General features: G+C 38.3%; 1 pseudogene; it reads left to right on the forward strand.

Annotated features, from left to right (window-relative positions):
* Positions 1 to 5,778: 5,778 nt before the first annotated feature.
* Positions 5,779 to 38,926, forward strand: LOC104235981 (nucleobase-ascorbate transporter 6-like; annotated as a pseudogene).
* The last annotated feature ends 33,163 nt before the right edge of the window (positions 38,927 to 72,089 follow it).

Consider the following 72,089-nt stretch of genomic DNA (forward strand, 5'->3'; position numbering starts at 1 on the left):
ACTGAAATCTCTTCTATTTATAGAAGAAAGGAAGCTGCTCTGTAAGCTGCTACTACGAGCTGCTACTACAAGCTACTGTGTAAGCTCCTGTTGTACCAGATATGGATAATCTTCTACTGAGAGCAATATTTATCCATAACGGAGTAGTGAATGAATAAGCTTATTATACCCGGTATGGATAATCTTCTACCGGGGGTAAGTTTCTTCAGGAAGCTTATTTACAACGGAGTACTAAATTAACATCCATAATATAATATATTTATAACACTCCCCCTTGGATGTTCATTAAAAGATAATGTGTCTCATTAAAACCTTACTAGGAAAAACCACGTGGGAAAAAAATTCTAGTGAAGGAAAAAGAGTACACATATTTAGTAATACGCATTGTTAGGTGCCTCATTAAAAACCTTATAAGGAAAACCCCATGGGAAAAAACCTTAGTAAGGGAAAAAGAGTGCATCGCGTATTTTACTCCCCTGATGAAAACCTTGTTTCAAATATTTGAGTCTCCGCATTCCAATCTTGTATACCATCTTCTCAAAAGTTGAAGTTGGCAAAGATTTAGTGAATAAATCTGCTGGATTATTACTTGAACGGATTTGTTGCACATCAATGTCACCACTTTTCTGAAGATCGTGTGTGTAGAATAATTTTGGTGAAATGTGCTTCGTTCTATCTTCTTTTATAAATCCTCCCTTCAATTGAGCTATACATGCAGCATTGTCTTCGTATAAAATTGTGGGTCTTTTCTCACATTCCAAACCACATTTTCTCGAATAAAATGAATTATTGATCTCAACCATACGCATTCCCTACTTGCTTCATGAATAGCTATTATCTCAGCGTGATTTGAAGAAGTAGCAACAATAGATTGCTTTGTGGAGCGCCATGATATGATAGTACCTCCATATGTAAATACGTAGCCGGTTTGAGATCGAGCTTTATGGGGATCAGATAAATAACCTGCATCTGCATAACCAACAAGGTCTGCACTATCTTTGTTAGCATAAAACAAACCCATATCAAGAGTTCCCTTTAAATATCGCAATATATGCTTAATCCCGTTCCAATGTCTCCGTGTAGGAGAAGAACTATATCTTGCTAGTAAATTAACAGAAAATGCTATGTCAGGCCTTGTAGCATTAGCAAGATACATTAGTGCACCAATTGCACTGAGATAGGGTACTTCGGGACCAAGGAGTTCCTCGTCCTCTTCTGGAGGTCGGAACAAATCCTTATTCACTTCAAGTGATCGAACAACCATTGGTGTACTCAATGGGTGCGCTTTGTCCATGTAAAAGCGTTTTAAGACCCTTTCTGTATAGGCAGATTGATGGATAAAGATCCCGTCTGCTAAATGTTCAATTTGCAGACCAAGACAAAGTTTTGTCTTTCCAAGATCTTTCATCTCAAATTCTTTCTTAAGATATTCAATTGCCTTTTGAAGCTCTTCTGGAGTTCCAACAAGATTTATGTCATCAACATAAACAGCAAGTATAACAAATTCTGATGCCATTTTCTTTATAAAAATACATGGACAAATAACATCATTTATGTAACCTTCTTTCAGCAAATATTCACTAAGGCGATTATACCACATGCGCCCAGATTGCTTTAAACCGTACAAAGATCTTTGTAATCTGATTGAATACATTTCCTGAGATTTTGCTTCAGGCATTTTAAATCCTTCAGGAATTTTCATATAAATTTCATTATCAAGTGAACCGTACAGATAAGCTGTAACTACATCCATTAGATGTATTTCAAGCTTTTCATGTAGTGCTAAACTGATGAGATATCGAAATGTTATGGCATCCATAACAGGTGAATATGTTTCATCAAAATCGACTCCAGGTCGTTGTGAGAATCCTTGTGCAACAAGGCGAGCTTTGTATCTTTCAACTTCATTTTTATCATTCCTTTTTCGCACAAAAACCCATTTATGACCAACTGGTTTTATACCAGCAGGTGTTTGGACTACTGGTCCAAAGACCTCTCTTTTAGCAAGTGACTTCAATTCCGATTGAATTGCCTCTTGCCATTTTGGCCAATCAGATCTTTGTCGACATTCTTCGACAGATCGAGGTTCAAGATCCTCACTATCTTGCATAATATTAAGTGCAACATTATATGCAAAAATATTATCCACCACTATTTCAAATCGATTTAAATTAATCCCATCACCGTTCGAACTTATTAAAAGTTCCTCACTCACATGAGCTTCGGGTTCATTGATTTCTTCAGGAATCTCAGAACTAATCAAATTTTGGGTCTCTTCAGGAGATTCCTTCATAGTATCGTTTGGATCATTTGTCGATTTTCTTTTTCGAGGATTTCGATCCTTAGAACCCAAAGGCCTACCACGCTTCAGGCGTGCTTTAGGTTCACTAGCTCTCATGCTAGTAGATGGTCCCATTGGGACATCAATTCGGATAGGCACATTCTCTGCTGGGATATGTGACTTAGTTATCCTTTTCAAATCAGTAAATGCGTCTGGCATTTGATTTGCTATATTCTGTAAATGGATGATCTTCTGGACCTCCTGATTACATATAGGGGTACGGGGATCAAAGTGAGATAATGATGAAACTTTCCACACAATTTCTCTTTTGATTTCCTTTTTCTCTCCCCCTAATTGTGGGAAATTTGTTTCATCAAACCGACAATCTGCAAATCGAGCAGTAAATAAATCTCCTGTCAATGGTTCAAGATAGCGAATAATAGAGGGTGATTCAAACCCAACATATATTCCTATCCTTCTCTGTGGTCCCATCTTACTACGTTGTGGTGGTGCTACTGGCACATATACAGCACATCCGAAAATTCGTAGATGGGCAATATTTGGTTCATGACCAAAAACTAATTGTGACGGAGAATATTTATTATAATGTGTCGGTCTGAGACGGATAAGTGATGCTGCATGCAAGATAGCATGGCCCCAAACAGTAGTGGACAATTTTGTTTTAATAAGTAGTGGTCTTGCTATCAATTGCAAACGTTTAATAAATGACTCTGCAAGGCCATTTTGAGTATGAACATAAGCTACAGGATGTTCAACTTTTATCCCAACGGATAGACAATAATCATCAAAAGCTTGAGATGAGAATTCTCCAGCATTATCAAGGCGAATAGCCTTTATAGGATAATCTGGGAATTGTGCCCTTAATCGAATTATTTGGGCTAATAGCTTTGCAAACGCCAGGTTGCGAGATGATAGTAGACACACATGAGACCATCTTGAAGATGCATCTATTAGGACCATAAAATATCTAAACAACCCACTTGGTGGGTGAATAGGTCCACATATATCCCCATGTATACGCTCTAAAAAGGCAGGGGATTCAATATCAACCTTCATTGGTGATGGTCTAGTGATCATTTTTCCTTGATAACAAGCATCACAAGAAAATTCGTCATTTGTAAGAATCTTCAGGTTCTTTAATGGATGCCCACTCGAATTTTCAGTAATTCGTCTCATCATTATTGATCCGGGATGGCCCAAACGGCCATGCCAAAGCACAAAAGTATTTGAATCCGTAAACTTCTGGTTTACGATAGAGTGTGCTTCAATTGTACTAATTTTTGAATAGTATAAGCCAGAAGATAAAGTTGGTAACTTTTCTACAATGCATTTCTGGCCAGAAATATTCTTTGTAATACAAAGATATTCCCTGTTCATTTCATCTATTGTCTCAACATGATACCCATTTCGGTGGATATCTATAAAACTCAACAAGTTTCTTCGGGACTTGGAGGAGAACAATGCATTGTCTATAATAAGTTTTGTTCCCTTAGACAGAAATATTATGGCTCTTCCGGAGCCTTCAATCAAACTTATATTACCAGAAATTGTTGAAACATTTGCTTTTTCCTTATGCAAATAAGAAAAGTATTTCTGATCGTTGAATATGGCATGAGTTGTTCCACTATCAATAACACAAATATCTTCATGATTTGTCTTTGATCCAAACATAATTTGAGGGTTATCCATATTCTTCAAAATAACATAAATAAAATATATTATAGTAAACATCATTATCAAAGCATAACTTTTATTTATGTACAACAATTACATAACCATACTATCTATTACAAACAACAAAAATTAAAATATTTACATTTCTACAGATTCACTACCGATTACATGACTTGTTTCTCCTTCTGGGAGTGCAAAGTAATCAGCTACATCCAAATGCATGAAGTCTAAATTATCTTCAGAAATAAAATTTGCTTCAGCATTTTTCTCTGTCTTCTTCAGGGAGGCTTGATAAAGCTCAACCAGGTGCTTTGGCGTACGACAAGTACGTGACCAGTGCCCTTTTCCTCCACATCTATAGCATGCATTTTCTGCATTTGGCGCTTGCACCGCTTCATGCTTTTGTTCCTTCCTTTTCCACTGCTGGTGGTGAGGAGGCTTCTTTGGTGCATTATTATTACCATGATTGGGGTTTCTTCCCCGACCACGGCCATGACCACGACTGGGGCCACGACCTCTTCCACGTTTAGCTTGGTGGAAGTTCGTCTCATTCACTTCAGGGAATGGACAAGAACCAATAGGTCGACTTTCATGATTTTTCATTAATAGCCCATTATGTTGCTCTGCTATAAGAAGATGTGAGATAAGTTCAGAATACTTTTTAAATCCCATCTCTCGATATTGCTGCTGCAGGAGCATATTCGAGGCATGAAAAGTGGTGAAAGTTTTCTCCAACATATCATGATCAGTAATATTATCACCACATAATTTTAATTGGGAAATAATTCTGAACATAGCAGAATTATACTCACTGATAGATTTAAAATCTTGTAGCCTTAGATGAGTCCAATCATAACGTGCCTGTGGAAGAACGACCATCTTCAGGTGGTCATATCTATCTTTCAAATTATTCCACAGTATGACTGGATCTTTAATAGTGAGATATTCCATTTTCAGGCCCTCATCAAGGTGATGGCGTAGGAATATCATTGCTTTGGAACGGTCTTGGTTCGATGCCTGATTATTATCCATGATGGTGTCTGCCAGACCCATCGCATCAAGATGAATTTCAGCATCAAGCACCCAAGACATGTAGCTTTTGCCTGATATATCCAGGGCTACAAATTCAAGTTTAGAAAGATTTGACATTATTTAGGAAAAGAAAGTTCTTACCTCAGATACTTTCAAAATATTTGCTCGAGATGGTAGAGCTTCGTGCTGATAACGTGTTATAAAATAAAGACTGTAAAATAAAGACAAGTATAGAGAGAAACTGATATATTATTCGAACTCAAACTGATGTACATAATGAACTGAAATCTCTTCTATTTATAGAAAAAAAGAAGCTGCTCTGTAAGCTGCTACTACAAGCTGTTGTGTAAGCTGCTACTACAAGCTGCTACAAGCTGCTGTGTAAGCTGCTGCTGTACCAGATATGGATAATCTTCTACTGAGAGCAATATTTATCCATAACGTAGTATTGAATGAATAAGCTTATTATACCCGGTATGGATAATCTTCTACCGGGGTAATATTTATCCATAACTGGGTACTGAAAAGATAAGCTTATTATATCCGATATGGATAAACTTCTACTGGAATAATATTTATCCATAGCCGGGTACCGAAGTGATAAGCTTCTTGAGGAAGCTTATTTCCAATATAGTACTAAATAGATAAACATATTTACGGTGAAGTCACATATGGATAAGTTTCTTCGAGAAGCTTATTTACAACGGAGTACCAAATGACATAATATAATATATTTATAATAGTATTGTTCCTTTGTGGGTGACCTAGTTTTCTGTGTGCTAAACTTTGAGCCTTTTCTTTATAAGTCTTGCTTTATTGGTTCTTTGACATTCTTTTCTCTTGATTCTTTGAATTTCCTAACATATTTTCTCCTTAGTTTCTGAAGGGATTTGGGGTTTGCACTACTTTTAGTCAAAATAGTGGAGAAAGAAAGAAATGGCAGGACATGGAAGAGTAGCTTCAGCACCAATTGCAAGTGACCCAGTGCCACATCCACCAAAGATTCAGCTTCCCAATGTTTCCTACTGCATTTGTAATCACCCCCCATGGCGTAAGTCTACATTCCTTTGATTTTATATGTTCCTGTTTTGGGTTTCACGGGACCGTTTAGTTTCTTTGAGCGAGACTGTTTCTGCATTGTTGATGTTTTTTTCACCTAGGTGGTTGAGGCCTATGGGCAAAAATTTGGGGTGGTTCAGGTTCGAATATCCGATACAACACTTATCATCTGTGCTTAGGGTTGAACAATACTATGTGGTAGTAGCCAGTGGGCTAGCGGGTGGATAAATCCAAAAGAAAATTATTTGTGCATATGGGTCCGAATCTAGCCACAAGCAATACATTACAATCAATACGGGCTAAAGAAATCAATTCCACAAGAAAAATACGAAATTATAAGCCAAAATCCGAAATTGGCCAAAAACCGGTCCCCGACCCACATCTCAAAATCCAACAAAAGTCACAAAATCTGAAAGCCCATTCACTCACGAGTCACCATATGAAATTTATCAAAATCCGGCACCAAATCGACACTCAAATCCCCAAAATCAACTCACTAATTCCCTAGCCTCAAATCCCCAAATTATGCCTCAAATCCCCAAATTACTCCTCAAAAACACTTAAACTAGGTGGGAAAATCAATGGAGAAACATAATTATTGAAGAAATCTAACCACAAGTGACTTACCTCAAAACCCCCTTCGAAATCTCTCTAAAAAATCGCCCAATTCCGAGTCCCAAATGTTAAAATGAAGCCAAAATCGCGAAACCTAGCATTTATATGTTCTGCCCAGTTAAACCGCACCTGCGGTCCAAAAATCCGCTTCTGCGGTGAAAGCTCCACACCTGCGGAAGTCACTTAACCTATCTGGGCTCGCACCTGCGGTCTAGGCCTTGAACTTGCGTAGGCACTTCTGCGGTCCACCATCTCCTTCTGCGGAAACATCCTTCACCCATTCATTCCTTCAACTCCGCTTCTGCGCCTTTTTCGCCGCATCTACGGCTCGCAGGTGCGGGAGAACCTTCACACCTGCAACTCCAGCTCCTCTCTTCCTTGCCCGCTTCTACGGCTTCCTTCCTGCTTCTGCGGTCTCGGACCTACGGTGCCCACTTCGTAGGTGCGATTACACCAACAGTGGAATTTCTTCAGCAACTTATCAACTTCAAAACTTGATACGTTAATCACCTGAAAATAACCCAAGGCCCCCTGGACCTCAACCAAACATACCAACGAGTCTTAAAACATCATACGAACTTAGTCGAATCCTTAAACCACCTCAAATAACATTAAAAACACGAATTGCACACGAGTTGAAGCCTAATGAACTTTGAAATTTCCAAATTCTACAAACGATGTCGAAACTCATCAAATCACGTCCGATTGACCTCAAATTTTACACACAAGTCACAAATGACCCCATGAACCTACTCTAAGTTCCGGAATTCCAATCCGAGCCCGATATAAAAAGTCCAACCCTCGTTCAAACTTTCCAAAATTTCAAGTTTCGCCATTTCAAGCCTAATTCTACAACGGACCTCCAAATCACAATCCGGACAAGTTCTTTAGTCCAAAATCAACTAACGGAGCTAACGGAACCATCAAAGCTCAAATCTGAGGTCGTTTACATACAAGTCAATATCCGGTCAACTTTTCCAACTTAAGTTTTCAATTAAGAGATTAAGTGTCTCAATTCACTTTGAAATCTCTCCGAACCCAAACCAACCAACCCGGTAAGTCATATAATAGAGCACAAAAGGAGCAGAAAATGCGGAAACAGGGGTACAATTCTCAAAATGACCGGCCGGGTCGTTACACAAGGTGTGGCCCAAGGTATGAAGACTTCCGGGGCTAGACTAAAGTATCAAATTTTGTATCATCTAAGATGGGCCATATCAAACCATCAACAGTGACCATGGCACTGGTTTGGTATATGTGATCAAGTCCTCTCTCTTTCTCATAAGATTTAATGTGTAGTTGTCAAATGGACGAGACCTCTATCCAACTGAATAAAGATCAACACTGATGGTAGTTGGAATAGGGAAGGGATCAGGGGGGCTGGAGGTATAGGTAGAGATTCTGATGGTAGTTTGATCATGGCGTTTGCAAATACTTTAGGAAGGGGCAGCAGCAATATAGCAGAGGCTAAGGAAGCTTGGCTAGGAGCGAAGAGGTGCATCTCACAAGGCTATCAAAACAACTGAATAAAGATCAACACTGATGGTGGTGATCGATATGATTAAAGGGAATACGAAAGTGGCTTGGCATATGCAGGACATCATTTTGAACATTAGGCAACTTCTCCAACATGTTAATAGTAAAATCCAACATTGCTATCAGGAGGCTAATAGGTAGAGATTCTGATGGTAGTTTGATCATGGCGTTTGCAAATACTTTAGGAAGGGGCAGCAGCAATATAGCAGAGGCTAAGGAAGCTTGGCTAGGAGCGAAGAGGTGCATCTCACAAGGCTATCAAAACAACTGAATAAAGATCAACACTGATGGTGGTGATCGATATGATTAAAGGGAATACGAAGGTGGCTTGGCATATGCAGGACATCATTTTGAACATTAGGCAACTTCTCCAACATGTTAATAGTAAAATCCAACATTGCTATCAGGAGGCTAACCAAGTTGCAGATGCTCTTGCTAAATGGGGCATTAAGGAATATAACTCTTTTTTCTTTTCATTAAGGGAGCTTCCTAAACATGCAGCTGGTTCTTATCTTCTGAACAAGGCCCAAATGGCATCAATAAGGCATAAGCAAAGGAGAAACATGCTCGTATCAAGCTATTTTTGGTTTGTTAGGTGGTAATTGCTGGTAACATTTTGCTGGATAACTGGGGCAAATATACTGGGAACCAACCTTATATATGACCCTATGAATATGTACATAGTCTAGAGAATGCCAATATGCAACTTAGAATAGTCTGTAATTTTATAATATGGTTTTGTTTGTAGCTACTAGGAACTTTCTTAACAGAGGACGTTGATGCACGCCTCTGTTTCTGATGTCATTTTTCGGTGATCAATAGAAGGATCGTGCTTCCTAAAGGCATAAATTTTATTTTTAAAAAAAGAGGGTGAGAGACAGATTGGATGTTTTAGCAAAAGTCATGTTTGTGGTGCGTACGAATACTTCAGGGTCTACAACTTTGGTTTAAAATTTCATAAGCAAGAGCAGCTGAGGCTCACAGAACATCTATTGTTTTTCTGTATGTTCTACATTCACGTCCCTACCTTGGGTTATATAATACAACCCAAGGAGCGTATACAAGTACAACTCATAGACTAAGAGACTCCTACAATCTGGTCCTATACATGAAGTAACGTGCAGGCCAGGATATTCACATTGAACCAAATTAGGTCTCCGCTATCATCCACAATTCCTTATCCCATTCAGCTTCACTTTCAAAACAGCTTAGAGATCTCTAGTATAAACAAGAGAGCTGACTGTATACACAATTTTTTCCTCCGTCCCGTGTCATTTTTCGCTTCTCGAGATTTAAACTGTGTAAACTTTGACCAACATTTTAAAAATATTGACATGAGAAAAATTGCAACTTATAGAACTTTCTTATAGTTTTGAATATCTAAATTTTAATTTTAAAATATTGAGTTGATCTAATTCAATTTAACTTCAAAAATTAGTCTAATTAATTAATCAGAAGTGACAGATAAATTGGGATGGGGAGGGTGTATTATTTGGTGGCTGACATAGTATTTACTCTGTAAAGTATTTTCTTGTTTTCCTGTTACTGCTGTTGAACAAGAATGCTGTGGAACGCTTCTCTGATTTTGTCTAATTGCTGGAATGCAGCTGAGGCTATTCTGCACGGTTTTCAACATTATCTTGTTATGCTTGGTACAACAGTTATCATCCCTACAACTCTGGTTCCACAAATGGGAGGTGGAAATGTGAGGCTTCCAGACACATTGAACTACTTAACGACTTAAGATACGAATTTCACTTGAACTCAAGTAGTGTTACAGGTTTTTAATGAAAGAATACCTGCTCGTTAATTTGCAGGAGGAGAAAGCCAAAGTTATTCAGACATTGCTATTTGTTGCTGGTCTGAACACCTTGTTGCAGTCTCTCTTTGGGACCAGACTGCCTGCTGTGATGGGAGGGTCTTACACCTTCGTTGCACCTACAGTCTCGATTATCATTTCTGGACGATGGAGTGATGAAGACCCTGTTTCGGTTGGTGTCTTCTTCAAACACTTAGTTATTTCTCTTCTATTGTTTGGATCATCTGTTAATCAACTAATTATTTGTTGAATGTCGGAGTCAAAAGCAGAGATATTGGTCTAGTTAGCTTTTCTATGGAGTTAGTTGGGGAATGCATGGAATGAGCAGTTCAACAGTTGTTATTGTCATTTAGGTAGGATGCTGGGAGAACAAACTAGAGTTGGGTTTAGGTTTGGTTCTAAACCCAAAACCAGTAGTTTAGTTTAAAAGAGTTTATACGGCCATCCAAAGAATATCTACACACATATATATAAGCATCTTTAAAATGTGAGATTTGTATTCTTAAAACTAAAGCAGGTTGTCTACCACAACATGTAAAAATAATCTGATAATGTAAAAATTTCTTACATTGATGTATATATAACTTAAACTCGGTTTACAATTAGAATTTAAGTTCTATGGATTGACTGTGTAAAAGATATTTACACCATTAAGTTATCAAAAGGTAATTGTAAGTAATTTTATTTAATAGCATTGATTTTATAACATAAAATAAACGGCAAATAACCTGTTATGACAGACTAAATTATACCGAGAGTGTCACGACCCAAAATCCATCAAAGACCGTGATGGCGCCGGTCACCTCGGTCAGGCAAGCCAACATTGAGTAATTAATTAAACCCTCATTTTAATATTTTAGGAACCATAATTTCCTTTAATTTAACTAGTAAAAGGTAATCATCACTGAATAAATAAAATATTTACAACTTTTAATATTAAATATCCCATAATCATCCCAGAACCCAGAGTCACAAGTGCATGAGCAATCACTAAGAAATCAAATGAAGTACAATAACTGTCTGGAATACAGATTTGGACAAGAAGTAAATACAATACACTGAAAGAGACTATGCTGGCTGCGGGTCACCTCGAGAGATGCAGCTCGCTTAAGTCTCCGTATCATCCATACCGCTATGCCCATTAGTTCGTTAGAGGTACATGTGCATGTGTAACAAAAATGCACAACAAGTGTAGCATGAGTACAAAAACAACGTGTACTCAGTAAGTATCCCATCTAATCTCGAAGAAGTAGAGACGAGAGGTCGACTTCGACACTTACTAGTGGTCCAATGATAATATACCAATAATTTAATAAATCGAGGATTTTCATAAAAATGACAGTAACTCAAATAGCATGAGGCAAGTAAACAATTCTTTCGTTTATAGGAAATTCCCAAATTCATTTTCATCATTTATACATTTATCTCAGGCCAGGGAGAAACAAATATCAACATCTATGAATTTCAAGGCAAGCAATACAAGCACGCGCAAATCATGTCGAGGTCGTACAACCCGATCCAACAAATATTTAAACTATGCACTGCCAGAGGGTCGAATGACGCGAACCATAAATGCATCTATTACCCCGCTCGCGAATCATACATGCGACGCGGTCAAATATAAATAAACAATCACCCCACTCGCGAATCATACATGCGATGCAGGTACACATAGAAACACGCATTCAAACAGTCAATCAAGACTTCATCAGGGAAAAACAATTACCCAAAGAAATAGCAATTCTTTTTAACGGTCAAGAAAATTATGTTTTAATTCCTTTACCAATTTAATATGATTTAAGCATTTTAAATTGACAACAAGATTCCAAATATTACAAGTAGAGCATGCTTTTAGGTCCTAGACTACCCAGACTTATGCATAATAGTAACTACGCATGGACTCTCGTCACCTTGTGCGTACGTAGCCCCCACAAATAAGAGCACATATCCAATTAATTTACCTATGGGGACAATTCCCTCCTACAAGGTTAGAAAGGAGACTCACCTCGCTCCGAAGCCCACTTTCCGGTCCAAGATTATGCTCAAACCCTCAATTCAGTGCCGAACAATCCAAAACTATTGAAATAGTGTATAAACTAATCAATACATGTTCAAAAATTCATATTCCAACTATTAAGGTGATTACCCAACCCTAAATGTAAGATTCCTAAAATTCACCCCCGGGCCCACGTGCCTGAATTCCGGAAATTTTAGAAGAAAGTTGTTACCCATAACCTTATGAAGTCAAATATGTGATTTTTACCAAATTCCATATCCATTTTCGTGGTTAAATCTTGTCACGACCCCGGTTCGCCCTCTGTTCATCGTGACGACACCTAGTCTCTACGACTAGGTAAGCCTAAATTGTGGAAGAAAAACCAAATTTGCCGAAGTAAAATAATTTAAAACAGAAATAAGGTAATAACAATATTTAACTAAGCCGCTCGACATACTCCATATTTAAATCTCAAAACAATAACTAAATCCAAGACCCGAAAACCCACAAATCACAAGCTAAGAGATACATAAGAAGCTCTAACTCCAGAAATGTCTAATAAAGGGGAATACTGAAGGGCTACACTATTACAGTAAGATAGAGAGGGACTCCTCGGTCTGCGGACGCGGCAGATATACCTCGAAGTCTCTACAGAGCGCCTCGCCTCAAGGATAGTGAGTCTGAGCAGAGGTACCTAGATATGCACATGAAAAACATGCGTAGAAAGGGCATAAGTACACCACAACAGTACTCAGTAAGTGCCAAGCCTAACCTCGGTCGGGTAGTGACGAGGAAGGTCAGGGCCCTACTGAGATTTAATAAATATAAAGATGACATGATAAGATATACAAGATAATAAGGATTACAATAACGGAAAACAGAGATAAAGGCAAACCACAAGAAGTACCACTCATAACAAGGATGATAACCGGGGATCTCTTGGTATCCCGAGGATCTCTTGGTATCCTCAATATATGCTAGGGATCTCTTGGTATCCCGAGGATCTCTTGGTATCCTCAATATACGTGCCAGGGATCTCTTGGTATCCCACACCTTAGTTCAGATCATAAATACATGCAGGGGATCTCCTGGGATGCCTTCCGGCAGTCCCAAAGTAAAAACACACAGCAGCAACACAAGAATACCCAATTAAGCTAAATTTCGTACCAAGTAAATAGTTAATTCTAGCCTAACATGCTTCACGTAATGCAATTAAGGCAGTTTAAGCAAATAGGCAATTAAGTCAACTAAACATGCTTTCCTAAACTAGCAACATGCTAAATTCGCAAGTAGAATAAAATAGGAAAAAGAACTCAATTGAAATACTTAAGGAAAAAAAAAAAATCAGATTTTCAACAATTAGCTCAAGTGCGCACTCGTCACCTCGCGTACAAAGCATTTCAATTATCAAATATATCATATCCTAAGGGGAAGGTCCCCCGTACAAGGTTAGGCAAGCCACTTACCTCGAACCAGCTCAAATCAACCCGAAACCACGCTCTTGCCACGAGTACTCGACTCCAAATGGTCCAAATCTATTCAATTCGATTGCATAATGGGGAAGGTCCCCCGTACAAGGTTAGGCAAGCCAGTTACCTCGAACCAGCTCAAATCAACCCGAAACCACGCTCTTGCCACGAGTACTCGACTCCAAATGGTCCAAATCTATTCAATTCAATTGCATAATGTAAATAACACTTCAAGTAACTCTACAATTAAATTCTAAGCTAATACGCGAAATTAGGTAAAATGACCAAAACGCCCCTTAGGCCCATGTCTCGGAATCGAGTAAAATTTACATTTTCAGAATCCTCATACTCTCACGAGTCTAACCATACCAAAATTATCCAAATCCGATGTCAAATCCCCAATCAAAACTCAAATTTTTGGTCTAAGAACTTTTCCCAAATTTTCATACAAATTCCGAAATTTAATGATGAATTCATGTTTGGATTAATGGGTTACAAGCAAAAAGGAGTTAAGAATCGTTACCCAATCGATATCTCTGAAAATCCCTCAAAATCTCGGTCAAATTCGAGCTCCCAAACTTAAGTTTTGATAAAAATGGCTAAACCCTCGATTTTGAAATTTTATATGCTGCCTAGGTATTTCCTTCTTCACAAACGCGATGCACTAAAGTCCACTAGTCAGTCTCCCTCTTCGCGAACGCGATGCCTGAGCCGCGAACGCGATGATCATTTCTCTTCTCCTACGCGAACGCGAGACTTCATTCGCGAACGTGTAGGCACACGGTCCCGCAGCCTCGCGAATGCGGAAGCTCCTTCGCTAACGCGAAGCGTTAATTCCTCACCAGCCCCAGCTCCCCTTCGCGAACGCGAGATCCCACTCGCGAACGCGAAGAAGGAAACCAGAATTGACTGCTGCAACATTTTTTGCAATTCTCTAAGTCCAAAAATGATCCGTTGAGCATCCGAAACACACCCGAGGCCCCCGGGACCTCAACCAAACCTGCCAACCAATCCTAAAACATCATTCAAACTTGTTCCAACCTTCGGAACGCTCAAAACAACATCAAAACACCTATTTTTCATCGGATTCAAGCCTAAGAATTCCTAAAAATCTAAAAACACGCTTTCGATCAAAAAGTCTATCAAACCTCGCCCGAATGACCTGAAATTTTGCACACACGTCACATTCTACACTATGGAGCTACTCCAACTTTCGGAATTCCATTCCGACCGTCGGATCAAAATCTCACTATCGAACCGGAAACTTCAAAAATTCAACTTTCGGCATTTCAAGCCTAAATTAGCTACGGACCTCCAAAACATAATCCGAACACGCCCCTAAGCCCGAAATCACCAACGGAGCTAACGGAACCATCAGATTTCCATTCCGAGGCCGTCTTCACACTGTTCCGACTACGATCAACTTTCCAACATTTAAGCTCTCATTTAGAGACTAAGTGTCCCAAAACTTTCCGAAACTTAAAACCGAACGTCTCGACGAATAAAAATAGCAGAAATAGACTCGGGGAAAGCAGTTAATAGGGGATTGGGACGTTAATTCTCAAGACGACCGGTCAGGTCGTCACAAATCTCATTTTTTTACAAAACCTAGATTTTCATCTAAACCCTTGATTTCACCAATTTTTACATGTTAATCTATCCATAATCTATGTATTAAACTCATGTTGTGTAGAAATTACTTACCTCAAAGTGCTAGGTGAAAACCCTCTTCCAAAAGTTCCAAAAATCGCCCAAATTCGAGACTCAAAACTCCAAAATGAGTAAAAAATGGCTGACTCCCGTTTTTAGGCATTCTGCCGATGCGAGTCGCATGTATGAAATGCGACTTTGCCTGATTTTCAAGCAAAAATGAGCTACTATCGGCCTTCAGTCAATGGACCATAACTTTCTGTACAAATATCCAAATGATGAAGGGTTTATCTTTTTGGAAACTAGAATGCAGGGGCTATAACTTTCATGTTTTGCAAATTTTCAGATTCCTTATAGATTGCAAGATATGAGCTTCCAAAATCGACTGCTCGCATCAGAAATTTTCTGGCGAAACAGCTTCTGCAATAGAATTTCAGCAGCTTTCTATGTCCGAAATCCATTCCGTTAACCTTCCGAAATCTCGAGACCTTAACCAATTATACCAACATGTCCCAAAACATGATACGAACTCGCTCGAGGCCTCAAATCACATCAAACAACGTCGAAATCATGAATCACACTCAAATTCAAGCTTAATGAACTTTAAAATTTCAAACTTCTACTTTCGTTGCTTAAACCTATCAAATCACGTCCGATTGACCTCAAATTTTGCGCACAAGTCATACTTGACATTACGGACCTACTCCAGCTTGCGGAATCGGAGTCCGACCCCGATATCAAAAAGTCCACTTCCGGTCAAACTCCTCAAAAACCTTCAAATTTCTATCTTTAGCCAAATGACTCCAAAATGATCTACGGACCCCCGAATTCACTTTCGATCGGGCTCCCAACACTAGAATCACCATACGGAGCTATCCCCAGACTCGGAATCCCAAATGGACATTGATAACACTGAAAGGCACTTTAACCCAAACTTTTGAAATCCTTCCAAAAATGCTAACTCCCACAATAGGTGCCGAAACGTTCCCGGGTCTTCCAAAACCCAATCTGGACATACGCCCAAGTCTGAAACTATCATACGAACCTGCTGGAACCTTCGAATCCCGATTCCGAAGTCGTTTACTCAAAAATCCAATCTTAGTCAATTCTTTCAACTTAAAGCTTCTGAAATGAGAATTCTCTCCCCAAATCAACTCCGAACTTTCCGGAATTCAATTCCGACCATGCGTACAAGGCATAATACCTGAAATGAAGCTGCTCGTGGCCTCAAACCGCTGAACGACACGCTAGAGCTCAAAACGACCGGTCGGGTCGTTATAGAGAGTGAAAAAAATTCATTACGGTCTGTGATCATAACTTAGTGGCTGTTTGTGCAACGTGGCTCGACCCCTTCAAACATCTGAGAGAAAATAATAATTTATAAATTTTGGAAGATACCTCCAAATATACACCCAAACATTAACTATAAATTTCCGCAATAACATTTTGAGAACCAAATTTAAATACTACTTTCTAAGTGTCAAAACAAACTGATGCACATAATAATTTATTTTCCGCTTAATATATGATTCATGTCGGTGCCCATTTCTTTAACTTCGCCACTAGCTAGTCGGAAGAAGTTTTGAGACATAGGAGTCATCCATTGCATCTTGGTGATATTGGGTGTTAATTTTTTTGTTTATGTTTCCTATATGATTCATCAGAAATTCAAGAAGATAATGCGGGCGACTCAAGGTGCACATATTGCGGCTTCAACACTTCAGATAGTCCTAGGCTTCAGTGGCCTCTGGCGCAAGGTTACACGGTTTGTTATATCACAAGATCTCTCCTGGTTTTGTACAATCAAGCACATACTTTTCTGCTCTTGGATATTGTTATGCTATACTAATGATAGATTAATTGCTCTAATAAGGATCACTTTTCGGTGGTTTAATGTCTGCTCAGTTATGTTGAGTGCTTCGTGCACGTACACTAGCTCTAATAGGCATTTTACTTTCCGCGGATTCTTAGGTTTTTGAGCCCACTTTCAGTTGTTCCTTTGGTTTCTCTTGTTGGCTTTGGGCTTTATGCGTTTGGTTTTACTGGGGTAAGTATCGCAACTCGCTAAATTTATAAGTGTTGATGATATCTTGCATTATGATATTTTCTATTTAATTCTGATCAATGGGGTTGATACTGTAGGATGATTGTTAAATCTACTTTATCTTTGTTTAGGTTGCCAAATGTGTTGAAGTTGGGTTGCCAGAGCTAGTCCTTTTGGTCATTTTCTCTCAGGTGGGATGCTTTGTCTAGAAATCAGATATTTCACTTGAACATTATTTTACATGGAAGACATTGTAGGTATAAAGGTACAAATTCTGGTTATTGCAGTATATGCCCAAGGAAGATGATATTTGATAGTTTTACTGTTAGTATCACGGTGGCCATTGTATGGATTTATGCACACCTACTCACCATGCGTGGGGCTTACAATGGAAAGCCACCAAAGACACAAGCAAGCTGCAGAACTGATCGTGCTGGACTCATTGATGTTGCTCCATGGCAAGTGCTCTTCCTGTCCTCCCCCTTTTAATTTCCCTAATGCATTGATTCTCATATTGTAGACTGCATTAGATTGTTTGTTGGTCAATTTTAAACTATTTTCATTGCTACTATCTAGGAGCAGAACAAAATTTACTTCATATTTTGAACTACTTTTTTAACTCATGGTCTAATGATTGTATCAAGGAAGTCGTATTGTTTGAAAAACATTCCATTCTACTTATTTCTTGCTTAAATTTGTAACTTTAACGATTTCCTCTTATTCCTCGCTGGCACTAATTTGCAGGATTAGTATTCCTTACCCCTTCCAATGGGGACTTCCTTCGTTTGATGTCGGTGAAGCATTTGCTATGATGATGGCCACTTTTGTTGCTCTTGTAGAGGTTTGTTTACTCGTCAGAGCTTGGACAAAGATAGTACTAAAATATTTTGAATGCTTTATTGATTTTTGTGAAAGTCTCTAATTGGGTGTAAGAAATAAAGTAAGATTTTTACAACTTGTGATCTAATATAAAAATTTGTATGGCAAAAATTCATTTCATTAAAGGTAAAAGGGGATTTTAAAGTTGAATTGTTACCAAATATAGAAAGATGCCATTATTTTTGAATTGACTAAAAAGAAAAGATTATCCTATAAATTGGGACAGAGGAAATATCTTATTTTGGCTGGTTTTGTAGACACTTAGGGGTCGTCTGATTTGAAAACAAGTTGTCCTAGAATTAATTATTTCGGATTAGTTATCCCGGGATTATTATCCCACCCTCTTATAGGGATTAAAATAACAATACAATCCCAGGATTGGTTATATCGCGATTTTATCCCAACTAAATGTAGGACAAACGCATCTCAAATTTAATACCGAGATTAATTATCCCTTATCCTCGTACCAACGAGCTTAGGGTTTAAGTAGCTCCTTGTGTTGTTTTCTTTTGCTTATTCGAATATGATCTTGATTGCCTTACATTGGGCTATTTTGGAATTATGACCCTGTGGCTGTTGCTACAGATATCTCAATCTTCATCTATTTTCTCTCACTCTTTGTGCTCCCCCTCTTTCTCCGTCACCCTTTTTGCATCCTTTTTCATTCTGATGTGATTCGTTTCAAATTCAAGAGTAACTCCATAATGGATGAAATATATTGTTTTTTGACTTTTATAATATATGTTTGAAGGATCTAGAGAAAAAGGCTACTTCTTGACCCCATTTTTCTTTTAGATCCTATTTGGGATCCCTTTTTCTTCTGCACACACAAATCCAAATACATATATTTCTTTTTCCTCCATTTTTTTTCTTCAAAATCGTCTCTTTCATCTTCAGAGAAATCTTCATCATTTAAAGAGAACCTCTGTTGCATCGATCTCCTCTTCCATGCTAAAATGACTTTTCTTGCTCAAACTAGGAAGAAAAGATGGGCTGAGCATTTAAGGTTGTGTACATGTTTCATGAATGAATTGAGAATCCTTGGTTGGGAGGGCTAAGCAATTGCTAGAAAGTAATTAATGTATGAAAGTTATTGTCTAAAGGTGGAAGTTCGACCGGTAACTGCAATTGATTAGTTTGTCACCTCCATTGTTGTCCTTGTCTCCAAAGTGGACTTCTATTCCAAATTAACCTCATTGTTATCGTCATAAAAATAGCATCTTATTCTTATGTATGGGTAAAAATTCCCTCTACCATAGTGATTTCGTTGTTGGTTGAGGAACTCTTTTTTTGGTGGGACAGTGTGCTCATCCGATATAGAAGTTTTGTCAGGTATAATATCATTACTTCCTTTTGTTTTCAACATTAGCATCATTAGTATTCTCATTACCATCACCATAACCCCTAGCTTCTTCATAAGCCTTAACCTTAGGCAAGTTACATTGTTGTGCACCCACATGATCTTTAGTTGCACTGTTTATTGTACATTCTGTTTAATTGCTAGAGGCTTCTAGGAGATGCATTACTTTTACGAACATACATTTGTTTTTGCCTCTTTTTGGTTTTGGTATTGCTCCAAGGTCGCTCCTTGTCCTTTAGATATTCACCCTGTTGTTTATTTTTCCCTATGTTATTATTTCTCAGCCATATGCTTCAACTCTTTATCCTTGTTCTGTCCATTATCATTTTTGCCAAGCTCAGTTTGTTCATCATCCTCAACATTCCATTCTTTTTTTGCATTGCTTTTCCGAATGCCCTTGCTGTGAGTACTTAAGACAATAAGAAGGACTGTTCTCATATTCTATTTTCTGCCAAATGTCCTCAACAATCTCACTCCCCGACCTCTTAAAATTGACCCAAACTTCATTTAACAACTTGTTTGGATGGTTGTTACTTGTTGTATTGTATCGTACTGTTACTTTAAATACAATTTTTGTCTTGAATATTAGTTAAATTTTATGGTATCATATCGTTAAATCCGTTGTTGCATAACGACGAAAAATGCCACTTTATGGAACGACCGATTTGGTGTGGTCGCGTCGTTCCCTTATTTTTTTCCTCTGATCTTGCCTTCCATATTATTAAATAATCTCATTTTATGCTTTATCCTACCTTTTTATATAATAATTCTACCTCGTGTCTTTTTTTAATTTTATAATATTGCAAATTTATTCTTCATATTGTTGATGACATCATGAAACGGCGGAAACTAATACAATCTATCCAAACATTATATACATCAAAAAGATACAATACAATATTATAAGATACATTATGAAACCATACATAACAACCATCCAAACAAGCTGTTAGTCGATCCTTTGCTAAATCAATCTCTACTTTAACTGTAGCAGCAGAAGGTCTACCCTTTTTTTTTTTTTTTTTTAAAACTAACAGACTGCCAAGTCTAGAGCAACTAGATGACCTTTGGCCCGTGCTAGCACGGGCCCAACATAGTATGTGGTTCAATTTTCGGTATGTATGCAAAATTTAAACTTATTTATCTGGTTTTAGTTACGTTTTCCTTTCTACAAAAAGTAACTAAAGTTTTTTATAAAGAACATACAAATTCTGTCATACACTACAATTTATATACAATTTGAGCATAACTTTTTGTTGTACAAATGACATACAAAAATAAATATACAATCTATTTATGTCTTACTCTTCGAGTTTCAATCTAAAATTTCATGCAAAATCAACTCGAATCTTCACCAAATTGATATATAAACGCCAAAGGATATTTCAATTACTTGCGACGTCTAATTTAGATAAATAATAATTTTGTAAGATTCTATTTTTGATTCAAAGCTTCGAAACTTTTATGGATGTCAACGGAGTTTAAGCTTATGTCTTTACGTTTCACACGTCTTAAAAAATTGTGTATAAATGAATACATAAATAAGTTTCACATAAAAGAACAAATAAATGGTTTCAGCCTCGCCTTCAGCAAGGTTCCTTTTTTTTTTTTTTTTTTTTAAGTATCTTGACTTTAGCATTGTTAGGATGACGTAAAAAATGATGTGATAGTTAACATGGATCAATTATACGGGATGTGATTTTTTTCAAGGAAGCTTTAGTTCGTCCCTTTTTAGGGATAAGTTTATCCTTCATAGTTTAAAAACGAAGACGGGAGGTGCAGTAAAAAATAAGGATTTCTAGCCTATAAGCTGGTAAGAGTGCGTAGGCCTATCTCTATATACGTCATAGAAGTGACAAGCAGGCGGGTCGGGTATGGTTTGGGTCGAAACGGGTAATGAAAAAACAAACAAATTATCCGACCCGACCCCTATTTAATACGGATAAAAAACAGATCAACCGGCGAATAATATGTGTAACTATATTATCCATGACTTCTTGCATATGATCACTTTTGGGAGAATTCTTAGTCTCCCTAACTTGAGGAACCCCCAATTTGAGGCTTTACAAATGTAAAAGTTAGACTCGTTGGTTATCCATTGGTTATCCATTTTCTAAATGGATAAAATGGTTCTTATCCATATTTGACCCGTTTTTAAAATGTTCATTATCCAACCCATTTTTTGTGGATAATATGGGTAGTTAACTATTTTCTTTTAACCATTTTGCCATCCCTAGTATGTCGGATAGAGTTGGGTGGAATGGGGGAGAAAGAAGAGAGAGAAAGAATGAGGAAGATTGCAGTCTAAATACATTATTTTGTATAAAATTGGTAAATTATATATCAAATATTATAAAAGCATTGTAGAGTTGTATAAAACTTTCTAATATGTGTATTGGAACTTATTCTAAATACTCATAAGCTTTTTTTGCTTAACACACATGTAGACCTATTGTTTTGCAACAACATCGCAAAGTTGTATAGAACTTTCAAATATATGTACTTAAATTGCTAAACATAAGATTGTATAGAACTTTGAAATATGTGTACTGAAATTGCTAAATATATAAGTAGTTTTTTCAACACATGAGTGTGACAAAGTTTCCATCTGTAGTTTTCTCCATGAAACCATTTTTCTCCTAGCTCTTACTTACATCATAACAAACATGTTCGTTACATCTTTTACCTTTTGGGATAAGTTTTGAATACCTCAATAAATGACAGTTAAGATAAATAAATACTTTAAAAATAAATAATACAGAACAAATAACCACATCATGTGTAAAGTAACAAATTGTAATCTAAATGGATTTTCTTTGCTAAACAACTTAAATGAATATGGTGGTTTTCTTTTAAAATTATCCTATTTTAGAGTGTTTGTCCAAGTTTTTATGAAAAAATAGCTTTTAAGTATTAGCATAAGTTGTTTTTCAGAAGCTGAAAAATAGCTTTTCCCTATAAACACTTTTGAAACCTAGGTCGAGCATAAATTGTTCTAATATTGAGAATTGAAACATAAATTGTAGTAACTCTCTAGTAGTACTTTTTCTGAAATAGTTTTGACAAAAAGATCTTGTCAAAATAAATAAATTTAGGAGGTTTGGCCAAAATGCATGTTAAATTGGGTAAAACTATTACTATAACTTAATTAGCGTCACAACTTCTTACAAAATATATTATCGGATAACTTTGTTGAAAACCCAATTGGAGCTCCATAGAATTGTTTTCGTTATATTTCCTAACAAATATCAAATGTTTACATTTACAAAAATAAATTTAGGCAATTTTTCAAATTAAAACAAATAATATTCCCTAATTGTTGGAGCTCATGCTTAACTTACTAATGAATCGACTTTTGCGAGTATCCCGATTTTCTATAATTAACTTTCAAGATGTGGCTAACTTATTATATTAGTCTATTACCTTCTTTTTTTTAAAGTTGCATTGCAAATACCAGTGTATTATTGTTTGTTCGATTTTTTTGACTATATTTGTTAACTTTATATTTGTTATGATCACTATTTTTAATTTAAAATTAATGTATTTGTGTCTTTGACCAATTTGTAAAGATAATAATCTACAAGTTAAGTCAAGCTATTATAAAAGTTATTTCTAAGGAGGATGATCGACATATATAGGTAAAAAGACTGGAACGATTGGGCCCCAACGTTGCAGTGCTACTAATGACGGATGTTATGGATATTTTGTCCAAATAAGGAAATGCACAATATACAAGGCAATCTAGTACTACAAGATTAAAGCACAGTTGTGCGCGAAATGCCAAAATTGTCCCTGGTCGGCAAGCTGACCTTCAACTGCTTCTCTCGCTCTTCTATATATTAGTAATTACTTTTCCAATTGGGGACAGGATTCTAACCAGACCTTCCTTTCTCCTCAAGTGCAATGGGAGGCTGAGTCAGGGGTCCGCAAGTACAACCCACACTAGTGCAATTGCTGTTTCCTCTTTCGGATCAAAGTCAGGGGTCCGCAAAAAATTCTTATGTTGGATCCAGTAACAAGCATCTTAGTTTTGGAATAAATGGGTAAGAATTCGGATTCTTCAGCAAAGTGAATAAAAACATGCCTGAAATCGTAATAAACAATTTGAATTTAACCCTTAAATGGACTCTGTTCCAAAAACTCTCACCTTATCATATCCATTTTAGCCTTACCATGGGAGAACTTCCCAACTAGTGTGTACTTACAATCTTCAGCTAAAATATCAAGGTACTCTTCCGGGAGAAGTATACACATGGTTTACCAATGTAGGTTTTGTGGCTATTGTGAGATGGGAAAAGAGGTCTTCGTCCTGATCTAATACCTTATGTCCCCTTAAGAACAGTAGGAAAAGACGTCCCAACAGTTGCCGTCGCGTTACTGCTCGTCTGAGTATTCGGGTCGGTGAAGATGTTCGCATCAGGCGGCTGAGGCAAGGGATGTATCCCACTCGCCGGTAGAGATTCAGCTGATGTTTCCATGGAGAAGACGCGTGAGGCACACACTTATATTTTGACCCAGATCCTCTTCTTATATGAGAGGGCAATTCTTGTGTGATTTACTTTTCTTTGTTTCCCATTTTTCTTAAGAAACATACTTTTTCTTTTCTTCTAAAGAAACTGATTTTTTGGGAGAATCTTACACAAATATCCTAAAAGAGTCTCAACTTATCAAGCTTTAGTCATTAATTATACACTTACCAAACTAGTCAAACAACTATAAAAATTGAAAAGCCAATTAGATTTATCAAAACAAATTTGAAAATTTATGGCCAAATGCTAACAAAGAAATAAGGTTATTTCTCTCCAAGAATCATACACAAAGATCTCCTACCATATTTTTAAGCGTGATTAGCAATATTAGATGCAAGACGGAAAGGTAATTTCATAGATGAGATAACAAATAAGGTGATAAAATACAAAAATAATATATTTGTACAAGATTCCAAAAATCTAAGCAAAAACAGACCCTTTTCAAATGGGTATGGTTGAGATTCAACATATAGATGTGTCAATATACAAAATTTGAGGAAGATTGTAGATGATTTGGACTGAATTAATATCAAAATTCGTAGTTAAAATCGAATTCATAAAGTTCTTCTGTGACACATGTATCAAACATGTATCACACATGTATCTCACATGCATGTATACATGGATATACATGTAATACACATTTGATACAAATATGATACATATCTGATACACGAGTGATACGTAATGTGATACACATCATTTTTTAATGTTCATCTTCTACTTGGAATTTTCAATTCAAACCACCTTAAAACTCCACCAAATCATCCCAAAACTGAGATTCAAGCTCTTTACGATTTACCCAATCTATTCTAATAACACACACTCAAAAGAAAGCAAAAACTTACTTTTTTTTTGCTACAAATAACTAATTGGCTAATATTAATAATATTTTTATGAATTGGCTAGTTTTTATAATTAGCAAAATGGATATAGCTGATATTTTTCCTTTTTTTTTATTATTATTATTATTTTTTAAAGATATAGGCCATGAACTAACTTCTTTTCACACTTGTAATCTTTGGTGTTCAGTCCACTGGTTCTTTTATTGCAATTGCAAGATACGGAAGTGGCACTCCTGTGCCCCCATCAATACTAAGTCGTGGTGCTGGTTGGCAGGTAAACAGTTTTTCTTCCCTTGAATCTTTCCCCTTTCCCTCACCAGAGGCAGATTAGGGGGCAGAAGGGTGTTCACCAGAGCCCCTTTCGCCGAAAAATTACACTATATACGTAATGAAAATCTGTTTTTTACCTCTATATATTATGTTTTGAATCCCTTGACACAGCCCAAATGCATAGTTTAGGGGTCAAGGGGGTTCAAAAACTTTATAAGGCCATTAGTTCTATTCTCACTAGCTACAATCTTTTTAACTTTTTTCTTTTATTGAACTCCCTTGGCGGTAATCCTGCATCCGCTACTGCCTCTCACCCTCTTGTAAAGTAAGCAAAGAAGAGTAAAAGAGAAAGTTCGATTGGATTGAATTTTTTTTTTCCAAAAATAATGGACCATTTCTCGATTTGTGCATGTTAAAAGTTCTGTTGAATTGATTTAAGCGGAGCTTTAATCGGAATCAGATGAGTAGAACTTTTAGGGAAGTTTTATGTGAAGTCGGTAAGTAGATTAAGAGAATTACACAAAATTGGAACATTGTCGATCTGTTCCAGTCTCAGCATTTTCCAGATGCACAATTTACCATAAGAATAATCACTTGTTTTACGAAATCCCAACACCCAACTCTAACTAGAATGCTTTCTTCCCGTAACACAAGTCAAAATATGTGTCCATTCAACTGCAAGTTTGCAATCCGAGATGTCTGATCTGGTTCATGTACTTGGAACTATAATATTTAATATAATGCTAATTTTTGTAAATTTTGTTATAAATTTATTTTGCATTGATCCATTTAGGCTGTGACAATACATGTCAGATGTGATATTTCTTGAGATAGCAGATATCATACTTTATGTGGTTAAGGGATTGGAAGTCAATAGTATTTTCTCTTTCTAGCTTCCCCTAAAATATTCTCTTTTTCTCTGCTCTCTGTCTTTCATTTTCTGCATTGAAGGATTGTACTTCATGAGTACAAGGCATTTATACACTTACAGAAGAGACTATCAGGAAAACTAATCAAAACAAATAAAGGAAAATATCCTACGGATCTGCTCTTATAATTGAATCACCTATATATAGAGAGTAATGTATTAACGACTAATTATTCTGTAACACTCCCCTCAAGCTGGAGCATTGATATTGATCATCCCTAGCCTATTACAGAGATAATCAACTTGAGCTCCATTCAAAGCTTTTGTGAACAAATCATTTAGTTGTTCTCATGTCTCCGCATGATTAGTGCAAAATCGAGTTTTCTTGAATCATCCCACAAATAAAGTGACAGTCAACCTCTATATGTTTAGTTATTTCGTGATATATGGGATCTGAGGTGATATGAAGAGCAGCTTACTTATCACACTAGAGTTTTGGTGGTGCATAGAGCTTCAACTCAATTTCTGTCAGAAGATGATGATCACATGATCTCATATGTTGACTATGCCATAGCTCCATACTCAAATTCTGCACTGGACCATGATACACCATTTTATTTCTTACTTCTCCATGATACCAAATTTCCACCAGCAAAGACACAATAGTCAGTAGTATCTCTTCTATCAATTTTGGATCCAGCCTAGTTAGTTTCTACAAAGCACTCAATTCGACTATGTCTATTATTGTCTTATAATATGCGAGTCCATGGGCTCCTTGTAAGTAGCATAGAATCTGCTTCAAAGCTACTCAATGTTTGAATGTAGGTGCAAGCATGAATAGGCTAACAGCACTTGGTGCTAAAACAATATCTGAACGAGTTATATGGAGATAGTTTAATCTTTCAACTGACCTCCTATATCTATCTAAGTCATCAAAGTTCTTAAGATGCACATTAGGAACCATTGGAGTACTACAATGCTTGGCTGCCTTCTTTCCAATTCCAGCAAGCACGTCAAGGATATAATTTTCTCTAGCTTACTGAATTTATCAAACCAAGCACGGGGATCATGCTTCTAACCATACAAGGATTTCTTCAATTGATAGGCTTTCCTATACTCCCTTTAGCAACAATATCAAGTTGTTATCCCATATACACCTCTTCTTGGAGATCACCATGAAGCAGTGGATTATTGATATTTTACCGATGTAAAGGCCAATGCTGAGAAGCAACTAAAGAAATAAACAATTTGACACATGGAGTTCCCCCGGAGAAAAGTGTTTGAATAATTCACTAAATAAGTTTTAACATACCCTTTCGCCACCAGTTTGGCCCTTAAGTCTGGCAATAAAACCATCTAGATTTACCTTAACTATAATGACCCATTTGCATCCTACTGCCTTTTCTTCTTTTGGTAAGTACACCAAGTCCCAAGTGTGATTCTCATCTAATGCATGTACCTTCTCATGCATTACATCATACTATCCGGGGTGACTTAAAACTTTAACTGCCTTAGGCATAAAGATAGAATCTATAGAGTCAATTAAAGCACTAGATGCAGGAGATAAATGGTAATAAGAGATACAATTAGCAACGGAATATGTAGTTATACACTGATGTTCACCTTCACGAAGAACAATAGGAAGAAGGATTGAGTGGAGGAGTATCAAATGACGATGAAGCTAGTGCAGGACATGTATTATTGGTCTCTCTTCTCCTGGAATAAACTTGAACAATCAGTGACTTTGCTGGAGTAGATGGAAGACCATAATCCAACGAATATGTAAGGGAGGAACTAGAAAAAACATCCTGATCCGTCAGTTGTTCTACACTTGGTGAAGTGATCTTGTAGATGAGCCATTCTTTCATATTCCGCTGACTTGGAGAAATGTGAGAGAAGGAAAAAAAATAGGATGTTCTTAGAGAAGACCATATCAGTATAGACCATATATCGGTAAGTACTAGAGAGTAGTCACCAATAACTCTTCTGATATCCCAAAAAGAAACACTTTAAGGCCTTAGGGTCCAGTTTAATAATATGGGGACTTATATCACGAACATAGCATGTAATACCAAACACACTTGGCTCTATAGGAAATAATGGCTTATTAGGAAGAGCAAAAAAAATACTATAGCGAATGTCACCGTTAAGTACTGTAAATGGCATGTCATTAATTGAAAAGTTGGTTATGGAAAGCGCATCAACCCAAAATGGCTTTAGGGACTTACACTTGGAAAAGCAACGCACATGCGATATAATAAAGTGTTTGTTGTTCCTCAACAACTCCATTGAGAGGGAGTATCAACATAAGAAGATTGATGGAGAACACTATGTTGATTCATATAGTTCTAAAATGACATGTGTTCTTTAGCATTATCGCACCTTAATGTCACATAAAAACATTAAATTGTGTCTTTATTTTAGCACAAAATATAGGCAAATGAGAAAACAACTTAGAGCGATTCTTCGTATAAAATAAATTCTTCTCGTTTGAGAAAAATCATCTATAGAGATTAAAGGAAAAAGATAAAAGATTCTGATTTTATTAGATTTGTATGATCTTTAGGAGATATAGATGTAGATATTTTAGGAAAATGTTTAAACAGAAAATCCCTTGAAATCAGGGATCTCCTTGAGTCAAGGGATTGTTACCATCTTTTGTAGAACTCTTCTTTGTATAAATTCATGACTCTTACACAGATTTGATTATGGAATAAAAGAATATTTTTCTACTCAAACTTTCATGGTATCAGAGCCACCCGTGAAAGAGACTGCTGCTTCAGATTCAACTCGTGCCATCATGAGCCTAAGCGGAGATACATCAAATTACTCATTCTAGTTAACTGTCCATAAGCTGAATGGATGGAATTATCTGGAATGGGCTCAGTCCGTTAAACTGGCCATAGATGAAAGAGGAAAATTAGGTATTTGACCAGAGAAACTCAAAGGCCAAAAGCCGAAGATTCAAAAGCCAGCACGTGGAAGTCTGAAAATTCACTCATCAGCGCATGACTGATTAATTCCATGGAGCCATCTGTAGGTAAACCTTACCTTTTCCTTCCCACAGCAAAAGATATTTGGGAGGCTGTGAGAGAAACTTACTCAGATTTAGAAAATTTCTCACAAATCTTTGAGGTAAAAACAAAACTGTGGAAGTCTAGACAAGGGGAGCGTGAAGTTACTGATTTTTATGATGAGATGATGTGTCTTTGGCAAGAGTTAAATCAATGCTATAATGATGAGTGGGACTGTCCAACTGATAGTGTTAGGTTTATGAAAAAAGAAGAAAGTGATCGTGTGTGTATTTATTTTTGGCTGGGTTAAATAAGGAGTATGATGAGGTTAGATCCTGGATTTTAGGAAAGAAACCATTGCCAACTCTTAGGTAAGCTTTTTCGGAGATAAGGAGAGAAGAGAGTAGGCGGAAGGTGATGCTAAAACCAAATTCAGATTCAGATTTCAAAATGCTAGAGAACTCTGCACTAGCTACAGTAATAAATGAGACTGAAGGGGATAAAAAGAAAAAACCTTGGTGTGAGCATTGCAGGAAGCCGTGGCACACAAAAGAGACATGCTGGAAAATACACGGGAAATCTCCAAATTGGAAGAGAAAAGGAAATGATGGTCGATTTGGCCAGCCACTTGACAATGGAGCATTGCAGGTTTTCGGGGATGACAAGGGCCAACAGACTACTTCAGATTTACCTCAGTTCACAAAGGAACAGTTAGAGTTTCTGCATAATCTTTTGCAATCTCCACAAATTTGAGGTGGAAACACTCCAAGCCAACCATCTTGCTCATTTGTCCAAAGAGGTATCCTTCCCTCGGTCTTTCTTGGTAGTAGTACCCCGTGAAAATTCCCTTGGATTATTGATTCCGGAGCAACTAATCATATGACCAGTTGTTCCTAATCCTTTTCCACATATGTCCCATCTGCAGGAAATAAAAAGATTTGGGTGGCAGTAGCTGGGATGGGAACAGTTAAAATTTCACCCCGTCTTGTCCTACATGATGTTCTTCATGTTCCTAAGTTATCATGTAATTTATTATCAGTAAGTAAACTTGTTCATGCCCTTCGTTGTCGTGCCATTTTTGAGCCTTTCCGTTGTGAATTTCAAGAACTAATCTCGAGGAGGACGATTGGCAGTGCTAGAGAAAGTGAAGGTCTTTATGTCTTCGAGGATGGATCTAATTTTAGTTTTCAATCTCCAAGTACCTGTTTGAACTAGTTTTATTTGTAATAATGTTATGCTTTGGCATTACAGGTTGGGATATCCTAGTTTTTTCTATTTAAAACATCTGTTTCCGAGTTTATTTAATAATAAAAGTCCATTTCTTTTCAATTGTGAAGTTTGTGAAATTGTGAAGTATCACCGAACCTCCTTCCCATCTAAGCCATATAATGCTACGAAACCTTTTCTCCTAATTCACAGTGATGTTAGTGGACCATCTAGGATTCCTACCATGACAGGGAAAAAATGGTTTGTAAGCTTTATTGATGATCATACGAGACTTAGTTGGGTATACTTATTGGAAGACAAATTTGAAGTCAAAGAGATCTTTAGAATGTTTTATGCTATAATTGAAACACAATTTCAGGTGAAGATACAAATATTTAGGAGTGACAATGGAAGAGAATACCTTAATGAAGCATTAGGGGATTTTTTCTTAGAAAAAGGCATAGTACATCAAAGATCATGTCCAGATTCTCCCCAACCAAATGGGGTTGCAGAGAGAAAAAACAGACATCTCTTAGAGGTTACTAGGGCTTTATTATTTACTAGTAATGTTCCTAAGTATCTCTGGGGGGAAGCTCTTCTAACGCCATTTTTTTGATCAACAGAATGCCTTTCAAAAGTTTTACATTTCAAGACACCTTTAAGTGTGTTTCAGGAGACTTTTCCTTCCTTTAGGTTGATGAATGATTTACCTTTGAAAGTTTTTGGATGCACTGCTTTTATTCATAACCGAACTCAAGGGAAATTAGATCCTAGAGCCAAAAAATGTGTTTGTGGGATATGCACCAAATCAAAAGGGGTAAACGTGTTATGATCCACATAAGAGAAAGATACTCACTACGATGGATATAACCTTCTTTGAGTTTGAACCATATTTTAAGTCTCATCTTCAGGGGGAGAAATTAAGTGAAGATTCGCTTCAATTTCTTGATCTTTCTGAACCTAGGAAAGAATCAGATTCTAGAATTTATTCAGATAAGGACTTTAGTGTTTTATCACCGGAATTAGATGTTTTAAATAGTGAAAATCTGGAATCTGAATCTTTAAGGAAAATTTTTGACATTAATACAAATAAAGCAAATGATCAAGCAGGTCCAAAGGAGCTTATTGTCTACTCAAGAAGGAGCAAAAATCAAAGACATGAGACTGGAACTACTCGGCACTGTCAAGAATCTAAACCCCAAGATTCTACTAATCCTCAAGGTAACTCCCCTATAAGCTTATCTGAGTCTAGTCCTGTCCAGTCCGATTCTAGTGATCTTGACCTTCCCATTGCCTTGAGGAAAGGTGTCAGGCATTGTGCAAAGTATCCCATATCCAATTTTGTGTCTTTTAAAAATCTTTCTCAAAAGTTCTCTGCTTTCTCCTCACAATTATCTAGTGTGGAAATTCCAAGAAATGTGCAGGATGCTCTAAAAGTTCCCGAGTGGAAAGAAGCAATTCTTGAGGAAATGATGGCTCTTGAAAATAAAACGTGGGAGGTAGTAGATTTGCCAAAGGAAAAGAAAACTGTTGGTTGCAAATGGGTATTCACAGTAAAGTTTAGATCAGATGGGTCCTTAGAGAGAGCACGTCTGGTGGCCAAAGGTTTCACACAAACCTACGGGATTGACTATCTCGAGACATTTGCGCCGGTGGCAAAACTAAATACTATTCGAGTTCTTCTGAGTATTGCAGTGAACTTGGACTGGCCTCTTCAACAACTTGATGTAAAAAATGCATTTCTTAATGGCGACTTATTGGAAGAAGTCTACATGGACCCTCCTCCAGGATTTGAAAACAGGTATGGCTCGAGAGTTTGTAAATTGAGAAAATCTTTATATGGGCTAAAGCAGTCTCCGAGAGCATGGTTTGACAGATTCACCGAGTTTGTAAGGAAGCAAGGGTATGCTCAGGGACAAACAGATCATACAATGTTCAGAAAGTACTCAAAAGAAGGAAAAATAGCAGTTTTAATAATGTACGTGGACGACATAATTCTAATAGGAGATGACTCAATAGAAATGGAAGCCTTGAAGAAGAAACTTGCCTCAGAATTTGGAATCAAAGGTCTCGGACTATTGAAATACTTCTTGGGTATGGAGGTAGCTAGATCAAAAAGAGGACTTGCAGTTTCTCAACGTAAGTATGTGCTTGACTTACTTGACGAAACTGGGATGATCGGATGTCGTCCAGCAGAAACTCCAATAGATCTCGATAAAAAATTTGGAATGAAGGAGGGAAAACCGGTGGACGTAGGACAATATCAAAGACTAGTTGGAAAGCTTATCTATCACATACAAGACCAGATATAGCTTTCGCGGTAAGTTTGGTAAGCCAATTTATGCATTCTCCTCGTGAAGAACAATTGGATGCAGTTCATAGGATATTAAGATACCTTAAAGGTTCACCAGGGAAAGGATTATTCTTTGGAAAAAGTGAACATCAAAGGATTAAAACTTATATTGACGCTGATTGGGCAGGCTCGATCTCAGATAAAAGGTCTACGTCTGGATATTGTACCTATGTATGGATAAAAACTTATCAAAGGTAATCTTGTAACCTGGAGGAGCAAAAAACAGAATATGGTGGCCAGGAGTAGTGCAAAAGCAGAATTTCGTGCTATGGCCAATGGACTGTGAGATAATTTGGTTCAGGAGAATTTTAAAGGAGCTGAGAAGACCTGTTACAATGCCTATGAGACTATGTTGTGACAACAAAGCAACAATCAGCATTGCTCACAATCCAGTGCAACATGATAGAACAAAACATGTTGAGATAGATAGACATTTCATTAAAGAAAAAGTTGAAGATGGAGTAAGCTGCATGCCCTTTGTTCAAACTTCTCAACAAACAGCTGATATTCTCACTAAGGGGCTATTCAAGCCACAGTTTGAATCACTAGTTAGCAAGTTGGGCATGATTGATATCTATGCACCAACTTGAGGGGGAGTGTAGAGATTAAAGGAAAAAGATAAAAGATTCTGATTTTATCAGATTTGTATAATCGTTAAGAGATATAGATGTAGATATTTTTGGAAAATGTTTAAACAAAAAATCCCTTGAAATCAGAAATCTCCTTGAGTCAAGGGATTGTTACCATCTTTGTAGAACTCTTCTTTGTATAAATTCATGACTCTTGTACAAATTTGATTATCGAATAGAAGAATATTTTTCTACTCAAACTTTCATCATCCATAATAATAAAAAAAATTGTGTAACCAATTTTAGACATAACGGGACATGATCCCCAAATATCTTAATGAACTAATTCAATAGCAAAGCTCACTTGTCTATTAATTCTAGGTCCTAATAACCTTTAATGAAGTTTTTCAAAATGTATAAATTCACATTCTACCCAAGGTACATCATGAAACTGGGGGCATAATTTCTTAAAATAGGTAGAGAAGGATGTTCTAGCTGATAATGTGCTTCAAATTGGTGACGACACTGGAGTAAGCAACTGACTGAGGTAGCCATGTATCAAGAATGTAGAAACCATCATCTGCATGTCCTTCATCATAGGCAAAATACATAAGTAGCCACCTGAGCTTTACACCAAATTCCTGTTACACACTTTTGAGGGCGAGCATCATATTACACACACAACCTTTCAAAAGTGTATCTAGTACACACTAATTTTTCCTTGGCCAATTTTTCAGAATATGTGGTGTCATGCACCAATAATATCGTGTGACACGTGTTAATAATTTTTTTAAAAAAATAAAATTCTTAAATATCTCTTGACCATTTTCTCTCTCATTGTCTCTTTTCTCTTCCCGAAGAAAACCAGAGGCACCACACCATACTTCAATTCTTCTCTTTCTTTAAAGACCAGTACTTTCTTCATCATCTTTGTTCTTCTTTACCACAATGCTCTAAAAATTTATCACCATTTTTTGGTTTCTAGGTTTTTTTTGCTTGAAACACCATTTTTACCGATGGGTGTTGCCATTGTAACAGTGGCCAAAAAATGGAGGTCGCCAACGAGACCAGATCTGAACAAAGAACCACCAGCTTGCCGGAAAGATTTGAGAGCTTTACCCAGCCAGAGAAGATCTGACCTCGTCGGCCATGAACTGACAGTGAAAGTAACGACCTGGCAACAGAGGTCTCGACGTTGCTTGAGGTCGTCGCCGACATTTACGAGTTATGGCTGAGATCTACTTAAAGAGATGAAAGGGGAGGAGATAGGAGGTGTGGGAGAAAAAATGGTGTTGTCGTTGTCGCCGGATTCCCAAGACGGCAGGGGAACCAAATGGGGAAGAAGGCCTGGACGCCTTTTTCTTTTCTTTTAACTAATAATTTATAAATAATTTAAGAAAAATAAGGAGAAAAAAAAGATTTGGACACATGGGCGTATATAAGGATTTGGACAGATAATGCATAGGTTTCACGCACTCGGTTTTTTTGTTAAACACGTGTGTCATCTGGCAAAAGAAGTATGTGAGAAGTGAACAAAACAACCTGTGAATCGAACAAAATTCTCTTCGAACAAATTCTATTAACTAGAGAAGCACTAGGAGTTACCAGAAAATGGAAGGCAAGACTGAAGACAAAACTAGAAACCAAAGTTGTGGGCGCACGTGCCTTCAGGCGTAGGTGCATGAACATATTGAAGCTACAAGTGGTCTGTGGCTGCCACTTTCTTCACAGGTCAATTGCCGGAGATGACTGGTCAAGGCCGAAAAACTCCTCCACCACTTCCTGTAGTGGCTATGAAACAATAAGTTGCTTGGAATGTGTAATATATTCGTCCTCAGAAAGTGTATAACAAGCATTTGATGTATAGTTCAGATGGCGACTTATGTATTTTGCCTTCATCATATGATCCTGAAAAAGATAGTGATCATGAATGAATGAGGTACAATAGTTAGGTCTTTGGTATATGTTTACTAAACAGATTAGATTGAAAGCAAGGCTATGTAGACTTAGTACAAAGGATAAGGTAATAAATGATGTGGGTTTAACATTCCCATCCCTCATTGTTACAGGTTGACCCATCAGCTATAGTTACAGAAGATAGTGTTTTATGTGGCCGAAACTAGAGAAGATTTCGAGTTTAATTGTCATGTGACAAGTGGCACCAGAGTCTATGACCCATTTATTTGAGGAAATGAGACATTTGTTACCTAACTCCGCGAGAGTAGTAATTGGAGCAGATTCTTAACTGATTGCTAATATTGAGAGAGCCTGGCATTTTCATCAGCTGAGAAGAAACACTAACACCATTGGTAGTTTGAGTTTTTTATTATGAATCTGTAATTTCTTACAATCTCGTTTCATGTGTCCGGGTTCCTTATAGTAGCAGCAAGTGATGTCATTGTTTCCTCCTTTGTTATTGTCCAACCTCCAAGCATCACTGGTATTGTTTTCCCTCCCAGCATTACTGTTATGTGTTATCGTTCCATTTACCAGCATCATTCTTATTGTTCCACCTACTAGCATTACTGTTATTATTCCCCCTTCCAATATCATTTCTTCCTCTTCCTTTTGCAATGAGTACGTTGATTTGCTAATTTTATGGAGTACTCTCTGTGCACAGCGCCCGACTGATACATTACTTTTGCGAGAATATACAACAATAACAACAATAATCCAGTATAATTCCATTAGTGGGGTTTGGGAAGGGTAGTGTGTACGCAGACCTTACCTGGAATTTATATATTTTGCGAGAATATATAAATTCCAAACAATCCACTAACTCCTTAACAAGTCACAACGGTTAACCAAACCAGCTACTTCATTTTCAACCGATTTTGTGATTTGCACGAGTAATATAGCATCATCTCTCATCCAAACCATTTTAGTTTCAGCTGTTGGAGAGACTTGAATAAGGCGATCATCCTTTTCAACACTACATAAATCCTGATTTTCACTCTCCAATCTAAATAATTAGCCCCGTTTAGTTTATGTTCAGTAATTTTTTAATTTTTATTGTAATAGAACTATTTCAGTCACAAAGGTATTATTATCAGATATTTTGCAACTAGTGTTCAATCAAGAATTGCACTAACAAGAGTAGAAAGAGCATAAAAACGTGAATTGGCAGCTACACACACAAATAACGAAAACCCAACACCAAAACAAGAGCCTAGCAGCCACATAAGCAAAAGAGATCAGATCTGAGATACTAATGAAACAAAACAGATTCGTGAAACCTGCAATAGCCCGAGAAGTGAACAAAACAACCTGTGAATCGAACAAAATTCTCTTCGAACAAATTCTATTAACTAGAGAAGCACTAGGAGTTACCAGAAAATGGAAGGCAAGACTGAAGACAAAACTAGAAACCAAAGTTGTGGGCGCACGTGCCTTCAGGCGTAGGTGCATGAACATATTGAAGCTACAAGTGGTCTGTGGCTGCCACTTTCTTCACAGGTCAATTGCCGGAGATGACTGGTCAAGGCCGAAAAACTCCTCCACCACTTCCTGTAGTGGCTATGAAACAATAAGTTGCTTGGACTCTGGGCCGGATGTCCGATACTAGTGCGGATCTAGTGGTCGAATTCTTTATGGTCTAAATTTTAAGATTCGGGGGTACGGATCCGGGTACGGTTTCAGAGCGGGTTCGGGTACGGATACAGATGTAGGGATTCAATAAAAATAAAAAATATGCCTAAATAATGAGATATTATGTGAAAAACTTACATGTTGCTTGTAGAGCACATAAAAGGGACTACAAGTTCAGTAACCATACAAAAGTGAAGAATATTAACATTTGAACTAAGCTAATAAGAAAATAAATAAGTATTTTCTAACCGGAACTTGTAGGCCTTCTATATTTTCAAAGGAGGTTCCGATGAGTTAAAAGGAAAATGAATGATATAGAAATTTCTACAGGATAATCATTCTCTTCGATTTTACCTTAGCATTTGTTTGGATTTTAGAAATTATTGTATTTGTTCCCGAATTTCTCTACTGGTCGATTTTGATTAAAGTATCCAAAATCGATTGACCAGATCTGGTACGGATCGCCCACCCACACCCTCACCCACGCCGTGTCGACAACAGTGTGGCACCGAAAGTGAAGAGTCTGAGCAACTTAGGTGAAACACAATGACCACTCAAATATGATCCTTTAAAGATCCGAATATCTTTATGAAAAAATAGCCAAATGATCGAGCCTATGGGATATAATACCATGTAATCTATGGGAGAAATATCTTCTATTCATGAGTAGAACGTATTTATATACTTGCATAAGAGACTACCAAAGGAAACTATTGAAAATAAATAAAGGAAAATATCCTAAGGATGTGCTCATACTGTCCTTCTCTACTTTCTCTGCCGATGCAGAAGAGGGTAACTAACCTCTTGACTAAGGGTTGCCTACCCCTTGGAACCCTTCTCCCTTATGTTCTTCGTAAGATGAACCTTCTTGCTTTCTTTATTTTGAAATATCATGCTTCTACCTCAGGGAGTTGGAATTTTACTATCAGGATTGTTTGGCACTGGGATTGGATCTTCTGTTTCTGTGTAAGTCCAGACGAAAACCTTCTGCAGCTAGCAAATAGTCTCTTAGGATTACATTAGTTGACTAAGAAGAACTGACTTTTCCTTTGTCCACATGCAGTGAGAATGCTGGCCTTATAGCACATACACGTGTTGGCAGTAGAAGAGTTGTCCAGACATCTGCTGGGTTCATGATTTTCTTTTCAATTCTCGGTAAACCATCACCTCCCTAACAGTTTTGTCGAACAACTATATTCTTGTGGGTTATCTTGATGCTTGATTTCCCTCTCTCCCCCACCCTATGTGGATTTATCTTGACAACACTATTATCATCAGGGAAATTTGGAGCGTTCTTTGCTTCAATTCCAACACCCATTGTAGGTGCTTTGTATTGCCTTCTCTTCCCTTATTTAGGTATGTAAATATACCAAGGCAAGTACTTCCGCTGGATCAGTGCCAAAATCTTTCATGTTATTAATATAGTTTGCGAATTAATAAGATTGTAGGTTCTTATGTTGTTGATTCTTTGCAGGAGCCGGAGGCTTAAGCTTCCTTCAGTTTTGCAATCTTAATAGTTTCCGCACCAAGTTTATATTAGGTTTCTCCATCTTTCTGGGTTTGTCCGTGCCACAGTACTTCAATGAGTATACTGCCATTGCTGGTTATGGACCTGTTCACACGCATAGAAGATGGGTATATCAAATTAAATTTGCATTTTAACCTTGAGAACGTATATCTTAACACATGACTTGTGTTTCATTCTAGTTTTGTATTAAGAGCTTTTCTGGTTTCTTATTGTTCAGCTCAACGACATGGTCAATGTGCCCTTTTCGTCGAAAGCTTTTGTTGCGGGAATCGTGGCTTATTTTCTAGACAACACACTACAGAGAAGGTATAATCAGACATGGAATGACAGAGGCAATCACTGGTGGTACATATTCACGTCCTACAAGGCTGACTCTAGAAGTGAAGAATTCTACTCCCTTCCTTGCATTCTGCATCATTGGTGACCCTATGGAGACAAAAGGGTTCCTACTTCAACGAGAGTCTTGCTTTAGCCCTGACCATTGAAACACCAATCTTCTTTTCATATGTATTGCGAAAAGAAGAATAAATAGTTTGGATGGTTGTTATCTATTGTATTTGTTAATCTAAATTACGGAGCAAGAACAACAAATTGTGTGTACCTTATTATGCGCAACAGAAATCGTTGTAATCGCTACCAAGAAAATTGCTCCCAAATCTACTTTGAATCACTAGGAAACAAAGTTAATCTTTCATCAATTAAATGCCTTAACTTGTGTGTTTTTCTTGTAGAGAGGATTAGTTAGAGAGAAAATTCCTGCGCTTGAGAAGTTTTTCGTTTTCCCTTTAACATAAATAGATAGAGTAATAGCAGTTAAGGAAGATAACTCACCACTCCCTTTTACGTGTTTACTTTAATGAGTGTTTGTGATTGTGTGGTAACTTCTCTTAACCTCTCTTACTTATCTCTCCAAACCGGGTCGGGTCAGCCCATATGGAGCGACCAACGACCCATAATCTATCTGCCACTTTGCTCATAGTGGGCTAGATCGATGTCTTTGACACACAATTCATACTGGCAAATAGTTGGTGCAACCTGCGAGCACAAAGAGCTGTAATACTCCAAAACCAATTAAAGATTGTACTAAAGCTCTATGTAGAAATCCAATCACATACAAAAAGGATTCACTACTAGCATGATGATCTTATTACTCACAATACCCTAAACATCATTCGCTACTCTATAGCTTGTTATCCGATTCCTCATCCTCGAAAAGAGGTGAACTCGGGTTCATGTATAACTTTATCCTTAATTACATTTTTTATCCTATGGTAAATGCAATGGTCGACCTATGAATACAAGTAATATTATTTATTTTAGTTGTCTTCCCTTTCTACTCGAAACTATCCATTCCATATCAACTGCTTTTCTAGACATGCACTGCATTGCCAAATCACTGATGGCTATTAGTGACATGCTAAAGTAGCAACATCGATTGGCACTTCATGAAACAGTAAAAGGTCAAAGGGTATTCCAATAAAAGTTAATATAACTATGGGGATCTCACACAATGAAGAAGCATGTTTCAATTCTTCCATTATCCCATTGGTCGTCAGCACACATGGTATGAAACACGTGTTATGGTGTTCTCACCATATATTAGTGTGCGTGTCTAATTGTTATACACATTCAATACCTTATAGATCTTGGTCTAGACACCTACAAATGTCTTAACCCGAATTTCTCACTTCAATAATCCTCAATCCTCAATAGTTTATATTAGGTTTCTCCATCTTTCTGGGTTTGTCCGTGCCACAGTACTTCAATGAGTATACTGCCATTTTTGGTTATGGACCTGTTCACACGCATAGAAGATGGGTATATCAAATTAAATTTGCATTTTAACCTTGAGAATGTATATCTTAACACATGACTTGTGTTTCATTCTTGTCTTGTATTAAGAGCTTTTCTGGTTTCTTATTGTTCAGCTCAATGACTTGGTCAATGTGCCCTTTTCGTCGAAAGCTTTTGTTGCGGGAATCGTGGCTTATTTTCTAGACAACACACTACAGATAAGGTATAATCAGACATGGAATGACGGAGGCAATCATTGGCGGTACGCATTCACGCCCTACAGGGGTGACTCAAGAAGTGAAGAATTCTATTCCCTTTACATTCTGCGTCATTGGTGACCGTATGGAGACAAAGGGGTTAATTCATACTTCAACGAGAGTCTTGCTTTAGCCCCTGACCATTGAAACACCAATCTTCTTTTCATATGTATTGCGAAATGAAGTATAAATAGTTTGGATGGTTGTTAGTATTTGTTAATCTAAATTACGGAGCAAGAACAACAAATTATGTATACCTTATTACGCACAACAGAAATCGTTGTAATTGCTATCAAGAAAATTGCTCCCAAATCTACTTTGAATCACTAGGAAACAAAGTTAATCTTTCACCAATTAAAATAACTTAACTTGTGTGTGTTCTTTGTGTAGAGAGGATTAGTCAGAAGGAAAATTTCTACGCTTGAGAAGTTATATGTTTTCTCTTTAACATAAATTGACAAAGTAATAACAGTTAAGGAAGATAACTCACCACTCCCTTTTACACATTTACTTTAGTGAGAGTTTGTGATTGTCGGGTAACTTCTCTTAACCTCTCTTACTTATCTCTCATAACCGGGTCGGGTCAGCCTACAAGGAGCGACCCACGACCCATAATCCAACATCTCCCACTTCCCTCATAGTGGGCTAGACCGATATCTTTGACACACAATTCATACTGGCAAATAGTTGGTGCGACCTGCGAGCACAAAGAATTGTAACATTTCAAAACCAATTAAAGGTTGTACTAAAGCTCTATGTGGAAATCCAATCACACACGGAAAGGATTCACTACTAGCATGAGGATCTTATTAATTACTCTCAATACCCCATACATCATTCGCTTCTCCTATAGCTTGTTATCTGATCCATCATCCTCGAAAAGAGGTGAACTCTAATTCATGTATAACTTTATCCATAATTACACTTGTTACCCTACCTATGAATACACATTATATTAGTTATTTTAGTTTTCTTCCCTTTCTACTCGAAAACTATCCAATCTAAATAAACTGCTTTCCTAGACATGTACTACATTATCGAATCACTCATGGCTCTTAGTGACATTCTTTTCACGACCCAAACCGATGGGCCATGACGGGCACCCGGTACCTTACTCAACCGAGTACCTACATAACGTATATTTTCATGTCATACTATCATAGATAACTGAGCCGGAAGGCTGCCGTGAGATAAGTAGAATACAATATATGAAACCAACTTATACACAAGACATACAAGTCTATAAGATCAAAATAACCACTCGTATACTGAACATAGGTCGAAAAAGCCATACAATCTTTTACGTACATGACATTTGTCTACAAGCCTCTAAGAATACATAATTTTCATAAAGGTCAGGACAGAGTCCCGCCATACCAAACAATACACGTCTAAATTATACTAACCAAATAAGCAACTTCGAAGCAAATGGAGCGCACCAACATCTTTCCCTGAGCTGATAGCCTACTTGGAGGGCTCTCGACCTATCTATCGGGACCTACGAGCATGAAATGCAGCGTCCCACGACAAAAGGACGTCAATACGAATAATATACAGAGTATGTAAGGTACATAATTAAGTACATAAAAGACATGGAACAAATATAGAGTAAGTGGCTCAGCCTGTAAGTCTAGATAACTATGTAAATCATGAAATACTTATACTGTCATGCATATGCGTATGAATGTCTTGTTGTGCATAGGTACATATGTTCATAACATTATCAAGCCTCTGAGGGCATCCCATCGTATCATCTCTACCACTGTGGGCAAAAATCATCAACGTATACCAGCTGATCAGGTGGTGGTGCGTATATAACGCCATAACCTTTCCCATATCCCATATACATATATATAAGCATATATAACGCCATCTGTTCATGGGTCAACGTGCATGTATAAATGCATATGAAATACATTAATAAAATCTCTCGGTACATCATAAGACCATTATGCCTCTAATTAATATCATGAAAAAAACTTTACCATCTTACGTATTTTTGAGACGCATGAATAAATGATAGAATAATATGACACATGGGGAATCAAGAACATAAGCATCTTTAGCATTTCTATGAGTATAGTCATTTATGGAAGTTGTGCATTTGTTTGTTTCGTTTGTATTGTATGAATCATGCCAAAAGGAAATAAGGGATAACCTTAACATACCTGAACCAATTCTCATTTGGGGAAACACGTAACGGTGGATCGAAGTAGGAAAAAATACGTATGATATTCTTGAGAAAGATTGTACCTCGTTTTTTTTTGAATTTGCATAACACGTTGGATCTTGTAGCATTTCTCTCTGAAATTTCACGTTGGATCTTGTAAGATTTCAGAGAAATTTCACGTTGGATCATTGTTATTTCTCTTTTAATGGTATAAAAATGTTATTTTGCTTAACTTTCCAAAGTCCTATACTTTTCCAATAAAGAGACCATTCAATCTTTACGTGTAAACAAGTTATCACTTTGTCTAGTAACTCATTTTGTATAATTTGCCACCTTGGCTAAGCTTATGCCATGTGGCAATCCAAAAAAGAGTCTTATCCACTTAATACCATAATTATCTTCACTATTAATTAATTATCCACATAATTAAGGAGTATCTCAAATTACTTAAAATACTATCCACTTTTAACATACCTTATACACCTTACTGTTACACCTCCTTTTTTTCCCGAAAGAGATATAAGGGAATTTTTCCAATTAAAGTGACAATAATTGAAACGAGATTATTTATTCAAATTCAGAGTCGCCACTTGGAATAGTTTATGGTGTCACAAGTCACGGGTTTAAAATCTCGAATCGAGGAAGTTCGACTCTATTTTACAGTCCGCGAAACACAGAAATCCGGGTAAGAAATTCTGTTAATCCGAGAGAAGGTGTTAGACATTCCCAAGTTCTGTGATTTTAGCACGGTCGCTTTAATCATATACCTGGCTTATTAAATTGTTTAATTACTTATTTTTAAACCTGTGTGAATGTAAAAATTAGCTGCTTTTAATTTCTTGATTTATTCGTAATTACGGAATTATCTTAAAACGAGTCATGCGTACGTGTACTCATTTTGTTTGGCACGTCAAGAATCATGTCACACGTATGTGTCCACAATTCTTAACAACTTATTATTATGTAGATTGTTTCGTCCAAAATTGCGCAAACACATACCTTGGTTTATTTGTGGAAATCAAAATCATATCACACAAACGTGCATGCAATCATAATAACATCTTCATATCTATAAAGGATCACATTCAACAAATCCTCCATCTCTAATCCGAAAGTTACTCGGGGTTCAAGAAACATAAAGTTCTATGCTGAGAGCTTCTAAAGATTTTAAAGCCCCAATCCCTTCAAAATTGAACAAAGAAATTATCCTCAATTAAGATTATCACCTTTCAACTTTTCTATGGAGACCTTTCATTTTCCTGGAGTGATACTTGATATACGATCGTGCTATTTAGAAGATGGTATAAGAAATAGAATAAATTATATGCTAAGAGTAATTCTGAAACAAAATACATTTATAATACCAATTAACATTATGATGATCTGCTTGACCATTCCCTTTCTGAACATCAAACAAAGGACACCCAAAAACTATTTTTATTATGTTTTTTGTATTGGTATGAGACATCTGAACATCAAGATACCGTCACTGCTGAAATGCTTTTCAAACATATTCCACATTTAGAAATTAAGATGGTTAGATAATCAGAATTTATACATAATGTGCAAGAAGCAAATGAAAGAGTTTCCTAAACAAACATGCGACCTAATAACATCTCAATATTTACAATTCTATTTCAAACTAAACAAGTAAATCAATTATAAAAGAACAGATAAGAGTCATCAGCTAAAATGCTAAACATTAACAAAAGAAACTATGAGATCACAATTTATCTATGTTGACCGAAAAGCATAGAGCATATGAAATAATTCCAAACATCACCAAATTATATGGCACCACGAAAATGAACAGACCTTTTATATATGAGAGTAAAAGATGGAAACTAGGTGATAAATCTCAAGCAAACTGGACCGGGAACAGAGAACTCACCAGCGACCTCGGTAATAGAGCTTCGGCCTCGAAAAGCTGAAAATCTATTTCTGTTTCGATTTCCTTCTTCAAAATGATACTGGACACAAGAAATTGAAAGATTTTGGATATTTTCTCGCTGTAGTAACCAAGTCATTCCACCCCTTCCCTCTTTCGTCCGTTTAGTACCTTTGTGTGCGCGTGTTTTGTGAAGAATAGAGAGGCTGGCTGCGGAGATGGAGTTCAGAGAGGGAGATATGGTCGTTTGAAGGGGTTACTGGTTTTTGTGGTGGTCGTGAGTGAGTTGAAGAAGCAACATCAATTACTTGTTAGTTGTCACCGGTCATTACTTGGGAAGAAGAAGGGTGTTCTGGGTGTGCAACTAGGTTTTCCGGCAGCTTTCATGTGGTGAGGGAGCAGCGGCAGAAGGGTGAGAGGCGCTAAAGTGGTGCGAGGGAAATGGATAGAGAAGAAGTAGCGGGTCCTTTGGGTGAGGGTTTTGCGGCTGGTTTGTGTTGTTATAGGAAGAAGGTAGCCGATGAAGGGGGGGGTCTTTTGTTTATGGCTGCTGCGACTGATCTCCAAAGTTAGGTAGTGAGGGTTCACATGATAAACAACTGGGGGAGGGGGGGGGTGCAGCGATGGAAGTTCAGGGGTCGGCGTTGCTTCTTCTGCTGAAGAAAAAGATGGTAGGCATGCTCTTAGGTTTTCAACGATGAAGAAGAATGGCGGGGGGGGGGGTTTTTTGGTTCTAGCGTTAGGTTTCTAGAGTTATTTTAGGTCCGTTGCGGCTGATTTGTGTTGAATGGGGCAGGGGTCGATGCTTCTCTAGGTTAGAAAATTAGGTCTCAAGTTTTTTGTTGTTCCATTTTTTATGAAGAAGAAGCAACGACTGGGGGGTTCAAGAAGAGGAAGGGTTTTTAGGGTATTGGGTTTAATGAGTATTGGGCCTGTCTTTGTTTGAGGCTGATAATATTGGAAATTAGGCTTAAAAAATGGGCTAAATTTCCTTGAAATCAATTCAAAACTAGACTCAATAAATCTCAATATATTATATGAAAAATATTAGGTACTTCCTTCTAAATTTTTTCTAAAAATGTAAAATCAACTATTTTTTGGTATTCTCAAATGTCATAATAAAATAAGAATAAGGTATTATTTTTGTATTTTTTTTTAATTTTATGAAAGGTATATAAACTAAAAGTAGCTAGATAAAAATATTAATTAGCTAAAGAAAGAAAATATTTTTGTGACAAAATAAAGTAAAAGAGTCAAGACTAGTTGAAATAACTATATTAGACCTAAACTAAATATTTACACTAAAATGTGTAAAAAATCTTGGGGAGGGTAAAAAATTACATGTCTACAACTGCCCCTCTTTGACTGGAAACACGAAGAGCTTTCAGACAAAGAACGACGAGACAGGTGTTTTAACCCGACCCTTATTTAGAGAGACTAAAAACTAAAAGAAAGGAGAATGTGATCGAGCCCTAGTATCTGAGTTGCTTACATATCCTTGGCTATAAAGGAATCAGGCCACGTGTAGTTCAAAAGTAGAAAGAATGATGGAGTATACCGAGGTGGAGAGCTGATTGAGGTGCCATTCCGTCGAGGTTCTGGTTCGCGGCCTTGTTATTACATCAAAATCAAAAATAAAAAAAAAACTAACTAAACCTATCAGCTATGAGTTTCAAGATTCCTATCTATAAGTCTTCTGAAACTTGATCTTGAGTCTTGAACGATTCTTCATGTAGACTTTGATTTGGACCTTGATGCTTGGTAGCTGTGGGTGCTGCTTCATTCTTCCACGAATTCTTCGGATCAAAATTAGACACACCATGCTCGTGACTTCAGCCACGTCTTGAGCAGTTCACATCTTTCTCTACTTCTGCATTTTGGATTCACTTCTTTTTTCTTTTTTTATTGTGGTTTGAGACTATTTCTGTTGGTCATCTCGGACTGTTGACCCTCATTCTTGCCGCGAGCTTCTACTACTTCTAACTTGAATTGAATTCTAAAATGACTTCCCTTGTTCTTTAGGTGGGTGCCTACTATTGACTTGAAACTTGAAATAATTACAAAACGAATTTTCTTGTTCTCCAAGTGGGTGCCTGCAATCAAAACAACAAAACAAACAAAATTTTTGCCCCAGTTTGCACTCGGAAGATTTGTAAGTTGCTAGCAAAACTGTAAACCACTTGTGCTATTGATGCAATGATGAGAGTAAACTAAAGACTCGACTAGGATGTGCGTCTTCTGTGAGTAAAAACCAAGGAAATTTGACTAGCAAATACATCTACTAAAAATAAAACCTGAATGACCCAGATTAGGAAGTGCGTCTCCTATGGGTGAAACTTGAATGAACCAAACTCGGAAGTGCATCTCCTAAGGCTGAAACTTGAATGAACAAAAACCAGGAAGTGCGGCTCCTAGGGGTAAAATCTCAATTTAGGAAGTGCATCTCCTAAACAGTATAACCTGAAAGACCTATACTAGGAGTCCTACGGGTAAAATTTCAATGGCTCAAACTAGGAAGTGCGTCTCCTAGGAACAAATTTACATGACCAAAAACTAGGAAGTGTGTTTCCTAAAACAATAATAACTTGAAAGATCCGGACTAGAAGTGCGTATCCTAGGGATAAAACTTCAATGACTCAAACTAGGAAGTGCGTCTCCTAGGAATGAACTTAAAAGGCCCAAAACTAGGAAGTACGTTTCCTAGGGGTGAACTTAAGTGACCTAAACTAGGAAGTGCGTATCCTAGGGATGAAATCTCAATTTAGGAAGTGGTTTCCTAAAGGTATATCCTGAAAAGCCCAGACTAGGAAGTGCGTCTCCTAGGGGTGAAACTTGAATGAACCAAACTAGAAAGTGTGTCTCCTAGGGTTGAAACTTAAATGACCTAAACTAGGAAGTGCGTCTCCTAGGGGTGAAATATCAATTAAGGAAGTGCGTCTCCTAAAGGTATATCCTGAAAAACCCAGACTAGGAAGTGCGTCTCTTAGGGATGAACTTAAGTGACCTAAATTAGGAAGTGCATCTCCTATGGGTGAAATTTCAATTTAGGAAGTGCGTCTCCGAAAGGTATATCCTGAAAACCCAGACTAGGAAGTGCGTCTCCTAGGGGTGAAACTTGAATGAACCAAACTAGGAAGTGCGTCTCCTAGGGTTGAACTTAAATGACCTAAACTAGGAAGTGCGTCTCCTAGAGATAAAATCTTAATTTAGGATGTGCTTCTCCTAAAGGTATATCCTGAAAAACTCAGACTAGGAAGTGCGTCTCCTAGGGGTGGAACTTCAATGACTCAAACTAGGAAGTGCGTCTCCTAAGAATGAACTTAATGACCCAAAACTAGGAAGTGCGTCTCCTAGGGGTAAAATTTCAATTTAGGAAGTGCGTCTCCTAAAAGTGCATCTTGAAAAACCCAGACTAGGAAGTGCGTCTCCTAAGGGTGGAACTTCAATGACTCAAACTAGGAAGTGCTTCTCCTAGGAATGAACTTAAATAACCCAAAACTAGGAAGAACGTCTTCTAGTGATAAAATCTCAATTTAGGAAGTGCGTCTCCTAAAACAAAATATAACTTGAAAGACACAGACTAGGAAGTGCATCTCCTAGGGGTGAAACTTCAATGACTCAAACTAGGAAGTGCATCTCCTAGAGATGAATTTAAATGACCAAAGCTAGGAAATGCGTATCCTAACAAGTATAATCTAAAAGACCCCTACTAAGAAGTGCGTCTCCTAATGGGTAAAACTTCAATGACTCCAACTAGGATGTACGTCTCCTACGGATGAATTTAAATGACCAAAACTAGAAAGTGCGTCTCCTAGGTGTGGAATCTCAACTTAGGAAGTGCGTCTCCTAAAACAAAAGTATAACCTTAAAGACCCAGACTAGGAAGTAATTCTCCTAGGGGTGATGTGTGATCTTCTCAATAGCCTTTGCGTAAGCAGAATTAGGGCATTACACCTGAAAAATTCAAGTTTCCAAGCTTTGATATGAACATAGCTTTCATCCCTATTTTAGACAAAGAAAACTTGTGAGTTTAAACATGGTGGTTGGTTTGTGGCCTTGATTTTGAGGGTGATTGCTCCTTCACTTGCCATTATAATTTTGATTTCAACTTGAAAGACCTTGCTTGTTTATTGACTAATCACTTTCTCTGTCGCCCTTATCACAGAAAATATCTCTTATTCATTCAAACTCAATACCCTCTATCTGTTGCATTGTGCTCATGAATTGATATATATTGAACCTTTGTATTTCACATGAATCCCAAAGCACGTTGATTATTACCAACTCAGTGCGCATAATGTTCTTTCCTTACTTATGCCACTTTGATGTGCTACCCAGATTTTGTTTTGTGCAATTAGAAAGCTAGTAGCAAATTTTGAAGTCATTTCTGACTTGTTCTGATCAAACAGACTCAAGAAAAGGAAGTAAACAAAACAAAAGAAACAGTTTAAGGGACAATGGAAAGAGATGATACCTAACAAGAAAATTGCAAAGTAGAAACTTATCAGATGTGGATACCAACTCTAATGACCATGACATGCACCTTTGGATTAAGTGGCCTAATCTGTGAAGCAACTCTAATATTCAACTCTTGTTGTACCTCTTTGCCGTGAAACTGGGCTTCATTGCTCTGATTATCCTATCCGACTCTCTATCCTTACCCGACTTGTAGTGCCCAAAGGGTTTTCACCATCAATCCTTTCTCATTTTGTTCTTTCTCTCAACTTACCGTTGCCTTATGGTGCCTGTGAAGGTTTTCACCGATAAGACTCTCTCATCTTATTCTTTTTCTTTTTATTTCCTCTGATTATATAGATGACAAGGCATTGACCATAGTAAAAATATCATATGCTCTTGGCATGTCTAAACTCAGCACTCTCAAAAATTATTTGGGAGGTCTTTTTTGGACTGTAATGTGGCTTTTGGACATGGATAGAAAGAAAGGATATCATAAAGGATCAAAATAACTAAGATAACAAGGCTAATTTATTTACAAATTTTAGAATCCATTTCAAAACTTTGCCCCGATTTCTAAAACAAGAGAATTTGATTCTAAGAAAAACCGCCCCACTCTTGACTTCGTGGGATTATGAAATATTTTATTTGGTGCAACCGAACCGTAAGGCTGCCTACGTATCTTGTGGTAACAAGAATCAGGTCGAATGTAGTTCACAAAGATACTTTTTGTTGCTATTTTCCTTTATTTTTCTTTTTCCTTTTTTTTTCTTTTTCTCTTTTCTCTTTTGTTTTTTCTTTTTGACTTTTCTTTTAGATTGAATTTTCTAAAATAAACCTTATGGGGCATGAATTTTGCTTTTTATTTTTTTTAATTTTTTTATTTTATGTAATGACTCTAACTCGATTCCAAAACAGGGGAGGTCAAGAAAATTAGCATAGGCTCAAAAGGGGTACCAAATGGTATAAAGTGTTTGGGTAGCTGAAAGAGGGCTTCCCAATCCCTGAAAATGCCAAGTACAACATTTCTTTTTCTGCTCCGGCATTGATATCACTGATATGCCTTCCATTTTTTTAATTTTTTAGTGCCTTGTCAAGTACAAAACTCTTGTTGGGTAATTTATCTTCACAATGGATGTGCTCCGTCAGTTTGGAGCAAAATTCCTTGGCTTTATCTTGTTACTTGAGATGCATTTGAACTCAAATTTTCTCACTTCAAATTGTTGTGACACACTCTCTTGTAAAAATTCTTGTCGTCCTATTAACTTCCCAAACTATCTACCCTAGTTTCACACAATTTGGGCTTTAAGTGATCTCAAAATGCCTTTATTTATTTCCCTCAAATGTTCCTATCATCTTCAAAATTATTTCATTGCTTCATGATTAAACTAACTTTTAAGACCATGCCTAGAATTATGCGTGCATGTCATGTCACTACAATCAGCAGGAAAAGAACTATAAAAGGAAAAAAGAATTAAACAAAAAATGACTAGAAATAACATAAAATAGAAAATTGCATTAGATAGACGGTGAAAGGGTTTGAACAACAAAACAAGTAAAATAAGCTGGGGTTACAACCCTGGAACAAACTTAGATAACACTAAACGAGTTACTACGACTAAACGAACTAGGCAAAATAAAAGGAGAGGATTTGAGTCACAAGACAATATCCGGATTACAACTATGAAAAAACCTAGACAACAGAAACAACAAAATAAACCACCAAGACTTCTCCCCAGCTAGCCAACAAATGAGCGTCTTTCCAATTACCAAGCTCGACATCTTAGCCATTATGTTCCACATCAATATTATCAAGACCATTACCAACTTCAATATTATTAACTTCAGTCAGCAAGTTCGAAAGAGTATTCTCATACTCCCTATCACCATGAATGATCCCCACAAAGTATGCAGGTAAAGGATTCTGCGCGATACTCTGGGTGTCACTATCTTGGATCAAAATTATCCCTTTTTGAATCATTCTTTCTATTTCCCCTTTCAAAGAACGACAATCTTCAATGCTATACCCTTGGACATTAGAGTGGTACATGCACCATATAGTAGGATCAAAACCTTTTGCATATGGGTCTGGAGTATAGCTGAGGAACGACTCAATCAGGCCAAAATTTTTCAACTTTTCAAACAGGCTTATGTAGGATTCTCTGATTGGCGTGAAACTATTTCTTTTCCTCTGTTCCCCTCTGTACCCCAGTTTTCTAGGGTTGGATGCTCCAAAATGTTATGAAGGTAAAAGTGCATTATGCGGTGCTGGCGCTCGCCATAAAGAGTGACCCAGTGGTTGGACAGATGACCGGATATTGTTCGGAGGATAATACTAAGGTGGATTATGTGGAGCTCGGGGATAGATTTAGGGTTGGGGTTAAGACTGAGTATATTGGCAAGGCAGACCCGTTGGACCATGTCGTGATCCTGAGACAACCATGGCAACATCATCATGTTCCTTCTGACCCATCAAGCTTCCTGTGTCATTCTGAATTGCTTGTGTTGTGGCTTTTAAAGCAGAATAGCTCATGATCTTGCTCGACTTCAACCCATCTTCTACCATTTATCCCATTTTTACCACATCATTAAAAGGCTTATCCACAACCGAGATCAAATGCGCAAAGTAAGTTGGCTCTTGAGCTTGAAGAAAGTACTCGACCATCTCGTCTTCTTTGATCGGATGATTGACTCAAGCAGCTTGCTCTCTCTATCTGAGCCCGTATTCCCTAAATCTTTCGTTAGGCTTCTTTTCCATCTTGGTGAGGGACATGCGATCTGGCACAATTCCTATATTGTACTAAAAGTGCCAGGCAAAGGCCTGAGCCATATCATCCTAGGTGTTCCACCGTCTAGCATCTTGACGGATGTACCATTCCAGAACTGCCCCACTCAGAGTCCGACTAAAATACGCCATCAATAATTTGTCCTTCCCACCGACGCCTCTCATCTTACTGCAATAACCTCTCAAATGGGCCACGTGATCTCCATGTTCGTCATACAAATTAAATTTTGGAATCTTAAACCCATCAGGTAGTTGGATGTTAGGAAACAAGTACAAGTCTTTGTAAGGCACGCTCATCTGGTTCACTAACCCTTGCATATACCTCAATGACTATTCCAAACTCTTTACTTTTCTAAATATCTACTCTTGCTCCACGTTCTTGGGTGGATTCTCAGTTTAAACATGAGGGTCAAAGTGAGGAGTGTAGGAATAAGGATCCGAGAGTTCTGGAGCATAGTATTGGGCATCAGAGACTTTGAACACAACGTCGCTAGAGGATCGAGGAAAAGTAGCTGGTGGAGGAGCTACAAAAACATGAATGGCCAAAGGAGAGGGATATGATGTGGTTTTGGCGGGTGGAGTGTTAAAAGGTTGTAGGGAGATATCAACAACAGTATGAAGCTAGATTTGTGACAGTGGCAGAATGGTGACAAGGCTTTCAGTGTAGTTAGCGGGAACTAATGGTGGAGGACGCCCACTAATCCAGGCTTGGTATATTTCGACCATCTATCCTTTCAACCTTAAGACCTCTTCTTTCAACTCAGATTCTGATTCAACAATCTCCTTAGACGGATCAATACACCTGTGTCCAAGTCTTTGCTAGCCATGGCTACCTTGCTCTTGACCTTGTTTTCACAACCCTAGTTCGCCCTCCGTGAACCATCATGACAGCACCTAGTCTCAATGACTAGGTAAGCCTAACAATGCGAAAAAATAAATAAAATTGCGGAATAAATAATTAAAAACCGAAATAGTGAAATAAAATCGTGTTTTAAATACTGCTCGGCATAAGCAATATCAACTCTCGAAACTAATAACATTTCCCAAAACTCAGAATCTCATGAACACAAACGTTTGAATGTCTACAAGTATCAAACTCCAGAATATCGAACAAAGAAAAGAAAATACAGAAGGGATAATACTTAAAGGGAGAGTAGAAAGGGACTCTTCGGTCCGCGGACGCGACAGATATACCTCGGAGTCTCTACAAGCGGCTCGTCTCACACGTGATATGTCTGAGTGGAGGTACCTGAATCTACACATCAACATGCACAGAAAGGGTATGAGTACACCACAACGGTACTCAGTAAGTGCCAAGCCTAACCTCGGTCGGGTAGTGACGAGGAAGGTCAGGGCCCTATTTAGGTTAAATAAAATATAAGTTTAATAGTGTAGAAGAAAAACAGTATAAATAAGTACAATAGTAAAGGTAACACAAGGAGAAAGAACAACAACAACTACTACAGAGGCAAAGTAAACACAAAAAGAAATACAGCTCAACACAAAGACAACAACCGGGGATGTCCCAGGATACCGTCCTGTAGTCCCAAATATAAATATCCAGTAATATCCGGGGATACCGTCACGTAGTCCAACTCATAATGCAAGGGGATCTCCCGGAATACCGATCCATAGTCACAAATGTAAATACTCAGTATAGGGGGAATCTACCAGGGCAGTTCCGTAGTTCCAATGTAAATGTTCATGGGGATCCCCTGGAATACCGTTCCGTAGTCCCAAAGTAAACATACAAGGGGATATCCCGGGATACTGTCCCGTAGTACTAAAGTAAATACAGCAGCATCAAGAAGAATACATAGAACAATTCAAGTTCCATACCAAGGTAAAACAGGTATTTCTAACCTAGCATGCTGCACGTAATCCAAATAAGGCAGTTTGAGCAAGTAAGGCAGTTATGTCAATTAGACATGCTTTCCTAAGCTAACAACATGCTTAAATTGCAAGTAGTATAAACAGGAAAAGAGACATAATAGTAATTACTTAATTAAAGCCAGATTTTCAACAATTAGCACAAGTACGCACTCGTCACCTTACGTACAAGGCATTTCATTTATCAATAATACCAAATCCTAAGGAGAATGTCCCCCACACAAGGATAGGCAAGCCACTTACCTCGAACCGACTCAAAGTCAACCCGAAACCATGTTCTTGCCATGAGTACTCGACTCCAAATGACCCAAATCAATTCAATTAAATTGCATAATGTAAATAACACTTCCAGTAACTGATTCCACAAATAAATTCTAAGCTAATACGCGAAATTAGGTAAAATAACCAAAACGCCCCTCGGGCCCACGTCTCGGAATCGGGTAAAATTTATATTTTCAGAATCCTCATACTCTTACGAGTTCATGTATACCAAAATTTTCCAAATTAAAGGTTAAATTCCCAATCAAAATTCGAATTCTAGGTCTAAGAACTTCATTCCAATTTTCCCCAATTTTCACCTATAATCCGAAATTAAATGACAAAACTAACAATAGATTAATGGAATACAACTAGAAAGGGTTAAGGAATTGTTACCCGTTGATTTCCTCTTCAAATTCCTCCCAAAATCGCCCTCTCCCGAGCTCCAAATCAATTTCTAACTTTTTGAAACTAAACCCTCAAATTCTGTTTTTTTTGCCTAGCAAAGTGGCATCTGCGGCTCAATTTTCGCATCTGCAATACCACTTCTGTGGTCAAGGTAATCGCTTTTGCAGTTCTCACTTAAATTTCCCTTTACGCACCTGCGACCCATATGCCGCATCTGCGGTCACGCAGGTGCGGTAAGACATCCGCTTTTGCGGTTCCTGCTCACATTCCTCTTGTCCGCTTCTGCGGCTTGACTCCGCATCTACGGGAGTCGCATCTGCGGCCTCTCAACCGCAGATACGGTTACGACAGTAGCCCAAAGACTTCAGCTGGAAACTCCAACTTTCCAACTTCCCGTTAACCACCCGCAATCATCCCGAGGCCCCCGGGACCTTAACCAAAAGTACCGACACGTCATATACCACAATTCAAGCTTAAACAAATCTCCACAACACCTCAAACAACATCGAATCAACCAATTAGCATCAGATTCAAGCCTAAGAACTTCAAAAACTCACAAAATACGCTTTCTATCAAAAAGTCTATCAGTCCGAATGACCTGAAATTTTGCACACACGATAATATTCAACACTACGAAGCTACTCCAACTTCCGGAATTACATGCCGACTCTCGTATCAAAATCTCATTATCATACCGGAAACTTCAAAAATTCAACTTTCGGCATTTCAAGCCTAAATTAGCTACGGACCTCCAAAACACAATCCGAACACGCTCCTAAATCTGAAATCAGCCAACGGAGCTAACAAAACCATAAGAATTCCATTCCGAGGCCGTCTTCACACTGTTCCGACTACGGTCAAATTTCCAAAACATAAGCTCTCATTTAGGGACTAAGTGTCCCAAAACTCTTCGAAACTCTAAATAAACCCTCCCAGAAACTCACAGTAGCATAAACAAATAAGGAAAAAGCTGTTAATAGGGGATCAGGGCATTAATTCTTAAAAACAACCGGCCAGGTTGTTACACTTGTGTTGTATGGAAGAGTTACCAGTTTAAGAATCACAAACCAACCACCCTTCTGCTATAGTGAAGATAACAAAGAGGAACAAAATGAAGTCATCATGTTAGTGTTAGGGAATTTAACAGCTAAAAAATATCACATTGCGTGCAATGCACCTAGCAACAATTAACGGTTCACGAATGACTTCGAGGGTCACAAGATCACTTGGCATCATCCCAATTTGTTCATTTGAATATTCTCTAGCACTTCTTTGCTTGCTCATTTTCCTTCCTTTTTTTTAATTATCACTCCTTTCTTTCCTATAATTTCTCACATCCTACAACTTCATCTTTTTTTTGTTTCATTATTTTCTTTTTCTTTTAATTTTAAAAATGATTCGATCGAACCATATGTAGGTTGCCTACTTATCATGTCCCTCATAAATCAGATCAAGCATAGTTCTGAAAAATCGAGAATAGACTAAACAAACTAATGTTCTCTCTTCCTTTTTTTTTCTCTTTCTTTTTTTAACCTTAATGCTCTGACGAGAAAAGAGAAATAAAAGAAGCAATTTTTTAAATTTTTTAGACTTAATATTTTATAACCTATTCTAAACTCAAACTTAACAAGCATATATGTTTTCTTTTTTTTGAAACAAATACTCTATGAGAAATTATTAAGGAAAAGAAAAAAAATGAGAAATAAAAAATATAAAAATAGTTTTTCAGTTTTTGATTACCTAAGGGAGAAACTCTAAAGATAAAAAAAAGATAAAGTATGTTTTTTATTCTTTCTAATGTCCTAAAATTCTAGTGAAAATAAAGAAAATATTTTTTTATGTTTTTTATTAACTTCCCAAAGAAGAACATCTAAAAGAAAATCTTTTCGGATTTTTGGAATTAATATCTTAAAGATAACTTCTAAAGAGGTATCAAAAGAAAATTCTTTTTTTTGTTCGAATTTTTAGTTATAACATACTAAGGGAAATATAAAAATATTTTTTTTATTTTGAGTTCAAGATATTAATTTCCTAAAGGAAAACCACCTCAAAAGAATTTTTTTTTTTAAAAATTTCTAGAACTAGTATTCTAAAGAAAACTTCTAAAGGAAATATAAAATGCAAAATCTCTTTTTTGGATTTTTAAATTATAACACATTTTTTCAATTACAAAGTAGGAAGTACAATAACAAAAGACTCGACAAACTTACTAGACTATGACAGACTCTAACATCATCTAAAAAACTCGACATTATTGTATAAAACTAGAAGGTAAAAGACAACATAAAAAAACAGACTTAAAACATTAAAAAAAATCTCCTTAAGCAACACCTTGATAAGATATCCTGACTGGATGGTCCTGGGGCGTCTGTCATGCTCAAACTCCGGTAAGTAGATCCATGTCACGACCCATTTCCATAATAGATCGTGATGGCGCCCAACACCATTGTCAGGCAAGCCAACGTGGAAATACAATTAAGTTCTCATTCTACTTTCACAAAAAATAAGTGCAGCAATTCCTTAAGTTAAAGTTAAAACCTGAAATGAACAGTAATGTGCCAATAATAATTATAAAACCCTAAAATAATAGTCTACTAATATGTGTGCACGACCTGGTGTCACAAGTTGTGGGCAACTAATAGAATATACAAAAGAATCAATCTATCCTACTGTCCGAAATAGAATAGACAACAAAAATAAATAAGAGAGACTCCATCAAGCTGCTGAACGGCGCAAGGAGGGAAGCAGCTCACCGTAGAAGTATCAAAATATGCTTAGGGATGCGCCCCAGACTGATAGCCAGAGATACATACCTCAGATCCTATACAATTAAGTACAGAAGTGTAGTATGATTACATAAACAATATGTACCCAATAGCTATCCCGTCTAATCTTGAAGAAGTAGAGACGAGAGGTCGACTTGATACTTACTAGGGTCAAATATTATGAGAAAGGATTTACACTAAGCATGGATAGTACAATTAATTAGCATTTTATGGCAAGAAATAACAGTTCCTTTTTCTAGATAATATAATACTTAACCATTTACATTTCAAGGCTTATACGAAGTTAAGTCCACAGGAAAATACTAAGTAAAGCATGCGCAAGTAATGCCGAGGGTTGTACGGCCCGATCCAACTGAAAATAAATAGTGCACTGCTGAGGGTCGAACGACACGAACTATAGATGCATATATTACCCTACTCGTGAATCACACAGTCGACACGGTCAAATATAAATAAACACAACAACAAGCAGACAATAGTGTATATCTGAGAAGCAGTTACTCACAGAAATAATCAATTTCTCTTTAAAGGCCAAGAAAGATAATGTTTCTCTTACTAGTCTCATTTACCTTAATCAACATAATTTATACGAATCCAACTTAGACATAAAGTTACAAGAATATCACATAGAGCATGCTCTTGGGTCATAGACCACCCAGACTTAACATAATAGTAGCTACACACAGACTCTCATCACCTAGTGCGTATGTAGCCCCCCCATATAGTAGCAATTTATTCAATTATTACACTTATGGGGACAATTCCCTCTTACAAGGTTAGAAAGGAGACTTACCTCGCTCCGAAGCGTACTTCTAACACCAAGAATGAGCCCAAACCCTCAATTTGGAGCCGAACGATCAAAAACTAGTTAAATGAGGTAGGAACTAGTCAATGCAAGCTCACAATATCACATTCTAGCTATTCAAGCAATTTCCCAACTTTTAACACAAGTTTCCAAAAATCCGTCCCCGGGCCCACATGCCCGAATTCCAAAATTTTTCAAAGGAAGTTGTTCTCTATAACTTAAGGATCAATAATATATGATTTTTAATTCATTTCATAACAATTTTTGTGGTCAAATCTAACTTTTGTCAAAATCCTAGGTTTTTCTCTAACCCATGATTTTACCTTAATCCTAGTGTTTAATCTACCTAAGACACAAGTATTAAACTAGGAATGGGTGGGATAAACTTACATTAAGATGCTAGGTTTCTTCTCTCAAAAGCTTCCAAAATTGCCAATGGAGGAGTGAAAAGTGGCAAAAATGACTTAGAACCCGTATTAAGTGAAGCTCACTGCTTCAGCGATTTCCGCATCTGCAGTCAGGGGACCGCATCTACGGTCCCACTTCTGTGAGAAATTGGATGCATCTACGGAACCAGCCAAGCGGGCAGCGACAACTTCTTCCATCTTGAAGCCACTTCTGTGGCTTGGGAGCCACTTCTGCGGTTTTGGGCCTGACCTACTTGGCCGCATCTGCAATAGGCAAACCGCTTCTACGGTTTCGCACCTGCGGTCGACCAACCGCAGGTGCGGTTATGACAGAAGTAGATGCTTCAACTCCTCTCAACATTACCAACTTCACTCGAGTCTCGTCCGATTGACGCTCGAGGATCCCGGGCCCCGCTCGAACATACCGACAAGTCTGAAATCATGAAACGGACTTACTCGAACCTTCGGAACGCCCGAAACAATGCTAAATCTAAGAATCACCCCCTAAAACCAATTGAATCAAACTTATGAACTTCAAGTTCTTAATTTTCTTCTAACGAGCTGAAACACCCATAAACTACTCGGATTGACACCAAATTTTGCGGGCAAGTCTTAAATGTTATTTTGGATCTAAATTGGGCTCCGGAACCAACATACAAGCCCGATACCAATGTGATCAATCATTAATTAGTTTCTTTAAATCCTTAGAATTTCTATTTAACAATTGCTAATAAAAATTCATTACTCGGGCTAGGGACCTCAGAATTCGATTTCGGGCACACGTCCAGGTCCCATATTTTTCTACGAATCCTCCTGGACCGTCAAAACATGAATCCGGGTCCGTTTGCTGAAAATGATAACAAAGGTCAAACTTAGCCTTTTAAGAAAATCTTATGGAATCAAATGAGCATATTTCAACCCAAACTCTTCCAAATCCCGAACCAACCATCCCCGCAGGTCATAATTAGTTAATGCAAGCACAAAAAAATTTATTTAAGGGAACGAGGATCTAAAAGGCAAAACGACCAGTCAGGTCGTTACATTCTCCACCTCTTAAACAAACGTTCATCCCCGAACGGACATAGAAAAGTACCTGAGCTGCTGAATAAATGTGGATATCTACTCTGCATGTCTTCCTCAGACTCCCAATTCGCGTCCTCGACTGGTTGGCCCCTCCACTGGACCCTCACCGCAGAAACCCTCTTGGACCTCAACTGGCGATCTTGTCTATCAATAAGGGCAACTGACTCCTCCTCATAACCCGAACTCTCATCCAGCTGAATAGTACTGAAGTCTAACACATGGGCAAGTCGGCATGATACTTCCGAAGCATCGATACATGAAAGATCAGATGAACTCCCGATAAGCTGGGGCTAAAGCAAGCTCGTAAGAAACCTCCCTAACTCATCTCAACACCTCCAAGAGGCCAATAAACCTTGGGCTCAACTTGCCCTTCTTCCCAAATCTCATAATGCCCTTCATTGGCAAGACTTTCAAGAGAACCTTATCGCCAAACATGAATGATACATCATGCGCCTTCTGATCCGCGTAACTCTTCTATCTGGACTGAGCTATGCGAAGCCTCTCCTGAATCAACTTTACCTTGTCCAAAGCATCTTGCACCAAATCTGTACCATATAACTTAGCCTCACTCTGATAGGAGAACGACACCGCCGACCGTATAAAGCCTCAAATAGGGCCATCTCAATGCTGGACTGATAGCTATTATTGTAAGCAAACTCTTCCAAAGGCAAGAACTGATCCCACTGTCCTCCAAAGTCAATCACACATGCTCTAAGCATATCCTCCAATCTGAACAGTCCGCTCCGACTGCCGTCAGTCTGAGGATGGAATGCTATGCTAAGATCTACACGGGTCCCCAACTCACTCTGAACAGCTCTCCAGAAATGGGAAGTGAACTGAGGGCCTTTATCTGATATGATGGAAACAGGCACACCGTGCAATCAGACTATCTCCTGAATGTAAATCTGAGCATACCTCTTTGCTATATAAGTAGTCGCCACTAGAATAAAGTGGTCCGACTTGGTCAACCTATCAACAATAACCCACACTGAATCAAACTTCCGCAAAGTCTGCGGCAACCCAACTACGAAATCCATGGTAATGCGCTCCCACTTCCACTCAGGTATAGGCATATACTGAAGTAGGCCACCTGGCCTCTGGTGTTCACACTTGACCTGCTGGCAATTCAAACACCTAGACACATACTCCACTATGTCTTTGTTCATACTCTGCCACCAATAATGCTGTCTTAAGTCACGATACATCTTCGTAGCACTCAGGTGAGTGGAATATCGCGAAATGTATGTCTCTTCTAGAATCCTCTCCCTCAGACCATCAACATTAGGGACACATAGATGACCCTGGAGTCGCAAAACACCATCCTCGCCAATAGAAACCTCATTGGCACCTTCCTGAAGCACCGTCTCTCTGAGAACTGTCAGATATGGATCATTGAACTACCAGGCCTTGATCTGCCCCGATAATGAAGACTGAGCAACCACACATGTAAGAACCCGGCTGGGCTCTAAAATATCCAAACTCACAAGTCTGTTAGCCAAGGACTAAATGTCCAAAGCTAGTGGCCTCTCCCCTGTTAGAATGAATGCCAAGCTACCCATACTCTCTGCCTTCCTATTTAAGGCATCCTCGACCACATTTGCCTTGCCCGGATGATTAAGAATGGTGATGTCATAATCCTTCAGTAACTCAAGCCACTTGCACTGCCTCAAATTAAGATCCCTCTGCTTGAACAAATGCTTTAGGTTGCGATGATCAGTATAAACCTCACATGACACCCCATATAGATAATGCCTCCATATCTTAAGAGCATGAACAATCGCAACCAACTCTAAATCGTACACATGATAATTCTTCTCATGAACCTTCAGTTGACGCAAAGCGTATGCAATAACTCGCCCCTTCTACATCAATACACATCCCAAACCAATTCTTGAAGCATTGCAATATACCGCATACATCCCCAAACCAGAAGGCAACACAAGGACTGGTGCTGTGGTCAAAACTGTCTTGAGCTTCTGAAAGCTCTCCTCACAATCATCAGACCAACAAAAAGGAGCACCCTTCTAGGTCAGTCTAGTCAGAGGTGATGCAATGGATGAAAAACCATGCACAAATTGTCTGTAATAGCCTGCTAACCCTAGGAAATTCCTGATCTCGATCATGGAAGTAGGACGTCACCAACTCTGAAGTTCCTCAATCTTCTTGGGACCCACCTTAATGCCCTCTCCTAACACAACATGCCCCAAGAATGCCACTGACTCTAGCCAAAACTCACACTTGGAGAACATAACATATATCTTCTGCTCTCGCAAGGTCTAAAGCACTACTCTCAAATACTGCTCGTGCTCTCCCAAGCTACATGAGTATATCAAGATGTCATCAATGAAGACGATGACAAATGAATTAATATAAGGCCTGAATGCCCTGTTCATCAAGTCCATAAATGTTTTTGGGGGATTAGACAAGCCAATAGACATCACCAAGAACTCATAATGGCTATATCTAGTTCGGAATGCAGTATTCGGAACATCTGAGGCCCGAATCTTCAACTGATGGTAACCCAACCTCAAGTCGATCTTAGAGAATACCCTAGAACCCTGCAACTGGTCAAACAAATCATCGATACGAGGAAATGGATACTTGTTCTTGATAGTGACTTTGTTCAACTGGTGGTAATCAATGCATATCCTCATAGTCCCATCCTTCTTCTTCACAAATAACACTGGTGCACCCCAAGGTGATACACTGGGTCTAACTTACCCCTTTTCTAACAACTCCTCAAGCTACTCCTTCTACTCTTTCAACTCTTTAGGAGCCATATGGTACAATGGAATAGATATAGGTTTGGTGCCTGGAGCCAAATCAATATAAAAATCAATATCACGATCCAATGGCATGCTAGGAAAATCAGAAGGAAACACATTAGCGAACTCCAAAACTACTGGAACTGAATCAATCCTTGGAGACACTGCAGTGGTGTCCCGAACATAAGCTAGATAAGCCAAACACCCCTTCTCGACCATATCCCGAGCCTTCAGGAAAGAAATAACCCGACTAGATGTATCAACTTTGGAACCCTTCCACTCCAACCTCGGCAACCCTAGCACCACTGTTAAAATAGTCTTGGTATGGAAATCTAGGATGGCGTGATATGGAGATAACCAATCCATGCCTAGGATGACCTCAAAGTCAATCATATTAAGCAATAGGAAATCCGCTCTAGTCTCGAATCAACAGAATGTGACCACGCAAGACTGGTAGATTCGATCCACAACCACAGAATCGCCTACAGGAGTGGACACATGAACAAGAGTGCCCAAAGGCTCAGGAGAAATAACCAGGAAATGAGCAAATAGAGATGATACATATAAATAAGTAGACCCTAGATCAAATAATACCGAGGCATCTTTACCGCCAACGAAAATAATAGTTGTGATGACGGCATCTAACGCCAATGCATCTGGCCTAGCCAGAAGGGCATAGAATCTGGATGGAGCGCCGGCTGGATGGCCTCCACCTGACTGAGCTGGATGACCTCTCCCTGCCTAGCTCCACCTCTAGGACGGTCTCTACCCATCTACCACCTGCCTATTGGAGGCTGGGCAACCGGTGCTAGAATTTTGGGCTGCTGACCCTGATGCACTGCCTTGCCCTGAAGTCTGGGACAAGTCCTCTTCATATGACCCGGATCTCCACACTCGTAGCAACCCCTCGGCACCATAGCCTACTGCCCTGAAGTTTGAGCCTACTGACCTGAATATCCGCCTGAAGAACCCTGAATGGCTGGTGAGCGATATGAACTCTCTTGCATTTCACTAAAGTAAGCACTAGAAGAACCCTGATGACCAGAATACCCGCAGGAGGAACCCTGAATAGTTGGTGGGTGGCAAGAACTCTCCAGCATCACACTGAAATAATATCTCACTAGAGCGCCTCGAGGAGGTGGTGGTGTTGCTGAATATGGGGGTCTACTGGGCTGACCCCTCCCGAAGTGACCTCTACCCCTAGCTGGGGCACCTCTGAACTCCCCAAAAAACCGGGCCCTCATGTCCTGCTGAATCGGCTCTCTACCTCTCTGGTGATATCCCTCAATCCTGCGAGCAATCTTTACCATTAGCTGATACTCAGTACCTATCTCTACCTCTCGGTCCATACTAGCTCAAATACAGGGGTACAACCCCGCAACAAATCTCCACACTCTCTCTGTATTTGTGGGAAGTATCATGAGTGCATGGCGAGACAACTCATAAAACCTTGCCTCATAGTCGGTCACAAACATCTGACCCTGCTCAAGATGTTCAAACTTATACCGTAGATCTTCCCTCTCAGAGGGTGGAATATACCTATCCAAGAATAACTATATGAACTGACCCCAAGTGAGGGGAGGAGAACCTGCTGGCCTGCCAAGAACATAGAACTGCCACCATGTATGGGCCCTGCCCTCCAACTGAAAAGTAGTGAAGTTTACTCCATGCGACTCTAATATCCTCATGTTGTGCAGTCTGACCCTGCACCTACCAATTGAAGTCTTGAGCATCTTCATGGCGCTCACTCCCGAAGATAGGAGGGTGAAGTCTAGTCCATCTATCTAATAACTTCTACGAGTCGCCATCCATAGCTGGTCATGGCTAGGGCGCCACTGTAGCAACTGTCTGAGCCCCATCTGCAGGTAGTACACCCAGAGTCTAATACACTGCAGCTGCGTGACCATGAGCCTGAGTAGTAGGGGTTTGTGCTCCCTCTCATGCCTATGATGTATCTGGATCTATTGGAAATAAACAAGGCTGAGTCATGGTATCCAAGAATCGTAGCATACGACCCATGACCTCTTGGAATCTCGGTGCTGTCATAAAGTCCGCCAGGGTAGGCCCAGCTGCGGGCACCTCGCCCTGCTCCTCAATGATAGGATCTCCCGCAAGATTTGCTGGTGGTACTACTAGGATAACTTTGGGACGCCCTCGTACCCTACCTCGGGCCGGTGCCCTCCCCCGTCCTCTACCTCAGCCTATAGCAATGGGGGGAGTAGCTCCTCCCGGGTCTGGAACATTACCCGTGCGTGTCCTCACCATCTGTGAGAGAATAGAATAGGGAAATTTAGTATACCAACCACTGCACGATAGGAAATGAATAAATAGAAATTTTCCTAACACTCTATAACCTCTCGAGGATAAATACAGACGTCTCCGTACCGATCCACAAGACCCTATTAGGTTTTCCCATGACTTGTGAGAGCTACGTGAACTTACTGCTCTGATACCATGTTGTCACGACCCATTTCTATAATAGATTGTGATAGCGCCCAACACCATTGTCTGGCAATCCAATGCGGAAATACAATTAAGTTCTCATTCTACTTTCACCATAAATAAGTGCAACAATTCCTTAAGTTAAATTTAAAACCAGAAATGAACAGTAATGTGCCAAGAATAATTATACAACCCTAAAATAATAGTCTACTAATGTGTGTGCCAAGACCTGATGCCACAAGTTGTGTGCAACTAGTAGAATATACTCAATCTATCTTACTGTCCGAAATAGAATAGACAACAAAAATAAATAAGAGAGACTCCATCAAGCTGCTAAACGGCACAGGGAGGGAAGCAACTCACCGTAGAAGTCTCGAAATCTGCTTAGGGATGAGCCCCAGACTGATAGCCAGAGATACCCGCCACAGATCCTGTACAATTAAGTAAATAAGTGTAGTATGAGTACATAAACAATATGTACCCAGTAAGTATCCCATCTAATCTCGATAAAGTAGAGATGAGAGGTTGACTTGATACTTACTAAGGTCAAATAATATGAGAAAGGATTTACACTAAGCATGGATAGTACAATTAATTAGCATTTTATGGCAAGAATTAACTGTTCCTTTTTCCAGATAATATCATAGTTAACCATTTACATTTCAAGGCTTATACAAAGTTAAGTCCACAGGAAAATACTAAGTAAAGCATGCGCAAGTAATGCCGAGGGTCGTATGTCCCGATCCAATTAAAAATAAATTGTGCACTACCGAGGGTCGAACGACATGAACCATAGATGCATCTATTACCCCGCTCGCGAATCACACGTGTGACACAGTCAAATATAAATAAACACAACAACAAGCAGACAATAGTGTATATCTGAGAAGAAGTTATTCACAGAAATAATCAATTTCTCTTTAAAGGCCAAGAAAGATAATGTTTCTCTTACTAGTATCATTTACCCTAATCAACATAATTTATACGAATCCAAATTAAGTATAAAGTTACAACAATATCGCATAGAGCATGCTTTTGGGTCCTAGACTACCCCGACTCAGCATAATAGTAGCTACACACAAACTCTCGCCACCTAGTGCATATGTAGCCCTCACATATAGTAGCAATTTATTCAATTATTACACCTATGGGGACAATTCCCTCTTACAACGTTAGCAAGGAGACTTACCTTGCTCCATAGCGTACTTCTAATACCAAGAACGAGCCCAAACCCTCAATTTGGAGCCGACCCATCCAAAACTAGTTAAATGAGGTAGGAACTACTTAATACAAGCTCACAAGATCACATTCTAGCTATTTAAACAATTTCCCAACTTTTAACAAAAGCTTCCTAAAATCCGACGCCGGGCCCACGTGCCCGGATTCCAAATTTTTTTGAAGGAAGTTATTCTCTATAACCTAAGGATCAATAATATATGATTTTTAATTCATTTCATAATAATTTTCGTGGTCAGATTTAACTTTTGTCAAAACCTTAGGTTTTGCTCTAACCCCATGATTTTACCTTAATCCTAGTATTTAATCTACCTAACACACAAGTATTAAACTAGAAATGGGTGGGATAAACTTACCTCAAGATTCTAGGTGAAAGTCTTCTCTCAAAAGCTTTCAAAATCGCCAATGGAGGAGTGAAAAGTGGCAAAAATGACTTAGAACCCATATTAAATGAAGCTCACTGCTTCAGTGTTTTCCGCATCTGCGGTCAGAGGACCGCATCTGCGGTCCCGCTTCTATGAGAAATTGGACGCACTTGCGGAACCGGCCAAGCGGGCTACGACCGCTTCTGCGGTTTTGGGCCTGGCCTACCTTGACAGCATCTGTGATAGGCGGATCTCTTGTATGGTCTCGCACATGCGGTTGACCAACTGCAGGTGCGGTTATGACAGAAGCAGATGCTTTAGCTCCTCTCAACATTTCCAACTTCACTCGAGCCTCGTACGATTGACGCTCGGGGCTTCCGATCCCCGCCCGAACATACTGACAAGTCTGAAATCATGAAATGGAGAGGAGTTTTGGTGGTTTATTTTGTTGTCATTTCTGTTGTCCGGGTTATTTCAGGGTTGTAATCCAGACATTATCTTGTGGCTCAGACTCTTCTATCCTTTTATTTTTCCTAGTTTGTTTAGTCATGGTAGCCCGTCTAGTGTTGTCTAGGTTTGTTCTAGGTTTGTGACCCCAATTTAGTTTGTTTGTTTTGTTCAAACCCTTTCACCATCTGTCTAATGCAATTTTTTGTTTTCTGTAATTTCTAGTAATTTTCATTTAGTTCTCTTTTCTTTTATAGTTTTTTTCCTGATTGACTCTAGTGACATGACATGCACGCATAATTCTCGGCCTGGTTTTAAAGGTTAGTTTAATCACGAAGCAATAAAACAATGTTGAAGATGTTGGGACATTTGAGGGAAATAAGTAAAGGCATTTTGAGATCACTTCAAGCCCGAATTGTGTGAAACTGGGGCAGATAGAGCATAAACAAACCTTATTGAAATGTATCATACCACATCGGATTGAAGCTAAAGGCAAATTTTCCTAAATTGACATGAGTCGTTCGTGGTAATGAGAGGGAGAGTGTTGTCCAATGGTGATTTGTATGTAACAGATGTAGAAGGCGAATGTGTGGATATGGTCATCAAGTCTGGCGTAATCAAAAGATGTTACGAATGTTTTCTTTGGTTTGTTTAATTGGTTGTTTGTACTTGGCATGTTTTGAAGATTGGAATGACGAAAACATTTTGTTCTGCTATCTAAACACCTTATCCTTCGTTACCCCTTTGAGCCTTGTTTATTTTCTTTCATACCCCTCTTTCGGGATCAGTAACAAAGATAAGAAACACAAGCATGAAAGATAAGTAAAGGAAAAAGAGAAAAGAATAGAACGAAAAGTGAGAGAAGAAAAATGAAAATTTAAAAAAAAAAAGAGAAAAGAAGAAAAAGAAAAAAAGAGGAAAAAGAAGAAAGAAAAAACAACAAAACAACAAAAAGAGAAAAAAGGAAGAAAGAAAAGAAAGGAGAAGAAAAGAAAAATCACAACAACAGAGCAATTCCTAAGTCATAAACTACGTTCGACCTGATTCATTTTAAGGATACGTAGGCAGCCTCATGGTTCAGTCTCATCAAAATAAAAATCCAAAAGTCCCCAAGCAAGGAACTAGGGCAGAAATTATGTTTGTTGTAAGGAATCTGGTTCCGAAAGTTGTAATTTTGAACCCATGATGAGTTGTTTTGAGCCTTTTGATACCCTTTATTTCTAACCCAATCCAAAAGCCCATGCTACGGTCCAAAGAAAGACTTTCCAATCAGTCTTCGAGAGATGCCAAGTCGAGAAAATAGAGGTGATTCATATCAGGGGCAACACTATGGTCCAAGCAAAAAAAAATAATGAAAATGAGTGAGTCTTATTGGTGAAAACACTCACAGGCACCTTAAGGCGACGGGAGTTGAGAGAAACAAAAATGAGAGAATCTTATTGGTGAAAACCTTCACGGGCACCTTGAGGCGCCTGAAAGTTGAGAGAAAGAATCAAATGAGAGAGGCTCGGTGGTGAAAAACCCTTCGGGCACTACAAGTCAAATAAGGATTGTGAATCAGATTGGATAATCGGAGCAGTGAAGCCCAGTTTCATGGTTCAAAGGTATAACAAGAGTTGAACATCAAATTTATTTGACAGAATAGGCCACAGGTGCATGTCATGGTCACTAGAGTTGACATCCACATCTGATAGGTTTCTACTTTGTAGTTTTCTTGTTAGGAATCACCTCTTTCCCTTGTCCTTTACTTTGTTCCTTGTGTCTTGTTTACTTCCTCTTCCTGAGTCTATTTGGTCAGAACAAGTGAGAAATGACTTCAAAATTTTCCACCAGCTTTCAAATTGAACAAAACGAGATCTGGCTAGCACGCCACAGTGTCATAGGTCAGGAAAGAGCAACAAACGCACTAAGTTTGTAACAATCAACATGCTTTGGGGTCCATCAGAAACACAAAGATTTGGTATATTTCAATTCGTGAACAGTGCAATAGATAGAGGATGTTGGGTGAACAAGTCAAAGGTATTCTCTGTAATGAGACAAAGAAAGTGGTTAACCAGTGACAAACGAGGTCTTCCAAACAGAAATCAAAGTTATCGTGACAAGTGAGGGAATAATAGACTTCAAGGCCAAGGCCAGTGACTTAAGTCAGGAAAAAACAGCATGCACACTAAGTGGATGACAATTAATGTGCTTTGGAATTCATGAGAAACACAAAGGTGCAGTACACGCCAACACAAGTTAGGTGGACGGATCTAAGGTGTTTTCGGTGGAATACAAAAGCTGGTAAATGTCATTTCATGAGCAATGCAATAGATAAAGGGAATTAGGTCTGAACGGAGATTGGGTATTTTTTGTGATAAGGATGACAAAGAAAGTAGTTAGTCCATAATCAAGTACGGTCTTCGAGTGGAAATCAGTTATCATGGGAAGTGAAGGAGAAATCGCCCTCAAAGTTAAGGCCACAAACCAACCACCACATTTTAAACTGACAAAATTTTTCTTTGATTAAAACAGGGGCAGAAAATTTCGATTGTTTCGGAGAAACCCTCCGTGGAGAAAGGCAGTCACCAAACAGGTTTGATTTTTGATTTTCAGGACCCTCCTGGAAAATGGGACCTAGTTTAAATGTTCAGAAATAACATAATCTAGCATAAATGTATCCCAAAAGAATATAAGTTAGCTTAGAAGTTTGCATGTCCGAGATAGGATTCAATTTGGAGTTTCCAGGACCCTCCTGAATAATGGGACTTAGCTTTAATATTTCAATTAGATAACAACAATTTAGCGTAAACTCTGCTGTAGGGCAGTATAATTCAGCTATGAAAGTTGTCACCCTTAAGATAAAAAATTGACATTTGATTTTCAGGACCCTCCTGGATAATGAGAAGTAGTTTGAAGACCCTCTTACATAACAAGATTTAGCAAAAGTCACACCTTTAGAAGATATAACTTAGATTTTAAATTGGCGTTTAGTTCAGAGTTGTCAAGACCTCCTTGAATAATGGGACATAGCTTTCAAATCCTTATAAATACTTGGTAATATGATTTAGTTTTACAATTACATCAGTGCCCAGCCACCAAACTGGGGCAAATTTTTTTTCTTATTTTGTCTATGTTGCAGTCAGGAGCCCGCCTGGAGAGCAGGAAATACATTTCAAGTCGGCAGTCAGGAGACGCCTGGAGAGAAGGGAATACATTTCAAGTCGGCAGTCAGGAGCCCGCCTGGAGAGCAGGGAATACTTTCAAGCGTAGCAGTCAGGAGCCCGCCTGGAGAACAAGGGATTACAATTTAAGTTTTAGCTTTCAAATTCTTTGTTTTATCTATTTGAAGTCAGGAGCCCGCTTGGAGAGCAATGGTATACAATTAAAGTTTCAGTAATCAGGCGCCCACCTGGAGAGCAAGGGAATACAATTCAAGTTTCAGCAATCAGGAGCCCATCTGGAGAGCAAGGGAATACAATTCAAGTTTCAGCAATCAGGCGCCCACCTAGAGAGCAAGGGAGTACAATTCAAGTTTCAGCTTTCAAGTTCTTATTGATATTTGGTAACATGATTCAGTTTACACTCACATATGTGCCCAACTACTAAATTGGGGCAGAAAATTTTCTTTGTTTTTGTCTATTTTGTTGAAATCAGGCGCCCACCTGGAGAGCAAAGGAATACATTCAAGTTCAGTAATCAGGCACCCCCCCTGGAGAGAAAAGGGAATACATTCAAATTTAGCAATCAGGCGCCCACCTGGAGAGCAAGGGAATACATTCAAGTTCAGCAATCAGGTGCCCACCTGGAGAGCATGGGAACACATTCAAGCGCAGTAGTTAGGAGCCCGCCTGGTGAACAAGGGAGTACAATTTAAGTTTTAGCTTTCAAATTCTTGGTTTGTCTATTTTGAAGTCAGGAGCCCGCCTGGAGAACAAGGGAGTACAATTCAAGTTTTAGCTTTCAAATGCTTATTGATATTTGGTAATGTGGTTCGTTTTACATTTACATATGTGCCCAGATACCCAAACTGGGGCAGAAAATTTTCTTTGTTTTGTCTATTTTAAAGTCAGGAGCTCACCTGGAGAGCATGAGAATACATTTCAAGTTTAGCAGTTAGGAGCCCTCCTAGAGAGCATGGGAATACATTCAGGTTTAGCAGTCAGAAGCCCGCGTGGAGAGCAAGGGAATACAATCCAAGTTTTGTTAATCAGGCATCCACCTGAAAAGGGAAAGCATCTCAGATTGCAATTGAAGTCAGCAACAAAAGAAGCTCATGGCAAGAACGTGAGTCAACAGTCCAAGGCGATCAACAGAAGTTAGTCACATGAAAGAAAAAAGAGAGAAAGGCAAGAAGTTAATCCAAATACAGAAGTTGATGAAAGATGTGTGCTGCTCAAGACATGGCTGAGGTCACAAGTACTGCATGCCCAGTTTGATCTGAAAAGCTGAAGAAGAACGAGCTAGCACCTGCAGCTAACGAGCGCCAAGGTTCAAATCTAAAGTTTGCATGAAGAACCATTCAAGACTCAAGATCAAGCTTCAGAAGACTTATAGATAGGAATCTTGTAACTTGTAGTTGAAAGGCTTAGTTAGTCTTTTTCATTTGATTTTAATGTAATAACAGGAACCGTGACCGGAATCTCGATGACACCTCAATCGGCTCTCGAACTCATCACTTCATCCACTTCTGAACTACACGCGACCTGATTCCCTTATAACCCAGGATATGTAGGCTGTCCAAAACCAGGACTCGGTTGCACCTTTTCTTTTTATATTATTCCACTTTTGAATAATGATATGGTCAAAAATTAGGCACATGGTTCACTTTATCTTTGCCCGAAAACTCTTCGTGTTACCGAGCAAAGAGGGGCAGCTGTGAACACCTAATTTTGACTGTATTTGAATTTTTTCCCACTTATCTCTCCAATACCTCACTTCTCACCCATCTTTCCCACTTTACCTTGTCCCCTACGCTGGTCACCCCCATTCTCTTTTATTTCCTCACATCCATCCCCTTTGTTCCCCACTTCTTGTCCCCCACTTTATTCTCCACTCACAATCCCATGTCCCCACTCTATTCCACTAAGCCAATTCCCATTTTCCTCCACTCAAAACCCACGTTCTCCACTCCAAATGGGAGGAACAAAAATTACCAATTTTCTTCTCTATAAAGGGACAACAAAGACTTAGTGAAAAAGGAGAGGGAAAAAAGAAAAACAATAATTCAAGTAAGAAGAAACGAGAGGAGAAGTTCAAAATACAGAGACGAAAAAAAGGGATGGCTTCTTCTTAACGGAGACAGAGGGTATACACCCGATATACGGTCAATATACATTCTATATACACTAGAGATACTCTCGATATACACCGGATATACAGAGGAAGCCAACGAAAAGAAAATCTTCTTCCTCCTAAAAATTCTACATCTAGAGCTTAACATCCACCATGAAAGAGCCATGAGAGCTCATCTTTTCCACCTGAAAAACACCCCATAAAACACCCCAAAGTCCTAGCCAAAACCCAACTAAAATACAATGAAATTCCAGCGTGTAATCACAGTCGAAAAACCCATGTGAAACATCACTGCTTCAGCCGCATACCTGCCAGATCTCTCACTAGTTTCGTCCGCACTATCGTCGTCTCCCATATCTCGTCCATTGC

The sequence above is a fragment of the Nicotiana sylvestris genome, chromosome 11 (assembly GCF_000393655.2).
Source record: "Nicotiana sylvestris chromosome 11, ASM39365v2, whole genome shotgun sequence".
In the NCBI taxonomy this organism is placed as follows: domain Eukaryota; kingdom Viridiplantae; phylum Streptophyta; class Magnoliopsida; order Solanales; family Solanaceae; genus Nicotiana; species Nicotiana sylvestris.